At 45.1% G+C, this 60,948-nt stretch overlaps 5 protein-coding genes and 1 pseudogene across 8 annotated transcripts; 2 read left to right on the top strand and 4 right to left on the bottom strand.

Annotated features, from left to right (window-relative positions):
* Positions 1-3,855: 3,855 nt before the first annotated feature.
* Positions 3,856-12,025, bottom strand: KLHL33 (kelch like family member 33). Its single transcript, XM_036272285.1, has 5 exons — positions 11,970-12,025; positions 10,878-11,639; positions 5,236-6,160; positions 4,952-5,119; positions 3,856-4,837 (listed from the first exon to the last, which is right to left on the bottom strand). Exons 2-5 carry the CDS (start codon positions 11,617-11,619, stop codon positions 4,285-4,287), a joined length of 2,388 nt encoding a protein of 795 aa, XP_036128178.1. The 5' UTR covers positions 11,620-11,639; positions 11,970-12,025; the 3' UTR covers positions 3,856-4,284.
* A 2,676-nt stretch (positions 12,026-14,701) lies between these two features.
* On the bottom strand, positions 14,702-15,080 carry LOC118623870 (annotated as a pseudogene).
* A 5,279-nt stretch (positions 15,081-20,359) lies between these two features.
* On the bottom strand, positions 20,360-28,266 carry LOC118635604 (O-sialoglycoprotein endopeptidase). Its single transcript, XM_036270249.1, has 11 exons — positions 28,021-28,266; positions 25,464-25,583; positions 25,106-25,281; positions 22,580-22,675; positions 22,395-22,444; positions 22,174-22,252; positions 21,334-21,399; positions 21,162-21,252; positions 20,864-20,939; positions 20,668-20,766; positions 20,360-20,518 (listed from the first exon to the last, which is right to left on the bottom strand). Exons 1-11 carry the CDS (start codon positions 28,133-28,135, stop codon positions 20,479-20,481), a joined length of 1,008 nt encoding a protein of 335 aa, XP_036126142.1. The 5' UTR covers positions 28,136-28,266; the 3' UTR covers positions 20,360-20,478.
* A 394-nt stretch (positions 28,267-28,660) lies between these two features.
* On the top strand, positions 28,661-31,204 carry APEX1 (apurinic/apyrimidinic endodeoxyribonuclease 1). 3 transcript variants are annotated; one of them, XM_036278969.1, is made up of 5 exons: positions 28,661-28,709; positions 29,023-29,142; positions 29,354-29,547; positions 30,185-30,377; positions 30,530-31,204. In XM_036278969.1, the coding sequence occupies exons 2-5, from the start codon at positions 29,085-29,087 to the stop codon at positions 31,045-31,047; spliced, it is 963 nt and encodes a 320-aa protein (XP_036134862.1). In that variant the 5' UTR covers positions 28,661-28,709; positions 29,023-29,084; the 3' UTR covers positions 31,048-31,204. The 3 variants fall into 3 exon arrangements, with proteins under 3 accessions (XP_036134862.1, XP_036134852.1, XP_036134872.1); XM_036278959.1 differs by having other exon boundaries at positions 28,682-28,740; XM_036278979.1 differs by lacking the exon at positions 28,661-28,709 and adding an exon at positions 28,824-28,865.
* Positions 31,205-31,222: 18 nt separating this feature from the next.
* Positions 31,223-35,409, bottom strand: PIP4P1 (phosphatidylinositol-4,5-bisphosphate 4-phosphatase 1). Of its 2 annotated transcripts, none has more exons than XM_036278999.1 (7): positions 34,939-35,409; positions 34,416-34,606; positions 33,949-34,055; positions 33,157-33,262; positions 32,907-32,959; positions 32,715-32,805; positions 31,223-32,218 (listed from the first exon to the last, which is right to left on the bottom strand). In XM_036278999.1, exons 1-7 carry the CDS (start codon positions 35,078-35,080, stop codon positions 32,075-32,077), a joined length of 834 nt encoding a protein of 277 aa, XP_036134892.1. In that variant the 5' UTR covers positions 35,081-35,409; the 3' UTR covers positions 31,223-32,074. The 2 variants fall into 2 exon arrangements, with proteins under 2 accessions (XP_036134892.1, XP_036134886.1); XM_036278993.1 differs by having other exon boundaries at positions 34,918-35,162.
* Positions 35,410-50,976: 15,567 nt separating this feature from the next.
* Positions 50,977-57,361, top strand: LOC118616319 (purine nucleoside phosphorylase). The gene is made up of 6 exons (XM_036241897.1): positions 50,977-51,086; positions 53,458-53,627; positions 55,497-55,600; positions 55,779-55,954; positions 56,067-56,257; positions 56,684-57,361. The coding sequence occupies exons 1-6, from the start codon at positions 51,076-51,078 to the stop codon at positions 56,899-56,901; spliced, it is 870 nt and encodes a 289-aa protein (XP_036097790.1). The 5' UTR covers positions 50,977-51,075; the 3' UTR covers positions 56,902-57,361.
* Positions 57,362-60,948: the final 3,587 nt, after the last annotated feature.

The following is a 60,948-nucleotide window of genomic DNA, read 5'->3' as shown; positions in this document are numbered from 1 at the left end:
CATGCCTTGGCTTCCTACACTGCATAAGAAAGGGTTTGAATTACATGATCTCCAAAATCTCTTCAATCCATGATTCTGCTCTTCTGGTAAGACATTGTTGCTTCTACAGCCCGGATTGTGTGTCTGGGTAAATAATGGTGGTTGGTTTTGCAACTAGTAGGGTTTTCATGTGACTTTTTTACCCTCCTGTTGTTGTTTTATTTTTCATTTTTAAACCTTTTCTGCTACCAGTTTTCCAGGTGTCCAGGACATAATATATATAGTGAATCTGACAGAGAACATATGGGAGAAGAGACCAGTTAGGTTTCCATTTCAGTATCTCAGATTACATGATGAGTCAAGGAAATAAAAAGGGTAAGGGGAGAACAAACTCAAAATAATTACAAAAATTCATGTCTAGGAAAAAGGGAAAATGATAGTGTCAACAAAGCATGAAAAGTGTGAAATGATGATAGTGGTACCTCCAAGTGGAGGTGAGGGCTGCTGAAAAAAATCAGACAGAGAACCCGGGTGAGTCATTAAAGTTTGAAATAGTGGAGAGGTGAGCTTTCTGAAGAGGAACATAAAGCAAGGTAAAAAAAAGATCATGGACAGCCCCACTGGTGTGGTTCAGTGGTTGAGTGTTGACCCATGCAGCAAGAGGTCACCGGTTTGATTCCCAGTCAGAGCACATGCTTAGGTTGTGGGACAAATCCCCAGTCAGGGGGCATGCTGGAGGCAGTCAATCAATGTCTCTCTCATCGACGTTTCTCTAAAAATCAATACAGAAAGGAAAAGAACATGGCCAACACAAGATTAAGTCATAGAAGTCAAGGAATCTGTATAGTCTGACACACTTATTGGTACTAAACTTTAACCTACATACCCAGTCTATCCTATTCCAGTCTATCCTATTCCTGAGTCAATCTTGGAAAGGTGGGAATAATAACAGAAAGTCTGCCATCAACCACAAAGTAAGTTGAAGGAAGTGTGTGGGGGACCCAGAAGGGGATTATCTAAAACACTTTGGCTTATTATCTGATTTACCAAAAATAAGAATCGTGGGCTTCTACACACTCACCAAACTGTAGCCTAATCCCTGGATTGCCATTATTTCCAAGTCTGTATGAATGGTTTCTGCTCCAATTCCTCATTCTCACTGTACTTCCCTTCTGGCTTCAAAATACTATCCCCAATTTTTTCCTGGCTTATATCAGACCACTCATATCAGGCCAGTGTGGGACAGTTGATTGGGCATCATCCCATGCACCGAAAGGTTGCCAGTTCAATTCCCGGTCAGGGCACATGCCCTGGTTTTGGGCTCGATTCCCAGTAGGGGGTGTGCAAGAGGCAGCTGATTAATGTTTAACTCGTACATTGATGTTTCTCTCTCTCTTCCCCTCTTCTTTCCTCTTTCTCTAAATATCAATAAAAGGGGGGGGGGCAGTGTGGACCATTGACCAGAGTCCTTTCTCAAATCAGAGACCACCTCCTCTCTTCTCACTCCACCCTCAATTTTATTTTATTTTAAACACTAGCTAGCACTTAACTCTGCATATTACCTTTTATATTTCATAAATGTGTTCATTTCTTTTTTTAAAATTGATTTTAGAGAGAGAAGAAGGGAAAGAAAGAGAGAGGCAGAAACATCGATGAGAGAACACATATTGGCCGCCTCCTACATGCCCCCCACTGGGGATCGGACTCACAACCTGGGCATGTGCCCTGACCAAGAATCGAACTGGTGACCTCTTGGTGTGATGCTCAACCACCAAGCCACACTGGCCAGGCCACCTTCAATTTTAAAATGAAATAATAAAAGCCAGAGACCTCCACAACTAACTGCTCCCATCTGTATACTTTTGGAGCCAGCTCCACCCGGGATGGAGCCTTGCCCTCTTGGACACTATGATTTGGCTTTCTGTCACTCTTTGGATTGAAGAAATAAGAGAAGGTCCAGAAGAGTGTGCTATATCTGGAGCCAGGGGAGTAAAAATTTTTAGAGTAAGAGCCAGTTTTCAAGTCAGCCAATTCCTGCATAAAGAAGGAGAATGAGAATGGCCTTAGGTTATTTGATTTGGTGAGAAGTAGGTCACAGTAACAAAGAGGAAGGATGGTTTCAGTAATGTGTTGGAGATAGAAGTCAAATTAAAGGGAATTTTATTCTATTTTATTTATTTTTTTGTATGTGCCCCTAGTGGGAACCGAACCTGGAACTCTCTGGTCCGCAGGCCGACGCTCCAACCGCTGAGCCAAATTGGCCAGGGCTTAAATACTTTTATAATAAAGAAACCCAGACAAGAATGATTCAATCATGGGGAACCTTTATTTAAGCCTGTCTTTGCATACAAATCATAAAAAAAGTGTTCACAGTTCACCCTAAAGACTCAATTCTTATAGTTTCTCAATGCTTCCTTCTTCCCTGTCTTCTTTAATCTTTCTTTCCTTTTCTCATATATATCCCACTTACCCCTCCTCATTTTCAACTATGTTCCTAAATAGAAAAATAATAATAAAAATAAAATAAAATCTAAAATAAACCCACAAACATTTCAAGTAACTCTGGGGCCAGGATGAAGAGACGTACAAGGGAGGCTCCTTCATCTCACCCTTGGGAGTGTGAGAATCTTAATGAACAATGATAATAAAAGATTGATCTATGCAAAGAACTTGCCCTTCTTTGCCCTAAGCTGCTCAGGGGTGAGAAATTGAAATATCATACAGAAAAGATTTAAAGGGATTGTGGAGGGAGGGAAAATACAACCATTAAGTGAAAGCCATAGTCTTCACAGAGGTTCCAGAGGAGAGAGTAGTAGGCTGGCCACGGCAGCAGAATTCTCTGAAGAACCACTGGAATTCTGACTTCCCCTTTGCTATGGAGACACAGGGCACAACATTCTCCACTTGCTTCCTTTCTCTGACAAGAATGCCTTCCTCCTCTGACTGGTGAATCAGGCAGCCTTCAAGATCCAGTTCAAACCACACCTGTCTGATGATGATGCCTTCCATAAGAGAAGCTTTCCCTGGGCCAAGTTCACTCCTCCATCCTCTGGGCTCTCATGCGGCTAAGTATGTACGAGAGGTAGGCCTCACACTTCTAAGTCCACTGAAAAACGTGGATTTGTTTACAAGTCTGTTAGCTGGCTGGGAGCTCTCTGACTTGGTATCCTTAGTGTCTCATATAGTGCCTGGCACATCGTAAGGAATTAATAACTGTGAGGGAGAAAAAGGGGTAGGGGGAGGAAGGAAGGAAGAGCAGGGTGGAGGAAGTGAGAAAGTATCTGACTCAGTGTTCCCTGGCCAAGCAAAAGGGAAATGGATTTAAAGAAGTCTGGAGGAACGGCACAGAAAGGAGGAAAATTCATTTTCTGGGTCTTCTCTGCCTCTCTCTCTTCTCCCTACCACTTCCTCCCGTAACCTCACACCACAGCTGTCCTCCCTTCACTCCTAATCCTTCAACTCACCCCAAAGGGAAGGAAAGAAGCCAGTTAGGCTTCCAACTTCTTCCACCCCAACCCCTCAAACCTCGCATCATCCTTTTCCACCACGATGCCTCCCCACTTTTCCTCTGCCCCCCTCACCTTCCCTACCTGCTGCCCTCCCACCCTAGTGCCCTGGCATCTCACCCTGTGCAGTGCCAGGCCCAAACGGGAACATCTGTCTCAGACTGAACACCAAGAGGCTCTTAGGGGTAGCTAGCTTGTGGTGTCTGGACTGAGGAAACTCTAAACTGGGCCTGTAAGTCACCTGAGAAACAGTATTGTCAAGAGGGTTCTGGTATCCCAGGGATTGTAGAGATGAGCAAAGCCTGGAAAAGGGAAGGATTCAACAATTACAGTCCTCCCCGCCCCACCCACCCGGACTTCTCAAACTCATTCATGGATGGCCTTTCCATGTTTTTCTCCTCGAATCCATGGGTCAGAACCATCATTTTCCACGCTGTCCTCTCATGGCCCCTACACTTTGGCTACTAGAGTCTCTTGACTGTCTTCCCAGCTAGATGTACTTTTCCCATGAAGAATCATAACAGGGTCCTCAAATCTTGTAGAATTGCTTCTGGGTCTCTTCTCCTTACCTAGGCATTTGGCTGCTCTCCTTCCTCAATGACCTTTCCCTAGGAATTCTGGAGCCACCTTTTCTTCCATGACGATCATATATTCAAAAGCAGTTTACAAATTGTAAAGCACTGTACTAGAATAAAACACTACCACGAATAAAGAATGCTCTTCCACTCCCATCATCTCTGTCCTTCTCTTATGATGTGTCTTATCCCTTCCTCCCCCATCCACTGCTGCTGCTCCACCCTCACCCAGCGGGTTTGGTTTGGTGCCTTGTGGGACCTAAAGCTATATGCTGCAGAGTGGGCAGACTCAGGATGCAGGCAGGCATCTCAGCCCGAGGCCTCGGCAGGGTTCCCAGGCAGAGCCATCGGCCCAGGCCAGGACAGTAAGCATGGATAAGGTGGGAGAGGGCATAAGTAAGGTGGCTGTAACCCCCCAGCACCAGGAACTCCCCCTGCAGCACAGCACTTGCAGCTCCCACATGGGGGGAGGGGAGGGGTGCCAGGTGAGTCCAGCTATCAGTCCTTGGTTCATAGGCCTCAAAGCTCAGCAGATCCCCAGTCTCACCTAACCCACCTGCTACATACAGCCGCCCACCCAGAGCAGCCATGACGTGGCCAGCTCGAGGCACCCTCATAGGGCTCAGAGGTGTTCCTGGCTTCTCAAGTTTGGGGTCATAGTGCAGCAATGAGGTCAGGAATTGGCTACTCCCGTTGCATCCACCAGTCATGTACAGCCGGCCCTCCAAAACAGCTGCTGCGTGGGCAAAGCGTGGTGCTGGAAGTGCAGGCGCTGGCCTAAGGGAGAACAGAGCACATGATCAGGCACCAATCAGCCTCAGTCCTCCTTCTCCTCCAAGTCTCCTAGTCTCTCCCTGATGCCTAGCACCTCCCCACCCTTCCCCTACTCACCTCCATTCATTGAGCTCGGGGTTATAGGCCTCCACAGACTTTAGGGCAACACCATTGGCTCGTCCACCCAGGGCATAAAGTAATCCATCCAGTGCCACCAGAGGGAAAAAACTCCGAGCCTGGCACAAAGGTGTCATTTCCTCCCAGTCCTCTTGACTGGGGTCCCACCTGGACACAGTGTGACAAAAGATGGGAAGAGTGACTCTGGAAGTCTGTGGTTGGCTGGGCCAGCAATTTCCCTCAGTTGCCCACCTTGGGGTCTGCCACTCTTGGCGGGGGCATACCTGAGAGTAGAGGCCAAAGTGTTGGAGTGGCTGTAGTAATCCTGTCCCCCACACACGTAGAGTTCATTTCCTGCTAGGCTCGCAGCCCCGTGCCGGAAGCGTCCTGGGGCAGGCAGGGCAGGCAGCCGGCCCCACTCTATGGTTCGCACCAGTCCAATGCCGCAGCGGAAGGCCCGGGCCCACCACACTCCTCGGGATGGCTCTTTTATGGCCATGTCTGAACTGAGCTTGTCCCCACCAATCACTACCAAAGCCTGGTCAGGCTCCCTCCGCCTCTCTCGACCTGGAATCTCAGACTCCACTAACAATTGACGCAGCAAGTCTTGGGACAGAGGTGGAGGCAGCCCCAATGCCCGTACTCTCCGAAGCTCCCTGGTGGACATACGTCCAAAGCGGACACATTGAAGCAGGGCCTTGGCCTCTGACTCCTGGGTCTCAGGGTTGGCAGCTAGCCAAGACCGTGCAGCCACAAAGGCCTCAAGTTCCTCCTGCAAGTGTAGCTCATCACAGTCCAAGAGTTCAGCTAGGCAGGCAACCGGTAAAGAAGGGAAATTGGGGCACAAAGCCACCATGGGCAGGTGGGTGAGGAGGTAATGACGGGCTTTGCTCCAGAGCCTCTCCAACCCAGGGGCTTCAGCCATGGGGAAGAGGGCCAGGCAACGTGCAGGGCTGAGACCCCGTGCCAAGGCTGTCTGGCACAGAGCCAGGCAGGAAGAGCTCTGGTATTGAAGAGCAGCCTGGGCAGCTCTCAGCAGTCCTGGCCATCTAGCCCGCACAACACCAGAGTAGGCAAAAGAGACGAGGAGTCGCAGGTCCTGGGCAGACATGGTGTTCAGAGATACCTCTGTGCCCTGGGATTCCCTCATCCCACTCAGGAGCATGGCCCCAAAGAACTCGCTGCCACAGGCCAGGGCTGTTCGGTGCACTGCAAGAGGAAGAAGAAGCAGAGGGGGATCCAGAGTTTTGCAAACTGCTAGGCACTATGCCAACTTCACAGCCCCAACTTTGGACCAACCAACCAAGGCCACAGGCCAAACTGTGGTGTGCATCAGAACACCATGGGATGCTTGTTAAAATGCAGGTTTCAGGAACCCAATCCTGGAGATGCTGATTCAGTAGGTCTCAGTGGCATTCCTAAGATTTTGTATTTTAACATTTTCAAGCACCCTGCATGACTCTCATGTTAGTGGCCTAAAGATACTTTGATAGCCCTGGCTGGTTTGGCTCAGCGGTTAGAGCGTCGGCCTGCGGTCTCAAAAGACCCGGGTTCGGTTCCTGCTAAGGGCATGTACCTTGGTTGCAGTTTGTCCCTGGCCCTGGTTGGGTTGTGCGGGTGGCAGCCACTCGATGTATCCCTTTCACATCGATGTTTCTCTCTCTCCCTTACTCTCTCTCCCTCCCACTCTATCTGAACAACAACCAAAAAAAAAAAGGAAAATAACCTAGGGTGAGGATTTTTTTTAAAAAAGATACTTTGATAAACACTGCTTTAGTCTTTTTGATCCAGATGAATTAGAAAAACAGTCATGATGGATCAAGTTGAGAAGATGCTGTAGACAGCATTTGCTAACAGGGGGCACAAAATAAACTGCAAAGACCAATGTGCAACTTATATGGGTATCTCCATATTGTATACAGAATAAAATTCTTTCCTTTACAATCGCAAGAGCCACTGACATCAGCCATTCTGTTAGTCGGATTTTACTCAGAACGTGGTATGACAGTCAGGAATGGCTATGAGCCAAGCTACTCAGACTGCTGTCTCCTCTTGCCCAAGATTTAGTGCTCAAGATTTTCCATGTGTTCTAGCTTTCCTCTGCACACCCCCACTCCGCATCTCAGCATAGTGTATGGAACCATAGGATTTTAAACTGGAAACCTTCAAAATCATCTAGTTCAATTGCTCCCTTGAAGATAAGAAAACTGAGTCCTAGGTGGGGAAAATGGTGTATTTTCTATTGCCATACAGTGGCTCTCTGGGCAGATCTTCACCATCCACCGTCACTGGTGTCAGGCTGCTATGAGCACTTGAGTATTGATACCCTGCTTAATTGCATGGCCCTCATGACACAGAAACTGTCCTATTAACAAATGCTGTTTTACAACTAGATCCCATATGCTTACTAATATAACTCAACTTGAGGTGCTTGGCATCTCCTATGGAGAATTCTGATTGAACTGTTTAACCTAAATCTAATCAAGACTTTAACTCTAAATTCAAATTTATAGGAAATTGAGAGGCTAAAAGAACAAATTGAACAAAACCATGAAGGCCCTGGCCGGTGTGGCTCAGTTGGTTGAGCATTGCCCTATGCACTGAAAGGTTACAGGTTCGATTCCTGGTCAGAGCACATGCCTAGGTTGTGGGTTCCATCCCTGATCTCTGGTGGGGTACATGCAGGAAGGAGCTGATTGATGTTTCTCTCTCACATTCATGTTCCTCTCTCTTTCTCTCTCTCTCTCTTCCTCTCTCTCTAAAATCAATAAAAACATATTTTAAAAAAAATTTTAAAACATGAGGAAAAATGCATACAAACCTAGAAAATGGTGCATTCTATAGGGTAACTAATCTTGTTTCCTCAATAAGTCAAGTCATAAAAAAGGAAAGGGGACTGTACAAGAGTAAAGGAGCCTTAAGAGACATGCATCCGAGTTCAGCACAGTGCTTAATTGGCTTCTGGGCTGAGCAAACCAGTTCTAAAGGACATTTTATAGACAAGTGGAAATATTTCAACGTGGACTAGGTGATACTAAGAAATTATAGTTAATTTTGTTTTATTTGATAAAGGTATTATAATTATATGAGAAAATGTCCTCCCTTAAAGAGAAACATACCCAAGTATTTATGAATGAAATGTCACAGATTTACAAATAAATTAAAATGTTAATTGTTAAGTGTGGGCGATGGGTGTTTGAGTCTTCGTCTTAATATTCTCTTTACTTTGCTATGTGTTTGAAATGCTTCATAATAAAGAAGTGAGGGAAATGCTGCTAGAAGTCTTCTATGGCAGGTGACACAGGGCCAAGCTCCCAGTGAGGTTGATGAACCTTGGGCTGCTTTGACCAACTGTGATGTGGCACATTCACCTCTCTCTAAAACCATGTTGCTATGGTTTTCCATTGCCTTTTTGAACAGCAGGTATTGACTTGGTGCTTCCTAAGTGGTAAACATCAGTGATAGCTTTCAAATATAGCATTGCCTGAGAAAATAAGGCTTTCTCAAAGCAGGGAAACCATCTCATCTTCTATATCATCAATCAACTTATTGCTCAGAGCCAACTGTGAAGGAGCTGACAACCATTTGTATTCCTCCTCTTACTCATCATTAGTCTCTAGAATTGTGAGAGGTTCCCACCATTAAGTTGGAATGTCTCTCCCTCAGAAGAGGGGATGGGGTGGTGGGGTGGTGGGAAGAGATAAACCACAGAACTTATATGCATGTATGCATGACCAATGGACATGGACAACTAAGCCGGGGACAGGGCGGAGGTGGGGTGGGATGGGGGGTGCCAATGGGGTAAAAAGGTAAAATATCTGTAACGAAAATCCAGTTGTTAATAATACAAATAAATAAAAAAATTTTAAAAAGCTGGAAAAAAAAAAAGTTGGAATGTCTCTTAGGGAAATGAAAACAGTGTTTAAATTCCAAACCCTAATGGGAATTTTATAACTATGAAATTTTAAAGTTCCCCTCCATGTACTTCATCTAGTGTTATCAGAAATGATAACAAACACATTAGAGATTGCTATGGATGGAATTTTTGTGTCCCCCCCAAAAAATTCATATGTTGAGTGCCTAACACCCACTGTGATGATATTTGTAGGTAGAGCATTGGGGAGGTAATTTGGGAGAGAGAGTACAACCCATATCTCTTTCTCTCTTTCTTTCTCTCTTTCTTTTTCTCTCTCTATCGCTCTCCCCCATGTGAATATACAGTGAGAAGATGGCTTTCTGCAAAGCAGAAAAAGGACCCTAACCAGAGCCTGACCGTGCTAGAACCCTGATCTTGGACTTCCAGGCTCCAGAACTGTGAGAAATAAATTTATGTTGTTAAACCACCCAGTCTCTGGTATTTTGTTGTTCTTGTTGTTAGTTTTGTTATAGCAGCCCAAATTGACAAAGACAGTATGCTTTTCCTTATGGGAGTCCCAGAAGCACTTTGGGTCCCAGTCATTCCTCTAATGAGCAGTAGCTATATGACTTTGGACATGTCTTGAAGTCTGATGTCTTTATCAATAAAGTATAAGAGCCAAATTAGATCATCTCTAAACTAATCACTTTTAATTTTAAATATATATATATATATTTTATCCTCACCCGAGGACATTTTTCCATTTTTTGTACAGACAGAGTGGGAGGGAGAGAGAGGAAGAGAGAGAGTGAGAAACATCGATGTGAAAGGGACACATCAAGTGGCTGCCACCCGCACGACCAACCAGGGCCGGGGACAAACTGCAACCAAGGTACATGCCCTTAGCGGGAACCAAACCCGGGTCTCTCCGGACCGCAGGTGGGTGCTCTAACCGCTGAGCCAAACCGGCCAGGGCTAATTTTAAATATTTATGTGTCTGCATTTCAACTCCATTTGCCAGTTCCTATGTGTCTTTGGTTTGGCTGCATAGGAGGCAATGCATGGCTTAATGAGAGTCAAGAGGGCTAGTAAATGAATGTAGGCTTGTATCCTGGTTCTGAATAGTTAACATCTTAGTTTAATGTTCTTTATCTGTACCTAGGAATTATGGTACTTACCTCACTAGTGTTTAATGAAAATTAAAAGAGATGGCAAATGTAACAATTCATGGTACCCAGTACCTCACTAAATGTTAGTAGAATCTGAACTCAATTTATTCAACCCTTCGTAGCTTTCCTGGTGATGAGCAGAGTTAACTTCAAAGTGTCATGGTCTGCCTGGCTGGTGTGGCTCAGCGGTTGAGCATCAACCCAAACCAAAAAGGTTGCCAGTTCAATTCCTGGTCAGGGCACATGCCAATCCCCAGTGGAGGGCATGAAGGAGGTGGCCAATTGATGTTATCTCTCATCAATGTTGCTGTCTCTCCCTCCCTCTCCCTTCCTCTCTCTCTCTCTAAAATCAATAAAGAAAAAAAAATGTGTTTTTTTTTTTAAGAAACTAAGTGTCATGGTCTGGTAGCCTTAAGATTCTGGCAAAACAGTACCAGACCTTGCTCATTAGCTGTAGAACCACGTCAGCCATCGGGTCAAGCACCCTTAGGTGAAAGGATGCCCTGAGTTTTCCCACCATGTTCCTCTGGCTTTTCCTGTGTCCTAAATAGAAGATGCCAAGAACCTTTGGTTAATCCCTATTTGAATCAATCACTTTCTGCTTGTTCTGCTGGCATGGGCTGCACCTTAACTCCAGCCAGCTGGCTGTTAATTCCTTGTTACTGGGCCCAGGAAAAGGCACAGGGGGGAGAGTCAGCTTACATTTGTCTCCTAGGAAAACAACTCAAGTGCGCATGCCCCACTCTCGGGGGCTCAGGAGAGGCACAAAAGGTCCCCTAGGGAAATTCTGATGGCAGCAGGGATCAAAACCACTAAAGGAGAGATCAAACTACCTGCTGCTTGCACACACCATTCCAGTGGCATTTGCACCTGCAGTAAAGAATGCCCCAGAGGCCCTCACCCCTCAGCGGGCAGCCGCCTGCCTCCAGCTCCAGGTCACACCCGATGCCCTCTTGGTATAAGAGCTCAATGCTGCGCAGGTTCTCCCTCAGCTCCTCTGCTTGGCTGGGCTGCTTTTCATCGTCCTGGGTGCTCCCAGTCCTCTCCAGTTTCCGCTGGGCCGCGGCCTTCACACGGGGCGCTCCCAGGACCTCTGCGGCGGCCAGCACATCCTCCAGGGGGACTGGACCCAGCACCCCCTCATAGGCAAAGGTCAGCACGGCTTCCCAGGCCCTGGGGGCCACGTTGAGGCTGAAGGAAGGTCGCGGACCAATGCCGCCCAGCAGCCTGCCTCGAAAAAGGCTGCTAACTGCGGCCAAGATGACCCGATGCACTCCGTATACTCGCCCCCTGACTGACACCTCTTCATCCAGCAACAGCTTCTGCTCCCGCAGCCGCTGTGCCTCCGCGAAAAACTGGCTCAGATGCTCCTCGCTGCGCAGAGCCTCCGGCTCGGCCGCGTCTTCATCATCATCTTCCTCCTCCTCTAGGGACAAGGCTGGAGAGGGAAGGTTCCCTGAGGCGATGGACCTGGGGCCAGGCTCTTCCAGGGGGAAGGGGGGCAAACTGGGATCCTCGTCCGGCGTCCGGGGCCAGGACGGGTTTCTCAGGCCGGGCGAAGGGGAGTCAAGGCGGTCCTTCTGGATGGGAAAGGAGACGCGCCCCAGGTCCGAGGGACGATGTCTGGAGTCCGAGATGCTCATGGCCTAAACTGGCTGGATTGCTGCAGATGAGCAGAAGAAGGAGAGGAGGGGGTCAGAGCTGCTGAACCCAGAGAGGTCAGAGGATACCCTGCCTCCAGCCTGGCGACGTGTCTGCCTCTCTCCCTACTTCAAACCATTCAAACCGCCACCCACCCACCGGCCCCGCACCTCCGCTCCCCGCACCTCCGCTCCCCGCACCTCCCTCCGCACTCCGTTCCAGGGCTCAGGCAGCCTGGCTACACCGTGCAAGTGTGGAGTTCACGAGGTGCAGGGAGGCGAGCAAGAAGCGGGTGTAAAGTTCCAGTACCCGGGGCTGTGCCCGCCGGCCTTGCCCCCGTCCCAGTAATCACCTTCCCGAGACATCAGCGTTCCACTTGCCCTCTCACTTGAGCTTGCTCTGCTTCGGGCCTCGTGGCAGGAGGAACTCGCCCCGCACCCGCGTGAGCAGCAGCCCCCGCTAATTATAGCCGGCGCTGGCAGGCTTGAGCCTGGGCTCCCGGTGCCCGAACTCCGACACCCAATCCTCCTGGGCCCCGTCCCGAGATGACCTCCTACCCCCTTCCATCTGCAGGTCATGTCCTGCTGCTGAGCGAGGCAAATTCGGATGCCAAAGAGGATGCGGGGATTGGATGGAGTAGCCAGGACAGAAAGGCTGCGTTCATCCCACCTGGCGGGAGGGGGTGGGCGTCCGCACTGCGGAGACCCACCGAAACGTGGGGCGAGAGAAGTGAAGCATGTGTTGGGTCATTCCCGGGCTTTGACTGTTGATGTTTTCTTGCACGATGAAATTTGGACCCTGGAGCGATCAGCACTGACGTGAAAGAAACGTAACCCGGCTGGTCCATCGTGGGTGGAGTGGGTAGGGAAGGAGAAGGGGCATGGGTTAGGGCTACCATCCTAGGTGACCCACCCCCAGCTGGGGGTTTCCTCCGTGACCGAGGTAGGGAACGTGGTGAGAGTGAAACCCAACCCTGTGTCTTCCTAAGTAGCTGGGACCATGACCAGACAGTGGGGAACGTGGGGTTGATTTCTGCTGCTGCGGGGAAAGAGTCCTGGACTGGATGGGCTAGGGGCGCTCTAGAATTCTGTTTGAGGCAGGACACCAACTGCCACTCCCTCCGCCCCAGACAATACCCCTTTCTCATCCTGAGACCTCTCAATCCATGCAGTTGCAGATATCTTTATGGAGAAGGAATTTAGAGAAGGGGACAGCAATCCCCTTCCCCCTCCTCTCTACCAGGGAGGTAGTACAGGCCAAGAGCTGCCGGGCTGGCTGCTTTGGCCAATATAAAGGCTCGTTCAGGCTGAGTAGATTCACCAGAGAATCTGACTTAAGCAGGGAGCGAAGCCAGATTGTTCCTTAAGGCTCAGGTGAGAGGTGTGGTGTTCGCGTGGAGGAGGGGCAGGAAGGTGAGTTGCTAGGACACAGCGTGCTCTGTGCTTTCAGAACTGTCCCTGCTCTCTATTTGAGTTTGGGTACCCCCACAGACTAGGGGCTGCACTCACCAAAATGGTTCGACAGAGAAGCAGAAAGCCAGTGGTTGTTCCGGCAGGAGAAAGTGTCAATAGTGGCCAGCCTCTCTCCCCTCTCCCCCGAAACAGACATTTTATGGCCTCCTCCCAGAGAGAGGGGGCCAGCACCATGAGCCCCCACCAGGAAGAAAGGGAACCAGCCAGTGGAAACATACCTGAGGTTTGTCTCTGCTCCGCTCCACCTCCCCAAGAATAAGGACACTAGACCCCACTCCGAGTTCTATGCCAACTCCCTGGTGCTGGGACTAAGGATGCTGCTTGTCTCTGGGGACTGTGTGGCTCTGCCACAGTGAGACACACGTCCCACAGCAAACACCGGAAGACTTAATAAAACCTCTGTTCTTTGCCATCATCCCTCACCCCCACAGCACCTCCAGGTCTGCTAGCCTTCCTCCAGCTTGCTCACATGCAGGCCCAGAAGTGGTCTTGGCATCTCAGTCAGGGGCTACCATGGCGTCCATCTCTGCAGAGCCCCACACCAAGCCACACTCCCAAGATGATGGAAGAATTAGGGGCTGGGCTTGGCAAGGCCCTAGTGCACTTCCACTGGGTCATGGAAGTCATGGTAGCGCAGGGTTCCCAAAGCTTGAGGATCTAGGCAGGGGAGAGAGAACTTTACCGGAGAGTTCTCAGAGGGTACTTCTGTGGGAGGGAGGAGGGGGCTGAGGAAACCTCAGTTCCTCCCTCACCACCCTGCTCCACTAGATCTGCTGCATGCTCAACATCTGGGGCATCATCCTCTACCTGCAGCTGTCTCGGATCACTGCTCAGGTGGACATAGGTGTGAGCACAGGGCTCTGCTGGGCAGTAGGAAGGGATTCCAGGACTCAGTCTGAGTGAATTAAAGGAGCCCCATTCCTATCCCCACCCTAGGGCTCACATGGCTCATTATCCTGTTCTCAGCTACAGTCACTACTATTACCAGCCTGCCTATCTCAGCCATCTCCAGTATGGCAAAGTCAAAGTCAAGGCTGATGAGTGTTACCACTCAGTTACCTCGGGGCCCCTAGTCCTGTAAGGAATTGCTGAGACCAGATTGGCTCCTGATCAAGTGGCATGTATAGCTTGGGTTCTGGACTTGACGGTTCGATCAGGAACATTTTCAGTTTTATCAAGGAAGTAGCTGTGGCTTTGCACACGGCAGCCTTCGTGGACACCCTTCTGGACCTGCTCTGGGTACTGCCCATCTCCTCCCTTGTTGTGTCCTTTTTTCAAGCCAGCTGACCATCCAGCCTGAATTTTTTGTGACTCTGGCCTGGGAGAGACATTTTAAGAATCACATGGAGCCTGGCCAGTGTGGCTCAGTGGATTGAGAGTCGTCCCATGGACTGAGAGGTCCTAGTTCGATTCCTGATCAGGGCACATGCCCAGATTGTGGGCTCAATCCCCAGGGGGTGTGCAGGAGGCAGCCAATCGATGTATCTCTCTCATATCGATGTTTATCTCTCTCTCTCCCTTCCTCTCTCGCTAAAAAAAAAAAATAAAAACGTATTTTTAATCGATTTAATAAAGTTTTATTTTTAAAAATGTACACCTGGTGACCTGTTTGTTGTTCACGCATCTTCTCCAGCAGCTGGGGCGTCCCCACCTTTTGTGTTCCTGGTGTAAATTACTCGAGCTCTGTGCTTTGAGACTAGTTTAACAAGCCCTTTGCTGAGGAGCTCCTAAAGGGCGGCCCTGGCGAAGGAGCTGCGGACCTTCAGTCTCTCAGAGACAACAGCCAGGGTTATGAGCTTATAGTTGGGAACTTCCTTACAGAGCTTGTCATATGTCGCTTTGTCAAACAAGACTAGGTTGTTGCGCTTGTCCTGGACTTTGCTTTTGGACCACTTCTTCTTTTTTGGCTTTGCCCCCAGATTTGCTCACTGGGTCCTTGCCTTTCTTGACCGAATTCCCAGCATCTTTCTTCTGTCATCCTTGGGCGGCATAGCAAAACCCCGGGAGCAGCGGCGACCACCGCGGCCTCCACAAGATGTCGGACAAAAAGGGAAAACATATTTTTTTAAAAAAAGAATCACATGGAGCCCTGGCCGGTGTGGCTCAGTAGGTTGAGTATAGTCCCATGCACCAAGAGATTGCCGGTTTGATTCCCAGTCAAGGGCACATGCCTTGATTAGAAGCCCTATCCCAAGCAGGGGGCATGCAGGAGGCAGCCGATCAATGTTTCTCTCTCTCCTTCTCTCTCTAAAATCAATAAAAACATACTGTTTTAAAAAAGAATCAGATGGAGGCATCAAATCAGTCGGTTAAGTCTCCATAAGCCACTACCTCTGTGTTCTGCCCTTCTAGAAGCATGGGATGCAGCTGCAGAACAGGAATCCTGAAAATGAGTTGTGGGTGATGAGCATGCAACTATGACTGTCTTTCTGGGCATGGGAGTCTAAGGCGGGAGCTGGAAGTTGAGGTGAGGTGAGAAGGCTGAAGGGATGGCTGTGAGAGCTGAACAGACCTGGGAGGGGCCAAATGTAGAAAGATGTGTGTTTGTGCAGCTGGCACAGCAGATATCTGGGAACCCAGACCTGAAACTAGATAGTTTTGCTGGGAGAAACTCCACATGTCAGTTTGTCAAGTAAGGAGGACTCATTCTAAGAATCTGTTGGGATGAGCACCAGACAAGACTACTAGATGAGAAATTCTGTTTCTTTTTTGTTATTAATCCTCACCTGAGGATATTGTTTTCCATTAAATTTTTTTAGAGAGAGAGTGGAAAGGAGGGAGGGAGGAATGAGAACTGCATTAAAGGGAATAAATGCCTCAAAATGTCACTTCTCCTTGGAGCAGGGGACCTCATTAGCCCAAACCTCCTCAGAAAAGACTCCTTGATTTCTGATTCTGTATGTCATGTACAAATTGACCATCAGACCACTCGGAGTCCTGTATATCCCTAGGCTGGCTAGTGTGCAAAATTCCCTTCTTGTTCCCAGAGTTACCTAAGTAACTGACACTAAACTGGGTAGAGGGGTAATAATCTTGGCTGAATGAAGGGAAGCCAGGAAACACTCTTCAAAACCCCATCTTTTCTCTCTGTACTTTTATGTTGGAAGCATTTTCTTAGAAAATAGTGGTATGGTCCAAAAGGCAGATTCTTTGGCATGCTTCCCATCTTCTCTTCAGCCATTGGGTATTCACCAGGACAGTATCTCTGGCGCCCTCAAGGTGAGAAGGATTTTCAGGCACGGAGCACACTCTTTATCTCTGCTAATGGTTCAACTTTTGTTCCCAGGACCCTAAGGCAGCTATCCCCAAAGGAACCTGCCTTGTCATCATGTGGACCACACTTTCCTACCCGGGCATCTCTGCCACCATTGGTTAAGGCCCTCCACTCCTGACTTTTATGCAGAATAACCCAGCACCCTGGCTTCTGCCTCTCTGAGGTGCTAAGGTATAAGTGATGAAAAGAGGAAGAACATTCATCAAACATATTCAAAGTAGTTTACACAGAAGTAGCCACCCACCTTCTTCACCATTTCTACCCATCACTCATTTCATTAAGAATTGTATGGTGTTCTTTGATTACCAGATGAGGTCCCTCTCCCTGCCCCCATGCATACACACTTCCATTTACCCCTTTGGCAGTGATGGTACCTAGACCAGTGCCAAAGAGCACTGGTACGTAATCCCAAGCTATGGAATAGGATTCCTTCCCCATGAAGGAGTGTGTGTCCTCAATCTCATTTTCAGGCTCCTGAATGATTCGAGATGGGCTTGGCATGTATGTACAGAATGGGAGCTGCCAGGGGCCAGAGTGCCAATATGGCTGCAACTCCAGCAATCATCAAGGGCAAGGATCCTGTCTCTAGGGGCTCTTAAATCACCACCAGGTGAGTGAACCAGAGAGGAAGACTCAGGTCATTACTGGTTTTTCAGCATCTACACTATGTCTGGCAATGGGCTAGGTAAAATTTATCACTGAAAAAGCTCAGTGAAAATAAGAGTGAAATGTGTTGCTTCCAGATGCATTGAATCTACCTCTGCCTGCCCTTCTCAGGCCGTGATTATGGTGTGTGCCACCAGTCCCCATTCATCATTGCAGGAATCTTCAGTGCCACCCTGTCCTCTGCCCTTTCCTGCTTTGTTTCAGCCCTTCCAAGTTAGTTGGTATCTTAGCAAGAGGCCTGTACCCACTCATTGCTTTTTAGGGAAAGGCCATGGAAAGACACTGAATCTCCGAAAGGCCATCTGTTCACCTTCCTCATTGCTGTCGGTTTCATCCTTATCGGTGAGTACTCCACCTCCACCTCCCACAGCGGCCTTCATTCATCTCTGTCCCCTTGTGCCCCACAATGCCCTACCTCTGAACTTTAGGGCCTGATCCTAAAGCCTCTTTTCTATCTCTCTAGTATTGAAAGTGGATAAAAATATCTGCTTATTTGGTGGTGGGGGTGGGGTGTGTGTGGAAGGCGGAGTGGGAAGTAAGGGGAAAGGGAAGCCAGAAGATGATGCCCTTGACTCTCCAGACATGGATCCTCCAACTCGAGTTTGGAAAATGACCCCCTGAACTTTCACCTCTCCCAAAGCTGGTCTGAACACCACTGCTCCCATCATCTTCAACTTTTTCCTCTGCTTCTATGCCCTTGTCAACTTGGGCTGTTTCCACACCTCCCTTAGCCAGTCGCCTGGCTGGTGTGGGCAGGTGTTGGGGTTAGGCCCAGGGCTGGGAAGACCTGGGAAAGTTGGAGGAGCATCTTGAGGTATGAGGGTGGGTGGTATGAGGCTTTGACAAGGGATGAGCTGCATTCACTCTCCCCTGCAGGCTGGCACCCTTTGTTCCCCTGGTAGAGTCCCTGGCTCTCCTGTCTGGGCTGTCTGCTCTGCCTGCTCGTCATGTTCATCCTCACTTGGTGGGCAGTGCTCATTGCTCTGTTCTTGTCCTGCTGCTGCTGCTCTATCCATTCTACAAGAAACCTGGTGAGTGAGCGGGCAGGTGGGGAAAGGAGTGAGATACAGCAAGAGGCTGACCCCATAAGAAGCCCAGAACTACCAACAGTAAAACTTCATTTCCTCTCCTACGAGACCAGTGAGGCCCCACCTCTGATCACTCTGTACCACCTCTTCCTCTGCACACATGTGAACTGAGCTCGTTGGTCTATTTAGGCACTGACCACAAGGCTCCATCCTACTCAGTGAGCCTGACCAACACGCAGGACTGTGTCAAGAACTTCTGATGAGGGAATCTCTAGACCAAAGGTTGAAAATAGGTAACCTTTGAATTGGATCTTGCCTGCAAATGAGTTTTGTTCAGACTGCAATTTTTAAAAATCTCCAACATTTAATATGCATCTGGTAGCCTTGGGCCTCCGTCCCACAGAACATATTTAGCTGAAGCCAAGGTGCTGCTGTCCCATGGGACAGGGCAGGTGTTCTCCACATGTATTTCCCACCTGGTCCACTTTATTCTTTGATATTACAAGACTGGTTTTTGCAGGCTTGAGTTTTTCAGTCCCTGCTCTAGAAATAAAAGGAAACCAGGTTCCTGAAATCTGGGAGGGACAATGGAGGAAAAGGAACAGAATTCTAGTGGGGTAGGAGAGCAGGGTTCTCTGAGGAGAGTGTGCTCCCTGGCAGGGGAAGAGATGACTTAGAAAACCACGAGACAAGGGAGCTGCGGTGTTTGCAAAGAAATGCTCATAATTAAAATTTAGATGGAGGAGGGAAATGAAGACATGGAGGGGATGAGGTCAGTGGGAAGGACAATCAATGGATTACAGGTCCTGGTGAAGTGATGAACTATTGGATTCAGTGCACTAAAGGGAGTGAACTGAAAAGACAGGAAATAATTGGTGGAAGAGTGGGATGTTTGAGAATGGGAGATGAAGGGATTATAGATCTAGAATATGACTAAAGGAACCAGTGGCAGAAGTGGGGGTGGAGGACAAGATCACTGAAGGAGCAAAGAACTTAGAGACCGGAGTATTAGAATGTTAATCCACATGGACACTAAAATCGTCAAGATTCATGATAGGAGTGATAGTGCATGGTATAGTCTAACGACATGTGTTTCAAAGCTGAAGTGTGTCAGGGATAAGAAAGAATTGTCTAAAAATGGTGTAAGGAAAAGAGGAAACCTGCACCACCTCTAGGCCCAGTGGTACAATGGATGTGAGAGAAAACACCACTACCAGAGGTGGGAGAAGCAGAGGCCTCGGGAGAAACAAGCTCAGAGCAGGAATGAAAAGGGAACATTCAGAGAAGAGGTTGAGGATGTAGGAAATTTTACTACTAACTAGTCATTAGTTCAGATGAGCACAAAAGGATTCCTTCCAGGAGCTGAAAGAGGAAGGGAGATGGGAACAAAAAGGGGGGTGAAGAGAAATGGTTACTGGAGTCTAAAAGATGAGATGAGTTGGTAGCTTAGGACTTCTTATGGTGATTGACATAAACAATATAAAGGGCATGTTGACATTAATTCTCATAGGGAGGAATGTGTATCTGGGGTCCCCCTTCAAGCCAGCCAATGTAAGTGCATGCAGGAGTGACAATTTTATTTTTATTTTTTTAATCCTCACCTGAGAATATGTTTTCATTTACTTTTTTAATGTTTTTTAGAGAGAGGAAGGGAAAGGGAGAGAAACATCCATGAAAGAGGAACATGGATCGGCTGCCCCCTGCTCACCCCCTACTGGGGATGGAGCCTGCAACCCAGGCATGTGCCCTGACCAGGTAGCCAGCTGGCACCTCTCGGTGCATGGATCAACACTCAACCACTGAGCCACAACGGCTGGGCTGTTTTCATTTATTTTTAGAGAAAAAAGAAGGGAGAAAGAGAGAGAAACGTCAACTGGTTGGCTCCAGTTACACACTGACTGGGGATCGAACTCACAACCCAGGTATATGCCCTGACTGGGAATTGAACCCAAAATTTTTTGGTGTACAGGACAATGCTCTAACCGACTGAGCCACCTGGATAGGGCAAGGCAGTCTTACTTTTGAGTTATAAATTAGTATGCCATTAGACCTGGCTTCCCACTATACTGAGGGGAGTTCTGAGCACCTACTTCAAAGAATTTAAATGAGGTGATGAATGTAAAGCAGCACAAGGCCCAATACTAAAATATTAGTTATGATACCATTGTTAAGGGGATGTTCAGAAGAGGGCTTAAGATAGCCATTCACCCCACCAACAACGTATTCAGTGCCATCTCTATACCGTTTCTGAAAAACACAAGCTAATTACCAACATACAAAAACAAAAATATTTTATTGCCGAGTCATCTTATGGTTCAAATGATGGGAGGGGGAATCTATAGCCTAGCCAGGACTCCCATGTCAGGACAGAGATAATGGGTTCCACTTGGGACACTATCAACTCTGATCCTGTTAACCTTGTCAGTCCCTCCAGGTCACTTCTACTTCATCTGTCCGATACCTGTGGAAAAAATTGGAAAAACTTGGTGGATGGCTATCCCTTAGCATCTTCCATTCTTCTCTGCCCTCATGATTCTGGACCCTCTCCTCTGCTGATTTTTGCCTACCTCCCATATAATCCTATCTACATTCCATAAGGGGGTACCCCACCTCTGTGTGACCCCAGAATCACTGAGGGGAGTCCTGTGTCCTGCCCGAAACATCTCCCAACCAGCCTGGGCTATCATGGCTCCATTGTCAATGCAGAATCTGGGAAGGAAAAGAGATATGAAATTTGGGATCTAAAGCTAGAAAACCATAGTAACTGGAGAGAAAAAAAAAATCAAGAAAGGACAAGGGCCTTTACCTTTCATCAGTGGCAAAAAGCCGGGCTCCACGTTCCTGGCACATCGTCTCCAGCATTTCCTGTAGCCTCAAATTACCTATGACAAGGTGGAGGGTAGATTAACTTAGTTTAGCCATTTCTCCAGCTGTACACTGCGTGTGCATTTACTTAGGAAAATGAAGTAGGGGTCCTGCAGGACAAAGATCATAGGATAAGAAATAAAACTAGTAATTTCCCCAAACCCTTAGATTTAAACTGTCAGGAGAAAGATACACATGCTTAAGAATGGGAAAGAGAGGTACAGTCCAGTGATACATACACCCGACACCTCCCACAACAAGGGCCTCCTGGGAGCCACAGTGTGCCATGGCCCGCTCTGTGATCTCTACCAGCATCGCAAACACAGTTTCCTGTGGGGAACAGACAAGGTGAAAACATGAGAGGGAATCACAGCTTCGCCTCCTTTCTGTCCCAGCTTTTTACTCCATTACCTGCAGGGAGAAACACAGATCCTCAGGAGTACACTCGCCGGTGGCCAGCATCCGATGGGCTACATCCTGTAATTAAAGGCGGAAAAACAAACAGATAAAACAATGAACAGTGGAGGGGGGTGGGGATGGGGCCAAGAAGAAATTAACCAAAGAACTTTTATGCATATATGCACTGCCCATGGACACAGACAATAGGGTGGTGAAGGCCTGGGGTGGGGCAGGAATGGGGGGTGGGGGACACATCTGTAATACTATCAACAATAAAGATAAAAAATAAATTAAAATTAAAAAACAAAACAAAACAAAACAATGAACAGTGGTTTGGGAGATGTCACGAGTGTAAAAATTGATGCACTTGGAGAATCACCATGTTTCATCTCAATTCAATTGACCAGCACATCCCATACCACGCTTTGCCCTTCACTGGCACCAAACTGCAGAATGGGTTGCATTCATTCAAGATTCAGTAATTATGAATACCTGCCCTGACACCATCCCCACCCCTCCTTTACCCTGAATTTTCTCCATCACATTTACTACTATCTAACCCTTTATATTTTATTATTTTCCCCTCTTCCTTTTTTTTGGTTTATCTGTCTCCCCATTAGAATGCAAGCTCCAAGTAGGCAAGGATTTCTGTTTTGCTCCATGTTATATTGCTATTGCTTAGGGCAGTGCCTGGCACACAAATGACATTCAATAAATATTTGCTAAATGAATTTATTCAGCTTCGAACATGGGCCAGTACTGTGCTATGCAGGAAATACAATGGTGAGCAAAACAAATATGCTTCATTAAAAAACATGTAAGTGCCGTTCTCCTCACGTCTTTCACACTCACCTCAATGAAAGACAGGATCCCTGAGAATGAGACGTCCATTCCTTTTACAGTGTATGGCAGCTCAACTAGCTTCTTGCCTCTATGTGGGAGTATATGAGGCACTGAGCCTGCAGTCAGCTGGCTGCTCACCCGCCAAAGTCCCTCCCAAGTCTCATTAACATATATACAGGAAAGTCCTGAAGCCCCACCAGTCACCCTGCTTCCACCTTATGGCCCCTTACCGCTTTGCCATCTGTTCAATGTTGTAGCCTGGACTCGGGTCATTGGAAATCTAGCAGATAGAAAAAGAGAATGAAGTCAGATATCCAGGAAACATAAGAAGCTAATTTACTACTTTCTTCCTCCATTTCCATGATTCTCCAGAAATCCATCCACATCTTATGTTCTCTGCAGTCCAATGGCTTACCTCCAGCACTCGAGCAAAACGATCCAGACAATTACCCACAGCGATATCGATGGTTTCCCCAAAGATGCGGTATCGATGTTCTGAATATGCAATCACCTAAGGGCGATGAGGATGTCCATGAAACCTCACGTCTGCAAAGAGGAGTATTTGGCTTTGGGGAAGAATATGGCAGAGGATCAACATGGCCACTAGAGTGTCCAACAAGAAATGGAAAGAAAAGATTTTGCCAAACCCTCAGTGGGTATTTTTTGTAGCTCTTCTGTGAGAACCTCACATATACCTCGAGTATTCCCCGAGCAGGCTCCTAATCTACAGAAGATAGTGTAGGTCAGGGGAGAAGCAAACTATCATTTCAAATACATTTTCTTAGCTTGGAGGTTCCTGACATATCCCTTAAAAACAGTCTTGACAGAGTAGACTAGGGAACAGGTTTTCCTGCTTAGGGGCAGGGAACTAGAGTTTTTTTTGAGTATCCTATCAGAGCAGTACTATTTGTAAACATGAGAAGAGAGAGAGGTAAAAAACTCAAAAATCCCATATTGGGTCAGACTAATGGCCGATCCAACTCAAGCCTGGCAATCAACTCATGTCCATTTTTCATATGTGACCAACTTCTAGCACAGAATATATATATCACCCACTGGCACACGTGCTCCATATCTGGCAGTGTTCCCCCCTTTTCCCGGTGCTGTGCAGGATTTCCTTCAGTTCTGATATAGATTTTACTCTACTATCAAAAGGCTGGTGACAGCCCTGGCTGGGTGGCTCAGTTGGTTGGAGTGTCATCCTGTACACCAAAAGGTTGTGGGTTTGATCCCCGGTTGAGGCAACCTATCAATGTCCCTGTTTCTCTCTCTCTCTTTCTCCCTTCAAATCAATAAAAACATCCTCGGGTGAAGATAATATATATATATATTTTTTTATCCTCACCCGAGGATATTTTTCCACTTTTTGTACAGATAGAATGGGAGGGAGAGAGAGTGAGAAACATCGACATGAAGGGACACATCGAGTGGCTGCCACCCGCACGACCAACCAGGGCCGGGGACAAACTGCAACCGAAGTACGTGCCCTTAGCGGGAACCGAACCCGGGTCTCTCCGGACCGCAGGCCGACGCTCTAACCGCTGAGCCAAACTGGCCAGGGCGAAGATAATATTTTTAAAAAAGGGAGTGAGGAAGGAAAAATTCCTGTCTTTGTCCTTCTATCATCTACTCGTTTCTACGCAATCATCTTCCATTTTTTACACCAAAGCAGAAAAGAGGAAAAGAGAAGATGCTATCATTGCCCTCTTAACTCTTGCGAGCCTCCACTGCTATTTTGCACACCCCAAGTCCCTAATTTTTTATCCTCACCTGAGGATATTTTCCTATTTATCTCCAGATAGAGTGGCAGGGAGAGAAAGGGAGGGAGAGAAAAACATCAACGTGAGAGGGACACTTTGACTGGTTGCCTCCCACACGACCCTGACCAGGGCCGGAAACAAACCACAACTGAGGTATGTGCCCTTGACCAGAATCAAACCCACGACTCTTTGGGCTACTACCCATGAGCCAAACTGGCCAGGACACTACTTTTTTTTTCAAATATGTTTTTATTGATTTTGAGAGAGAGAGGAAGAGATAGAAACATCAATGTGAGAGAGACATATCGGCTGCCTCCTGCACGCTCCCTGATGGGGATCGAACCCGCAACCCGGGTATGTGCCCTGACCAGGAATTGAACCAGGACCTCTGTCCATGGGACAATGCTCAATCCACTGAGCCATACCTGCAGGGCCCCAGTCCCTAATTGTGCATGTTATCCTTCAGGCCTCAACCATCTATGTGCCCTCTGCCTGTTCAAGTCTCCACATCATTTTCATGGGAATGTGTGCTTCACCTTTAATAACTATTTCACCAATGAAGTTTTAGAACATAACCTTTCCATAGGCTGGGGACAATGACTATTTCTGACAATAATCCCATCAGGTAGTCTTTGGGAAAAAAGGCTGGAGTTCTCCAATCCCAACCTAAAAAGGTATTATAAGGTATCCAAAACAATTCTGGCTTCCCCTATAAACTTAAAACACTTTCAACCATTTATAAAATTAGTTATATTTTCACATCCTCAGAATAACAATTTCTCTATATATACTACCAGTAACGCAAAACAAAACGTCACTGTCATAAAGAAAGAAACTGAGTAGTGCCTCTTAGTTTTAATTGCTAAGATCTGTATTAAAAATAAGCTTCAAAATAATGCCAGTGAAAATCCCTCAGTTATTTTGGGGGCTTCAATCCTTACCATTCTTTCCTTTTCTACAGAAATTCCTAAGATCTTTATAACTGTATATAGTCACTTTATGTTCTGATTATCCTGCCCAAATCTGCAATATTACAAACTTTGTTATGTATTTTCTAGTGTCACATTTTAGGTTCAAATGAGCCCAGATTTACTCTTGGCAGTTCTTGTCACTCAGGTAGAGCATGAAAGGTGCTGGTACAGTGCCTTAGAAATTAAGAAATGGTGCAGCATTCTAAATACCTGTGTATTTCCTCCACTGACATACAGCACAGTTGGGCTGATGGCTCCAGTGATGAGGCGGCCCATCTCAATGTGGCCTATACAGTGGTTCACACCTAGCAATGGCTTATTCCATAGCTGGGCCACAGTACGGGCTACAACAGCCACAGAAACCAGTGGGGCACCCATGCCAGGGCCTAGGGAAATAGAAATGGGAGTTAGAATACTTTAGAGATTGGGAAAAACAGAGCTGGAGGAAGCAGGAAATGTGAGAGGTGGGATCGAGGTAGTAATGATAGCAGAGACAAGCTGCAGGCTATTTTGACATAGCCAAGCTCTGCGTACATTCTTCCACTGCCCACCACTTACCCAGTCATACCTTTGGTGTAGGCAATGCAGTCAATATCCTGGGAAGTTAATCCAGCCTCTGTTAGTGCCTCCTGCAGCAGGTCCAGGATAACAGCTCGGTGATGCCTGGCAGTATCACCTGGAAGAAATCCTAGAAGACGAACATAAGTCAGAGATCACAGGGGATTTTTTTTTGTAACAAAGATAGGCAGAAATCCAAGACAGGCATTTTAGTAGTAAAAAGAGTCCCTTGCACTCTCCTCAAGCATCCTGTCTTCCAGGTATTCAGCTATATTATTTCCAGCCTGTTCAACTAGGCTGAACAGCCCTTCCAAAATGCCCTTCTTCATACCCAACTTCTACTCAGCCTTCAGGACTCAATCCAAGTGATACCTAAGTCATACCCTTTGGTGATCTCTGTGGCTCTACAAACCCTGTGCCTGATCACATTGCTGTATTTAACCATGTTCAGTATTTTGATCAAGAGCCCGTTTGCTGTAACATCTTTGCCACAAGCATTCCCTCGCATTTTTGCTGCATAACTAATTGGCCTTAAAGCAATTTCACAGTAAAAAATAGAAAATACAAGAGGAACTTTGAGCCCTAGCCAATTTGGCTCAGAAATTAGAGTGTTGGCCCACAGACCAAAGGGTTGCAGGTTCAATTCCGGTCAAGGGCATGCACCTCGATTTCGGTTCAGTCCCCAGCCCTGGTGGGGGTCGTGTGGGAGGCAGCCAGTCAATGTATCTCTCTGGCATCGATGTTTCTCTCTCTGGCATCGATGTTTCTCTCTCCCACTCTCCCTCCCATTCTGTTTGAAAATAAATGGAAAAATATCCTCAGGTGAGGATTAAAAAAAAAGAGGGACATTGAAACATGAAAAAATTTGTAAAAAGTTATTGCGAAAAATGAAAATACATTATTGTCTTCAAAGTCTTTTGTTCATAGTACAGTTCTTTTTTTTTTTGCTTGTTGATTTCATCTCCTTGTTTGGCATCATGTTTTTTCTTTTTTGTTATAATTCTTCCTTCATTAGAAGACTGTTGTGAATTAGTAGCTGCCTCTTATATATTCACTATTGCTTGGTAAACATTTGGTTTCAACGGGTGGGAGAAAGACTGCTCATAAGGATTTGCAAAATGGCAAGTTATCATTTTCTAGCACAGTATGCAATCTGGCTTTCACATAGCTGTGCAATCTGGGTTACACATAACTGTTATCATCCACTATTTTAAGACTACCATATCTACTCATCACTGCAGGGACCATTATGAGGGCTATGATTTATTTAATATAAAAATGGCTATAATTTATTTAATATAAAAATGGGAGTAACTGTGACAATTTCTTCAATGGAGAAATGAAACCAAACTGTCAACTAGCTGAAATACGTTATCTCTGCCAAACTGTCAACCAGTTATTTTATCTTATACAGTGAAACTGCCTTATGGTCAATTAGTTGTGCAGTGAAAATGTTTGTGGCAAAAATACCTAGAACCATATTTAAGATGTAACAATTACAGCATTGTAATTACCTATAGTTTCCCCAGTTTAACTGTGAGCATCTCAAAACACTGGCTATTTTATTCATCTTTGTATTCCTGGTGCCAAAATGCCTAGAAGAGGTGTGCTAAACATACATATATTTATAATGAGTAACCTGTCACAACATCACCTGTTCAGGGAGGCTTTTCAGGTATATGCAAGTCGGTTGCCTATACACACACACACACTTATATACACAGGTGTTTTGGGGGAGGGCAGGCATGATATAACATCATAACTTACAAATAGCATTTACTTATTTATTTGTTAATCCTCACCCAAGGATATTTTTCCATTGATTTTCAGACAGGGTGGGAGGGAGGGAGACATCGATGTGAGACAGACACATTGACTGGTTGCCTCGCACACAATGGAACAGGCAGTATGGAATCTGAAACCCAGGTACATGTCCTTGACCAGGAATCGAACCCGAGACCTTTCAGTCAGAGGGCTGACGCTCTAACCGCTGAGCCAAACCGTGCAGGGCACAAATTGCATTTATTAAAAGTTGTAATGTGACTGGTACTTTAACTCTCAAGACCCAATGATGCCGGTATTATTCCCATTTTAAGAGTAAAGAAATCCAAAAACATATACTGAACATGAATACTGCAAAACCAGCCAGTTCTGACACCTAAACTGGGAGTCTTTACACTCATTTTAGAATATTGTGATTGCATCTATATATTACACTATTTAACATCCTGTAAAGTCCTGTTTACAAGTCCAACTCTACAGCAGGTTCATCACATCTACCTTTGCATGCAACTATTTTTGTGTCCAACAGCCAAGCTGACTAACGATTAGCATAAGGCAGGCGCTCAATAAAAGGTGAACGAACCCTGAAGATCCAGCAATAAGTGCCTGTGACTCTTCTATCCATCCGCTTTGTGACGTTAATAAACGTCACATAAGCTCATAGACTCGAATCAAAAACTCTATGAGGGAGCAACGCGCTCCACCCCTACTTCACTAGCGTTTAGGAAGCTGGAAGCTGGTGCTGGGCGGAGAAGCGCGCTGCAAGCCCGAAGCTCCCTGCTCACCTGTGCCCGGGGGCGTGACGTAAGTCCGCCGCGGGTTTGCCAGCACCGCGCCGTCCCGCACCACTCCCACGCCAATCTTGTTGGCGCTGCCTTCAAAACCCAGTACCGTGGGCATGGCGGAGGCTGGGAGAGAACGCCCGCAGGGCTCCAGCCCCCACTGCAGCCGAGGTATCCTCCCCGGGCAGTGCTGAGCGCACACTGCCGAGCGCAGAGGAAGGAGACAGCCGGCAACCGTCAGGCGGCCGAACGCGGTCGGACAGGAACCGAATAACTCCGGCGCCTCGCGCCGGCCCGCCCCCGTCGTCACGGCGACCCGTCAAGGCCCCTTCAAGGACCTGTCCTCCTCACTGCCAGGGACGCTGAGCCGGCCTCTGCCCCGTACATTCCTATGCGTTCCTTTGCCTCTCTCCGGTGGTCCGGCCCAGCCTTCTCCACTGATTTTTTTTCTCATCTGCACAGCGCTGGGACCTTTGGTCAGGGTGGCAGAAGGACTCGTGCAGCGGGCACACCAATAAACAGCCGGATTCGGAGGGCTGGGGCCCTGAACCCCCTGGATACCTCGGAGGAGGGAGGGAAGGCCAGGTTCTCCGTCACGTGGTGCCAGACGGACTAATCCGCCGCTGCCTCAGCTCACGTGACCACACCAGTTACCCACGTGGGAGCACAGCGTGCTTCATTCTTTGTGCTCGGTAAGAAGGATCCCGGCTGCAACTCCAGCAGGTCAGATACCGGGTTGCCGTTCTTTTGACCATAAGAGGGGCTTCTTTGGACTTCTGATCGGCTAGCGTGAGCCTTGATCTTAATTAAGGTCTTCGATTGGCTTGAGGGAAGATCTCGCGAGGAGGGTACATAGATCACTGTGAAATGATCTAGTGTTGTGGGTGAGGGGTAATGGGCCTATGGCGCATGGAGGCGGGGATGGGATTCAGAGATAACGCGCCGCGCACTGGAGGGGACTTTCCCCCAGCTTTAGCCGGTTTCACCCCTTATTTGTGTCTGTAGGCAAGGCGGTAAAAATACTGCTTCGCTGGGCAACGTGGTGCAGGAAGGCGTTCGTTACAGTGATGCCGAAGCGTGGGAAAAAGGGAGTGGTGGCAGAAGACGGGGAAGAGCCCAAGACGGGTAAGAGTGAAATGAACGTCCCCCTCCCTAGAGGCTGTGATGGTGGTGCTTCCAATTTCTTGGGTAAATGGGAAGTACGGACCAACGCACCACATTTTTGCAGTTTATGAAGAAGTTGCGGCAATCACAGGCTCTCAGTGGGCCTATAGTTAACTCAGGATGAAAGTTGGGTACCGCCAACTTTTATCACTATGTATTACTTATTTTATAGAGCCAGAGGCCAAGAAGAGTAAAGCGGGAGCAGGAGCAAAGAAAAACGAAAAAGAGGCAGCAGCAGAGGGGTCAGCCCTGTATGAGGACCCCCCAGATCAGAAAACCTCACCCAGTGGCAAATCAGCCACCCTCAAGATTTGCTCCTGGAATGTGGATGGGCTTCGAGCCTGGATTAAGAAGAAAGGTTTGGATGTGAGTGGGAATCAAGGAAGGGAAAGAGACAGTCTTTGGTATTGAATGATCTTGGGGTTTAATCATCTCTTCCCATTTTAGTCCCCACCTCCTAGGTTTTATTTTTTATAGTTTTCTTGTGGGAGAGGTACAGGAGGGGCTTCACCAAGTGTTCCTTGTATATCCTTTCCTTCCATTCCAAAGTCTTAAACATTTAATGTCTTCACCTCTTACCCAGCATGTTAAAATAGTCAGACTGGACTTGCTCCATTTTTATCTCTAGCATATTCTGTTTTTAAATAGGTAGTGCTTACACAATGCAATGTATTATAGAATTGTACACTTGAAACTTATGTAATCTTATTGACCAGTATCATCCCAATAAAATTAGCAATATTTCAAAAAAGAAATAAATAACTAGTGCTTGAAAATCTTAGCTGTCCATTGCCAAAAGAAAAAACTACACTCTCCTCAGGGTTGCATGTAAGTCCTATCTCCTTCGATTAGTTACCAGTTATCTGATAAAGTACTGTGCTACTAGACTGTTAAACTCCTTATGCACAGGGACTCTGTCTTCTGTGTTATCTCTAGTGCTTAGCACAGATTCTTAAATATCTGCTGAATTGATACTATCTTTTATCCCTTTTATTCTGCTCAGTGGGTAAAGGAAGAAGCCCCAGATATCCTGTGCTTGCAAGAGACCAAATGTTCAGAGAAGAAACTACCAGCTGAACTTCAAGACCTGCCTGGATTATCCCATCAGTACTGGTCCGCTCCTTCAGACAAGGAAGGGTACAGTGGCGTGGGCCTACTCTCTCGCCAGTGCCCACTCAAGGTCTCCTATGGCATTGGTGAGACCCTATTGATTCCTAATGCCTGAGCTCTTCCAAACCAATTGCTAATACCCCATTCCAGCCCCAATTCTTGATTCCTTTTTCTTATACGTCTTTTACTTATTTTTCTTATACTTCTTTATACTGATACTGTTTCATCATTTCTGCAGGCGAGGAGGAGCATGATCAGGAAGGCCGAGTGATTGTGGCTGAATTTGATGCATTTGTGCTGGTAACAGCCTATGTACCTAATGCAGGTCGAGGTCTGGTGCGCCTGGAGTACCGACAGCGCTGGGATGAAGCCTTTCGCAAGTTCCTGAAGGGCTTGGCTTCCCGAAAACCCCTTGTGCTATGTGGGGACCTCAATGTGGCTCATGAAGAAATTGACCTTCGCAACCCCAAGGGAAACAAAAAGAATGCTGGTTTCACTCCACAAGAGCGGCAAGGCTTCGGGGAATTGCTGCAGGCTGTACCATTGGCTGACAGTTTCCGGCACCTCTACCCCAACACGGCCTATGCCTACACCTTTTGGACCTACATGATGAATGCTCGATCCAAAAACGTTGGTTGGCGCCTTGATTACTTTTTGGTGTCTCATTCTCTGTTACCTGCATTGTGTGACAGCAAGATCCGTTCTAAGGCCCTGGGCAGTGACCACTGTCCCATAACCCTATACCTAGCACTGTGATGCCTCCCCCAAGCAAGTCCCCTAAACTAGCTTTGAAACTTCTTTGCTTTCTAGAGAATTCTGCACTGTATTGCCCTTCTAAAAATATGACTCCTTCATCCAGGCTCCTCGTGACAGATGGGTTTCCTTTAAGCACAAGGTTTTGTTTTTTTGTGTGTGGAGGGTTTTTTCTTCCTTTTTTTTTTTTTTACATTTAACAAAAGCTACTGATGACTTGCTTTGAACTGTCCATATGAAAATAAAGAGCCATAGTTTCAGCCTTGCTGTCTTTGTATTCTACCCTTCTATGGGACTACAAATTCCCCTCATTTTTTCTTACATGCAGATTAACAACTAGAAAAGGGCAGAGTCATGACCTTATTTATTTACAAGCACAAGTCCCTAACCTCCCCCAACACAGCAATCCTACCTAGCCCAGTGAAATTCTACAACTGGGGGGTAAGGTTGGAAGGAGGAATTAAGGAAAACACAGGACTAGGGGGACACGCCCCATATTAAATAGTTATATACACATCAGTTCCTGTGGTTCTGTACAGAGCAGCAGCTGACCCCACCCCCACAGGACACGGAATGGGGGGAGAGACAGGGTACTGAGGCCGAGCCAGTCCCTGGTGAAGTGCAATAGCAGCAGCAAGGTCCTAATGGTGCACAAGAGGGAGGAAAACCCCCAGGGCTACCCACCCTAACCCTGCCCTGGAATGTATAAGGGACAGGAATGGCTCCAGGGAGCATATAGGAAGGACAAGGCTAAAACCGTCTTAAGACCCAGGTTTAGGGGCAACATTTCGCCTACTTCACCCTAAACACAGCAACCCTTGGAGGAAAGCAGATGGCCAGCAGTGGTCTTACCTACCCCTCCAAACTTAGGTGAGGGCCCGATTCCCTCCCACCTCTCCCCAGGGAAAAGGAAGGCAGCTGCTTGGCTCCTCTTAGAGAAGCCCAGGGAACCTTTTGTCATGGCTCCCTTTGTAGTGTCACTGTCCCCACCAGGGAGGGGCCAGGCACAGTCTGTGGGTCATCGCTGGGCTCAGGAGAAGTTCTGGACAGGGTGGCTGACCTTCATACAGGCCCAATAGAGGGCCCGCCCCAAACACAGCACAGCCAACAGGATGACAAATGCCCAGGCTGCATAGATGCCTCCATATCGTCGGGCATACTTCCATGTACCAAACTGACAAAAAAAGAAAAAAAAGATGGGGTTAATGTGATCTATCACCACCTTCTAGGAGCCCTAGTAACAGTAACACAACTCAAGCTTCAGTCTCTGTTCCCTATCCACATGCAGCCACCTTCAGGGATCTGCTTAAAGGTCCAGGCATTCAGTTTCCTTCCCTTAGGCAGGAATATATACTCATACAATCCTGAACATCTGTCAATTCTTCTTAATGTCTTAAAATTGTGCTAGGTTTCCTAAATAGCAACTCCTAATTTAAACTACTTCTCTATCATCCTATTCTCTGCATAAAGAAGATGGCTGTTCTTTACTCATAGTAACAATGAAGACTATCAGTTACCTTCAACTTCAGCTCATCTATACATTAAAACACAAAATAAGCAAAACACCCTTGGTTTCTTTCCCTTTTTCTTTAGGTTAGCCATTCTCAAATCTTAGCCTACCTACAGAGATCAGGCTGGAGAATGAAAGGGGCTGGATCACAGTTACTCACGGCAAGGCCAGTGGCAGTGACTGCCAAGAGGAAGCCGAGCAAGAAGCAGCAGATACATCTCTTTCGTGGATATCTACGTCCAATAGATGACCTGTGGAGAGGCAAACAGAAATGGATGCTTGAAACGGTCCTGTTAGTTTTACTCTACGCTACCCGATCACCAGCTCAATGATGCCATTCATAATTACTTACACTTTCCTGCAGTGAGGGCAACGGGCCAAGGTTCGGTCTGTGAACTCTGTCCACTATGGAGAAAGAAAAAGGGAAAAATCAATTAATAGTAGAAGTAGGGTCATCTATTTTGAGAGTCCTAGGGCAGAGGAGTATGGGAAATGGGTTGTCATAGAACAGGGCTGTTCAGGATTCATTATCATAAATCAGAAATACATTCATGATTCCTCCTGGGTTTTTTTCCCCAGAACTTCCCAGTACCCCTCCTCACCAGAAAAGTATTCTTGCAATGTCCACAGATGACCCTGACACCCATGGGTTGTGGTTCTGGACTTAGAGGTCCTGGGTGCACAGGCCCCAGATTAATGATTCTTTTGCTGTACAAGGAAAAGATTATGTTTAAAAAGTTTTTAATCCTAAGGACCCCCTACACTATCCATCCTTCATACCCCCCACTGCCTGCCTCACTATGTTCCTCTACTTCTTTGTACATTTAAAATACTCTGTTCCCCAATGCTACCCCAGAGAATCCTTGAAGAGCACTGCTTTATCCTCACCTGAGAATATTTTTCCATTTTTTGTACAGATAGAGTGGGAGGGAGAGGAAGGGAGAGAGAGAGAGAAACATCGACGTGAAGGGACACATCGAGTGGCTGCCACCCGCACGACCAACCAGGGCCGGGGACAAACTGCAACCGAAGTACGTGCCCTTAGCGGGAACCGAACCCGGGTCTCTCCAGACCGCAGGCCGACGCTCTAACCGCTGAGCCAAACCGGCCAGGGCGAAGAGCACTGCTTTAACTATAGGTCTCTAATTTCCCTTTTATCGCAGGATAACTGACCCAGTCCCCAAAACTCTCCATCTTCCTACAGTACACCATTTCATCCCAAGCTTTTTATTGAGAGATGAGAAAGATGGCTGTAACATTCTAGATGCAAAATAGTCCTTAGCCTTTTCTCCATCTAAACACGAGGCTCTCTCACCTTGACATTCTCTACATTCATCCTTTTTGGGCTTTCCAATCTTCCCTACTGATGCCCTTCCCCACTTGATGCCTCTTACCAGTAGGGTCGAGGACAGGCAATCCGCTGGGAAGTCACTTTGCAGATAAGGAGACAGTTACAGGGGCATCGGACATATTTTTTCCCTGGGGGTGCATTCTTGATTGGCTAGAGAATAATGGGGAGATCGGTAAGCAAACCTCTAATCTCAGTCCTTTTCATTTCCTCTAAAAATACCTTCTGAGGAGAGATCAGATAGATAAGGTCTTAGCCAGGACAGAGAAATGAAAGAAAGGCATACAAAATGAGATTGGCAAATGAAAACTAGGCTTAAGTATCCGGGACAGGTATGAAGATGAGGGACAGTAAACATTAGTTTTGGTGAGTGGCTTCTGGGGAAAGGGCTGTATTAGACTCCTGGAACTGAAACCTGGGTTTTATGAGCACTGGCTGAAGGTCAGAGTCTAGAATCAAGGAACGAGAAAGAGGATACAGGAAACAGGGCCCATATATATATGTATAACTTACGGTGGCTTCATTGCAGACGCCACATTTGACTACATGCTGATGCATCTTGCCTTCCACGTTGATGGGAGACTGGCAGACCCGGCAGGTGATCCTGGGGGCATTCCCACTGTCTGGGCTGGTCAGGGGTGAGTAGGGGGGTGGGTCATCCCCAGGCAACACGGCTGGGTGTCCTTCGGGGAACGAGGGAAATGCTGTGGAGGAAGGTAAAAAGAAGGGCTAGCATCACTTGCAGACACCCCCACTGATGCTCCACGGGATCAGGGATCTCTTTCTGGTCCCCTATCTTTCTGACCAAACTCGGCAGGCTTCTTACAGTCCGTACTTCAATCACATTCAATCAGATTCCAAGCTCCGGTGGCAATTGAGGAAGAAGAAAGCCTCACCCTGTCACAAGTGCAACAGCTCCGCACCTGGCGTGTGGGCCCCGCCCTCCGCCCGCGGCCCCGCCCCCTCCCACCTCTCTGAGTACCCCCGGGAACACCTCGGCCCCGCCCCGGCTTACCCTGGGGAGGGACATGTTTACCGGCTCCGTACGGTGGTGCTGAGGGGGTCAGGCCTCCCCCGGGCCCAGCCCCACTCCCGCCTGGCCCCGCTAATCCGTTGCCGCCGGCGCCGCCATCGATGGGCTCGGAGAGCAGCGGGGATCGCTCTCCATCAGCCGCCATGGCCGCCAAAGCCGCCTTCAGCTTCCGCCACAGATCCGACTCCGGTCGCCGCAGCCACAGCCACCACCGCTACCGGGTCCCCAGGGCGCCTGCGCGGCGCGCGCCCTGCTCGCCCCGCAACCAGTGGCCTGCCCCGCCCTGGTCCGTCCCGCAGCACGTGATAGGCTATCCCCGCCCCCGCCGGGATATCATTCGTGGAGAGAAGCCAATTCCTGGCCCTGTGAAGGCAGCTCTTCTTTGCCATTGAGGAGCGTCGCAAAAACGTCAACTGTCACATGACCTTGCGAAAGGCCTCCGAGCTTGCAAAAGTTGCACGTGATGAGAGTGTCAGCGAGCCATTGGAAGCGTGGCCCATCGCGCTACCTCCAGACCAGGAGGTGCGGCGGGGCTGCGGCGACTCCCCGGTCACGTGTCAGGAAGCCGCGAGTCCTCTGTTACGCGCGCAGAGCGGGCGTATAATCATTGTTCCTCATTGGCCCAAAGACACTATTAAAAAGTTTTCTTCTTCTCTGTGGTTATAATTGGCATCCAATTGGCTAGAGGCTTCCATTCGCTCGTCCTGTGATCCTTGGGGCGATACTTTATTGGCCCGAATTTAGCGCCAGAACCCGGAGGCGTGGCTCGAGGAACTGGCGGTGGAAGACGGCGGGAGTGTGCGATGTCTGAGCAGCTAGAGGAGGATTGGTAGACAACGCTTAGACATTCTGCTCAAAGAAATACCGGTAAAAAGTCAGAGAACGCTGTACCAAGAGGGAACGGATTCAAACATTAAGATTATTACCCCAGCCTTTCTTGGAGTCACTTCTGGAACAGGACCCAAGACTGGCTTCTCCTGGAAGCTGCTCTGCAGATTTCACCCCTAACCCTCATTAAATTGTGAGATTATCTTTTTATGAGTCTGTATTTACCACTTAAAGGAAGTCTCCACGTTTTATTGCATTTTATCTCCCTCCCTCCGCCCCCAAAGCCTAAATAGCACAAGTGGTTTTTGACTGAGTTAACCAATCTAGCTCAAATATATTTTCGTCACCTTGTTCGGCATATGAGACAATCTTGAAACTTTATCTAAAGAGTCAATTTGCCCCCAGCCACAAGACTGCAATGGAGGTTGCTCTGACACATCTTGGAAAAGATCTTAAGCAGCTCAGGCATTTAAACATACCACCAGTCCACCTACCCACTTTCCTGTTCATCAGTGTTCGTCCATACTCAACTTGCGCAGCAGCCAAGACTACTTTTCAAATCTTGATAGATGCTCTACTAAACAGGTACCCAGGCAGAGTTGAAATGTGTAGGTCCCGCCCCCCTCTCCCTATTCCCTCCGCTAGCGGAAGGGAAATTGTTTTCTTTGTTTCAACTGTATTGGGTGTTTCAGGGTGAAGCAGGGGCAGTCAGTCAAGGTGAACAGCTATGAAAATAATTTTTTAGGAGGATTTCCTTGATTATGTAAGGATAGGGTGAGTAGGCTGTTATTCTGGAAGTCAAAAGTGAGTCACGTTGGAAAGTCTTTGTTTTAGTGTTAGGTAATTTCCGTCAGCTAAGCCAGTACTGGATAGGAAGGGCCCCATTGTCATAGGAGAAGGTAGTACCAGGAGGTCAAAGGGAGATGGTCCCAGATCCTGCTTTTGGGAACCATCTGATTGTTATAGATGGGAGTACTTTAGCTCAGGTCTATTAAATGTAGGGGTTCCTTGACTGAGAATAATGCTGGAATGGCTCTGAAGAGCTCCTCAGATAAGGGTTCTATCTTATCCCTTCCCAGAAACCAAAGCAGAACCCTAAGAGTCTATCAGTAACCTCTGAACCCAACCTTTGACAATAGTACCCCACCAGCCCCCTTCCCTAACCTCATGTGGCCTTCATGGAAGCTTGAACCACACCTTGGTTTCACCCCTATTTCATAGCCCAAATTGTGACTGCCTTACACCTGAGAGGCAGCAAGGAATTGAAAAAACAACTTTGAAAACTATGACCAGTTTAGGTAGAAGCTGCTCCACTGAGGCTAATATTGAGGAAAGTGTAGCCCCCCCCCCCCCCCCCGATATTTAATTATAAAGGTACTGTTGCTGTCCCAGCCGTTATGGCTGCTATAGGGGTTGGAGACTTCACCTGGGTTCTGATTTTTAGACACAACTTTTTCAGGTCAGCTTCTATTTGGAAGTAAATATCCATCCAGCAGTTAGGTCCCACTGACACTAAAGAACTGGATACAAAATGGGGAAGGGGTTGTAACTATACAGGGGGACAGGCCAGTCTGCTGCTCTTTCTGCTGTTTGTGGCACACAGATGCTCAAGTGTTCACTCTGAGGTGGAGTAGGTTCACTATTTTCACCTTGGTTACACATATTCCAAAACCTATTCTTTTGTGACTTTCCCCCTCATGAAAGCTGTATTTGAAGTTCACTTAAATCTAATATTATCTGTATCAAAATGTGGGAGAGATGGAGGATTGGCTACAGTACCAAGGATCCTCTAGGGGTGGGTAAGTAGAACAGTTTATTTTATTATTTTATTTTCTTTTCTTTTCTTCTTCTTCTTCTTCTTCTTCTTCTTCTTCTTCTTCTTCTTCTTGTAGTTTGGGCTCTTACAGGTGAAATATAGGGATGTAGCTAGAGAAAAAAATGAAGTAAATGTTAACGAATAGGAAGAATGGTCTCTCTGACAGGTATGTGAAGCACTGAAGGAAAAGTGTGATGGAATAGTTACTGAATATATTCTGTTATAAATCTCTTTTAAAAATTATTTTTATTGAATTTTTAGAGAGAGAGGAAGGGAGAAAGAAATAGAAACATCGATTGGCTGCCTCCTGCATGCTCCCTACCGGGGATGGAGCCTGTAACTCCAGCATGTGCCCTGCCTGGGAATGGAACTGGGATCTCTCAGTCCATGGGACGATGCTCAATCCGTGGGATGATGCTTAATCCACTCAGCTATACCGTCCAGGTTATAGATTCTTTTAATGTCAGACTAACTTCCACCCATATAGGTTTAGGACAGAGTTAAGGGAAGGAAAATGGCTCTCTAAGCGCTCTCATGATGAAACTGCCTTATAATAAAGAATATATTTATTTATATAATGTAATAAATTCCTTTGAGATGTGAGTTCAAGGCTCCCTTGGAAAGAGTCATTATTTATTCTGTGAAAGTACTATCACGTACTACCTACAGTTCTGAGCACAGTACTTTAGGAGGGATCTAAGATCAATAAATTCTGTCTCCCCAACAATGAGATAACAATCTGTGAGTGGTCAGAAGATACATGCCCAGAAAGCAAGGTAATTTGTGAAAAAGGCCATAAAAGATGTAGAAAACAAAAACAAAAACAACTCTTATCAGCATGGAGGAGACAAATGCCTCTTCTGGTTTTCAGTTATCTATTTCTGCATAATGGACAACACCCAAACAAAGTGTTGTGTGTTTTCCTCATGTTTCTGTGAAATTTGCTGGATAGTTATTTTTCTGGTCTCCCCTGGGCTCATTTATGATCATGCAGTCAGAGGTAACTGCAAAAAACTGAATGGCCTAAGATGGCCTCACTCACATGTCTGATAGTTGGATGTGCTGGCTTGGCTGGTCTTCTTTATGACATGGTGATACTTAGAGCCATGGCCCAAGAGGGTGAAAGGAGAAGATGAAAGGCATTTTTAGTTCTTCATTCCTACCACATTCTAGTGGTCATATTAAATAACAAGGCCTGCACAGATTCAAGGCATGGGGAAATGAACTTCAAATTGTGGTGGGAGGAGTCACAAAATATTGTGGTCATGTTTTTCAATCTACTATAAATGGTAGAATTTCAGCAATCAATATATCTACAAAATATTTGTTAAATATCTACCCTTTGTGAGAGGTACTCCTTAAGAAAGTTACACTCTGCCTTTTGGTAAAGATGGCTGTATAGATAAAAACGATACTCATTTCTTCCCACAACCACATTAAAATTACAACTAAATACACAACAAACATCCTTCATACTGCCTGAAATCCAGCTGAATGGAAAGTCCTACAACTATGAAATTAAAGAAGACATATTGAGGCTGGTAGGAGGGCCAGAGGCATCAACAAGCTGGTCCCACACACACATGTGATGGATAAAAATCAGGAGGGATACCTCGGCTATGAAGTTCCCCTCTGAAAAGTGACGAGTTCTGGTCCCACATGAGGCTCCCAGCTTAGGGTTCCAATGCCAGGAAGAGAAGTTCCCATCACTTCTGGCTGTAAAAATCAGCAGGAACATCTGAGGGAGGCTGAGGCTGCTGGAGTCCTGGACATTTCCTCTTAAAGGGCCCGCACATGGACTTACTCAGACTCATTCCCTCTGGGCTCCAGTGTGGGGAGGGCAGCTTGAAAGTCACCAGAGACATATGGGGAAGAATTGAGTTGTTTGGCATTGGGGCAAGTGCTGAAGAGGCAGTTTTTTCCTGGACAGACATGCTGGCAGAGGCCATTATTCCTTTGGTGAGTCCTTTCCCCACTGGGCTGGCAGATGGGTGCCATATGTGGGACTCCAGCATCTTGGCTCACACTGTTTTCCCCGCCCTGGTAATTACTTGAGGCCCTGCCCCACCCAACTTTTGGGCCCACCCAAGCTGTTTACAGTGGCTTTACCATAGGATTGACCTGTTTTGGCTCCTGTTTCAAATTTTCAAAAATTCTCTCAAACAAGCAGAATCTGGCCACAGCGAGCCCCATACCTCTCGCTAACTGGCCCCAAACTTGGCACTAGAAGCAGCAGCCCTGTTTCACAGCTTGGCTTTGCCTGGACACCTCCAGGCCCAGCACAAGAAGCAGCCATCGGCAGATTGCTTTGTAGCTTATGCCTGGTGGCTCTAGGTAGAACACAGGCAGTGGCTGACCCTGAACCAGAGCCAGCACACCCAGTGGACAGCTTCAGACCACACTGGAGCACCACTACCCAACCACCTCCACAAGTGACACCTCAAGGAATGGACTAGGTGGGTACCAGAGCCCTGCTGAAGTAAGTGTTGCCCCTGCACAGCTGATCATCCTACAGCTGATCAACCTGAGTAAATCCCTCCCATTGATGTACTAACAGCTATCAAGACTCAATTACAACAAAAGGATGTGCAGTCCACATGAGGGGTGTACCTAGAGAGCCTAGCTTGGTGACTGGAAGGCTGTGCCACTGGGCCCTACAGGACATCTGCAATAGGCCACCCTAGGAAGCCTAGGAAACATAGCAACTCTACCTAATACATAGAAACAAACACAGGGAGGCAGCCAAAACAAGGACAAAGAGACATGTCCCAAATGAAAGAAAAGAACAAAACTCCAGAAAAAGAACCTAAATGAAATGGAGATAAACAATCTAACCAATGCAGAGTTCATAATACAGGTTATAATGAACTTAGTGAGAATTTCAAGGAACTTCATGAGAACATCAAGGAACTTAGTGAGGACCTTAAGAGCATAATAAGGAACCAGTTAGAAATGAAGGATGCACAAACTAAAATAAAAAATAATTTAGAGGGAATCAATAGTAAAGTAGGTGAAGCCAAGAGGCAAACATCAATTTGGAATATAAGGAAGCAAAAACACCTAATTAGAACAGCAAAACGAAAAAGAATCCATAAAAATGAAGATAGTATAAGGAGCCTCTGGGACAACTTCAGGTGTACCAACATTTACATCATGGGAGTGCCAGAAGGAGAAGAGCACGAGCAAGAAATTGAAAACCTATTTGAAAAAATGACAGAAAACTTTCCTAACTTGGTGAAGGAAACAGACATACAAGTTCAGGAAGCACAGAAAGCCCCAAACAAGATGAATCCAAAGAGGTCCACACCAAGACACGTCATCATGAAAATGCCAAAGGTTAAAGACAAAGAGAGAATCTTAAAAGCAGTAAGAGAAAAGCAGTTAGTTACCTACAACGGAGCTCCCATAAGACTGTTAGCTGATTTCTCAAAAGAAATTTTGAAAGCCAGAAGTGAGTGGCAACAAATACTCCAAGTGATGAAAAGCAAGGACGTACAACCAAGATTACTTTATCCTGCAAAGCTATCACTTAGAATCAATGGCCAAATGAAGAGTTTCCCGACAAGAAAAAGCTAAAGGAGTTTGTCACCACCAAACCAGTATTATATAAAATGTTGATGGGTCTTCTTGAAGAAGAAGAAGAAGAAGAAGATAAAAAAAAATATGAACAATAAAATGGCAATAAATACGTTTCTATCAACAATTGAATCTACAAACAAAATGAGCAAGCAGAACAGAAACAGACTCATAAATACAAAGAAATTTTTGTTGGTGCTAGATGGGAGGGGGCTGGGGGCATGGGTGAAGAAGATGAAAGAATTAAGAAGTACAAATTGGTTGTAGACTGAAGAACCTCAAAGGGAAGGGGGGAGGTGGGGCAGGAAGAGAGAAACCAAAGAACTTATATGCATATATGCATAACCAATAGGCATAGACAGTAGTGTGGGGAAGGCAGGAGTGGGGTGGGAGTGGAGAGGAGGGGGTCAAGGAGGGGAAAAGGTGGGACATCTGTAATGCATTCAACAATAAAGATAAGTTTAAAAAGGAAAAAAAAAGAAACTTACACTCTGGTATGGCAACATAATAATGTAAACATTCACAGTATAAAATATAAGCACTAGTAATCTTTTATTACATGGAAAAAATCAATACTAGAAATTATGATGCACACATGCTTCATAACAAAGAATTAAACAGTATAATACAAGTTCAGGGAAAGAAGAAATCACTTCTAGTCAGAGCAGCCAGAGAAAATTTTAGAAATATAATGAGGGATTATTCTATTGTTGTTCATGGATAATTTGGATTTGAGCTGTCTTGAGTAGGTCAATTGGCAGATAAATGCAAAAAATAATTATAATATCTGAATTTGATCATAGTTAATAAAATGCTTTTATATCTATATTTATTTGTTTCAAATCCCCTTCTGATACTGCCATTCGCAAATACTGCCATTTGCAATATGGATGGACCTTGAGACTATTATGCTAAGCAAAACAAGTCAGTCAGAGAAAGCCAAGAACCATATGATTTTACTTATATGTGGGATATAAAAGTGAAACTCATAGACAGACAAATAGTATGGTGGTTACCAGAGGGAAGGAGGTGGGCCAAATATATGGTAATGGGAGATGATTTGACTTTGGATGGTGAGAGTATGGTGCAATATATATCATGTATCATAGATGAAAGGTCTGAGCCGGCAGGAGATCACATCCATACCACAAGGTCAATGTAGAGCAAAATGGCTTTATTGTATGTGCCTGTGTGCAGGCGAACTGAGCGAAAAGGGTTCAGCCTCAAATAATTGTTGGGGTGTAGGTTATATAACCTGCTTTTAGCTTCCAGCAGTTCCTGCTGACCGACTCTGCCTGGCCTATTGTCCACTTTGTGGTTGGACTGGTCTGGTAGCTGGTCTTGTATCTGCTGTGTGATTCATTGTCTTGTGGATAATCCAGATAATCCTTATTCATACTCAACAGAAGGCTCAGCAAAGGTCATGCAAGCAACACATTTTTCAGTTTCTGCAAGCTTTTGCAAGCTTTTACCTTTACCCTTTAAAACATTATTAACCCTTTCAATAGAAATGTACCCTTGAAACCTATATGATCTTATTAACCAATGTCACTCCAATAAATTTAATTAAAAAAAATAAGGTAGGTTCAAATCCCTCTATGAGATGGATAAGAAAGGCAAAACTATTTTTATTTTACAAATATGGAAACTGAGGCTTTGTGAGCTAGAGTCATTTAAGCTGAGAGAGTTTGAAATAGGACTAAAAGCCTAGGTCTTCTGACTATTGTTTAATACTTTTACATTCACATCATCTGCTAGGCAGGTTGAAAAGGGCAGAAGCACAGAGCTGTTAGAATACATGGAATTCAGACTAGAGCCCTTTTTATGCTCAATGCCCAGCACAAAGAAGTTGCTTGATAAATGGTTATCAATCAATTAGTTAACTTAAGCCCCATCTTGAAGTCAGTTTATGTATTAAGCAATATTGTCAGATGTAGTACCAAGCAGGTGAATATTCAGCTTGGGACTCTAGCACAGCTGACATCAATTGTTTATGGCTGGCATTAGTTTTGGTTGGTTGGTACCTGTATTATATAGATAACTCATTTCAATATTATCCCTGGTACTAGGTATCTTATTTATGGGAGTCTTCTCACTTAGATTGAGAAAAATCACACTATTAGTTTGCTAGAGCTGACATAATAAAATACCAAAAACCAGAAAGGTATTTTCTCACAGTTCTGGAGGCTTGAAGTCAAAGATCAAGGTGTCAGCAGGCCTCTTTCCTTGGCATGAAGATAACCACTTTCTCCTCTGTGGCTTCACAGAACCTCTTCTATGCACATACATCTCTGGTGTCTCTTCAACTTCTTATAAGGATGCCAGTCATATTAGATTAGGGCTCCTTATGACCTCATTTAACTTCAATTGCTTTTCTAAAAAATAGGTTTTTATTGATTATTTTTTTTGAGAGAGGAAGGGAGATAGAAATGTCAATGTGAAAGAGGAACATGGATCTGCTGCCTCCTGCCACGCCCCTACTGGGGATGGAGCCTGCAACATGGGCATGTGCCCTGACTGGGAATCGAACTGGTGACCTCTTGGTGCATGGGTGGATGCTCAATCACTGAGCCACACCAGCCAGGGCTTTAGTTGCTTTTTAAAAGGTCCTGTCTCCAAGTACAGTCATGCTTGGCTTTAGAGGGTTAGGCCTTCATCATATGAATTTTGAGGGGACAGTTCATAACAGTCCATAACAGGAGGATATAAAGAAAGAAACTGTAGGGTTTGGGAAGCATTTTTTCTTTAAGCTTCCAACCAAATGGTAATTACCACCCTGCGTGGATGGGCAGAGAATGGTGTAGGAAACTTCTTTCTGGCTTATTTGACCCACAGTGTCCCAATTTGATTTCTCTTTTCCATATACCCTAGTCTTTCTTTCCCTTTTCCTGAAGTGGTAGTTTACCACCTATGTGAAAACAACACAGTCCCTTACTCTCTATCCAGGGCAAAGAATGTTTTTGGTAATATGCACAATGAGTTAGCCAAGCTGAGGGGTAGTATGAAAGGGTTGAATGAGGTGGGGTAGGGTGTGGTCTAGGTTTAAGGGGTTAATTTCTGTTTATTTTATTGAGCCTTTGTGCTCTTGTGTTCCAGGTTCTTCCTGTGCCCAGTTCTTTGACCTTTCCTTTGGGGTATAATCTACTTCCTTATCTGGGAGTTAAGGTCTTTGGAATTGAGGGTTGGTTTTTAGTTTTTTAATCCTCACTTGAGCATATATTTTTATTGAGTTTTAGAGAGAGAGGGAGGGAGGGAGAAAGAGAAACATCAATGTGAGAGAGAAACATCAATTGGTTGCCTCCCATAGTTGCCCCGACCAGGGATGGAACCCGAAACCTATTGCCTTGACCAGGAATTGAACCTCAATTTTCTGGTATATGGGACGATGGTTACAACCAACTTAACCACCATCCAGGGCTTTGAAAAAACAAATAAAAAAAAAAAATCTTCATTCTGTTTCTGTCACTGAGTGAGGCAAGATAGGAATCTCACTCTTAGGGAAGAAAAATAAAAGTGATCTTTTAACGGAAGGAAAAAAAATATATATTTTAATTTTAGTAATTGAATAAAATAGAGGGTCAAGGATTGGTAGTGGTGGTGGGGTAGGTATTTAAAGGAGAGAGCATTTACTTGTGGTCTAGAGGGAATGAGAAATTTCAGTGGCAAGAGCAGGAATAAAATAAATTTTTGGCCTAAAGAATCCTGAGCGGCTGAGTCTCCTTCTATAAATGTTGATGTTGGGAGTCACTATCTGGAAATATCTTCTCATTCCATAAGGCAATGCTGAGTGTCTTAGAACCTGTCGCTTCTGTTCTTCAGTTTCCTTGATCTTGAGTGTGGGGGATGGGTGTGTTAATGAGTATATGCTTGGATATGGGAGTCCCTCAGAAGTTAGAAGGAGTGATAAGATAGAAGAAAGGGTAATAAGGCAGTAATAGGCTATAATCACCTCTTGATGATGGTTTGATTCCCGACTACAGGAATCCTAAAAGTATAGAATAAAACATAGTTCCAGCTTCTTTTATGTGGCCACAGGGTAATGTGACTAGAAAAGATAAGATTAGTGTTGGGCAGTAGACCTTTCTGTGATGATTGAGTATTTCTATGCTATGCAGTATGGTAGCCACCAGCAGTTTAAATGTAGTTAGTATAACTTAGCAACTGAATTTTTAATTTTATGTCATATTTATTTTATTAAGTTTCAATTGTTACATATGGCTAGTGGCTACTGTTTTTAATAGTGCAGAATTAGAATTACTGTTGATAGGCTGGGTGTACCTCTAGTTTTTCTTCTGATTCAATTCACCATTAGATAGGTCTAGAGAAATAAAAAAGAAAAAGAGACAATGGGGAATAACAATAATAGATAACATTTACTGTGTGCTTACTACAATTCCAGGCATTATCTAAACACATAAGCATTTTATATAATCTTTACAACAGTAAGTACTATTATTATCCTATTTTACATATGAGAAAACTGAGGCATAGTGAAATTTTTACTTGCCTTGGATCACACAACTGGTAAGCAAGGGGTGGAGATGAAATTCATACACAAGTAGTTTGATTACAGGGTTTACTCATTTACACCACACACATTCAAGATAACAAGGTGGCATGGAGTGACTAAGGCCATATTTCCCAAACTCTGTGCCAAGGTGCAAATTCACAGAGGCACCACAGGATATTAAAATTTTTAAAGGAAATACAGCAATAGTCAACATTTCTTGTATACCATACAGATTACCAGCTTGAGGTAATTCACACTTTGACCATTAGTTTGTGCTACATTCCTTTTGATTTCAAACTATCCTTATAAAACCGGATTTTAGGAGATCCCTCTGATAAAAAAGCAAGTACTATGTGAAAATCAGCACAGAACAGAAAATGGGGGTAGAAGTGTTGGATATCAAGGTCTGAGAAGTTGAGCAGTGTTCAACAGGCACATAAATTCCTTTAGTAACTATCTGTGACTATTTTTTTAAAAATACTAATTTTTTTTCTTCCAATTTGTGTGTATTGTTTTAAAGAATGGTTACTAGCCCTGGCCAGTGTGCCTCAGTGGTTAGAGCATCAGCCAGAGCACCAAAGGATCTTGGGTTCTATTCTGGTCAGGGGTACATACCTGGGTTGCAGTTTGATCCCTGCCCAGTGTGTGGGGGGAGGCAACCAATTGGTGTGTTTCTCTCATATAGATCTTTCTCTCTTCTCTCTTTCTCTTTTCCTCCCCACCTTCCACTCTATCTAAAAATCAATGGAAAAATATCCTTGGGTGAAGATGAACAATAAATAAGTAAGTAAGTAAATAAATAAACAAACAAATAAATAAATATTACTAAAGTATTATGAACCAACTACTTAAAAAGCAAAACTGTTGCCTAGCTGGTGTAACTCAGTGGATTGAGTGGCCTCCTATGGACTGAGAGGTCCTGGTTCCATTCTCAGTCAGGGCACATGTCTGGGTTCCAGGCTCCATCCCCAGAAGGGCGCGTGCAGGAGGCAGCCATCTCTCTCACATAGATGTTTCTGTCTCTCCCCTCCTCTCTCTCTACAGAAAATCAATACATATTAAATAAATTTTTAAAAAAGCAAAACTGTTAGGTATTTCTTTTGACCTAGGGTTGCTGTAAAAGAAAATTGCTGAGATACTAACCTCTAATAAACTGAGAAATTGGGAACCTCTGGCCAGGGTGCTGAAAAGAGATCAAAATGATCATAAGGGAATAGAGCAGCAATTTTTTTAAACATATTTTTTTATTAAAAGTTTTTTTCTTTATTGATTTTAGACAGAGAGAGGAAGGGAGAGGGAGAGAGAGATAGAAACATCAATGAAAGAGAACATCGATTGGCCGTCTCCTACATCCCCCCACTGGGGATTTGGCCCACAACATTGTTATGTGCCCTGACAAGGAATTGAACCAGTGACCTCTTGGTGCATAGGTCGATGCTCAACCACTGAACCACACCGGCCAGGCTAGAACAGCAATTTTCAACCAGAATGCCATGGCAGGCACACTGGTGTGCCACAAGAATTTTTAAAACATGCAGTACCTGACTATTTAGTTACAGGCACTGATCTCTTTTCTCTTATACTGTCAAATAAAAAATAACAACAGCCAACACAACAATAGCTGTCCTGTGTAAATAAATCAAAACTATATCCTTTTCTTTGTCAGACTGGAAAAAAAATAGTTTTGGTAAGCCACAGAATTTTAGAGATTAGTGTATGTGTGCCATGAGATGAATAAGGTTGAACATTGCTGGAATAGAGTATGGAACCTTCACCTGAGATGACTGTAAAAAGTAATATAAACAGAGTCAGTTTTACATATGAGTCAGAGCTGCTAGCACAGAGGAACTGCCTTGTTTGTCTTACTCCTCAAACCCTTGAAATGTTAAAATGGACAAAATAATCTTTGGACTGGGCCTAAAGAAGCATTGTATCCCACACAACTGTTTCCATAGATAAGAAGAAAGCAAATATTATGACTACAGGACTAAAAAACAATCCTTAGAATTATTATCACTGTATTAGCTTATCTGTACCTAAAGAAATTTCTTCTCTTTAAGTATTTGTTACTGTTTTTCTTTCTCACAAATACCCCTTCCTTTCAGCTCCTATTTGGGTTTCTGCCTGAATCAGTGATTCCTGAATAGCTATCCTTTTGGATCTCAAATGCTTGTTTGCCTCTCACTTTGGCCTATTATAATTGTTGTTGTTAATATTTTCAAATTGTAAGAGGAAGTTTATTTAGAAAGTTACAGAAATAGTAGAAGTGAATCCACTGGGTTGCATGGACTGAAGAACTAAGTTACAGAGGCAAAAGAAGGGCTCCTTGGAGCTTAGGAGAGAGGCAAAGGTCACTTGACTGGGAGGAAGTGGAGGGGGAAGGGAAAGACACAGCACACTCCTGAGAAGGAGAGATGCTGGCCTATTATTTTATTTTATATTTTTAACCTTTTCGTGTTTGTTTCTTTTTTTTTTTTCTTTTTCTTTTTTTTGTTAATCCTCACCCAATGGTATTTTTCCATTGATTTTTAGGTAGAGTGGAAGTGAGGGAGGGAGGGGGGGAGAGAGAGAGAGAGAGAGAGAGAGAGAGAGAGAGAGAGAGAGAGACATGCAAGAGACACATCTATTGGTTGCCTTCCGAAGGACCCTGGCCAGGGCCGGGGATCAAACCTGCAACCCAGGTATGTGTTCTTGACCAGGAATCAAACCCGAGACCTTTCAGTCCGCAGGCTGACACTAACCACCGAGCCAAACCAGCCAGGTCTCACCTATTATTTTTAAGTTAACATGGTCTAAAGAAATATAATAAGCATTTAATAGATGCTTAATATTTTTGACCATTAAGTATGTGCTATATACCAGTGTTCATAGTGCAGATGCACACAAACACAGAACACCTGAATCTGTACCCTTTAAAGGTTAAAACTTGTGAGGAGAGCAGTAAGAGATGTAAATAACTAAGGTTAGGGGTAGGACAGGATCCAAGGTAAGGTTTGATGCAACCTAGAGCCTGTGCACTCTTGTTGAATAGATCAAGATAAAGACATGGTTTAAGGAGGTTACTGGGCCTGGTAGGGTAGACTCCTCTCTCGGCCATCAGTGAATCTGAGATTAAAGAGAATGGGGCTTCAATTGATTATGCAGAATGCTAGTTGCTGAACTTGAATTCAGAATAAAGTACGTTGTATAGTTCTGAAGGTTATGTCACCTGGCCAAGGTGGGGTCTGGTAAACTGTCCTTGCCTGTCACATCACAGTACATTTCTTGGGTGACTGGAATGTTTAAATATACTGCAGACTCTTCCCCATATGATGCTGTAGAAACACTACAGTAGATTGAGACTTGTCCATGAATTTTCTTTTTCTAGATATATTGCAGATCATCTACTTTTGGTTTACATATACTAATTTTAGAAAGTCCATTAAAACGAATTGACTAAGTTTGTACTTTCTTAGATATAATCATCTAAGAATGTTGTAATCTTGTCTTCTGTGTAAACTGGATTGGATTTGGAATGTTAATAAAAAACTTTTCAGCAATCAAATTGGATAGATATTTCCTTGGGCTGATTTTTACCTATGACTGATCTTATCCATCATTTAGTAGCATGCTTTTGATGTTTCAGTTGTTCATGGTCTTATTAATAAAGTCACTAAGATTTATTTTATTTTTAAAAATTTTATTTATTGATTTTAGATAAAGAGAGGAAGGGAGAGAGAGAGAGAGAAAGAGAAAGAGAGAGAGAGAGAGAGAGAGAGAGAGAGAGAGAGAGAAACGTTAATTTGTTGTTCCACTTATTTATGCATTCATTGGTTGATTCTTATATGTGCCCTGATTGGGAACTGAACCCACAACCCTGGTGTATCAGGGCAATGCTCTAATTGAGCTATCCAGTCAGGGCCACCAAGATTTACTTTAAATTAGCCTGTTATCTTTGCTAAAATTACTGGATGAATAAGGATAGTAATAATAATAATAATAATAAACCAATAACAACAATGATAGAATAAAGCATTCACTTGGCACTGGGCTCTGTTCTTTATATTATATATACATTACATATGTATGTATGTATGTATGTATGTATGTATATATGTATACACACACATATATAGTCTTTACTCTTATAACCTTAACACTAGAACACTCTGGCACATAGTTGTTGCTCAATAATATATATATTTATTATAAAACATATATTTATATATATGTTTTAATTTCCTCACCCAAGGTCATTTTTTTGTATTTATCTTGAGATAGAGCAAGAGGGAAAGAGGGAGGAAAAGAGCGCGAGCGAAACATTGATGTGAGAGAGACACATCAAGTGGTTGCCACCACACACGACCCCAACCGGAGCCGAGGGCAAACTGCAACTGAGGTACGCGCCCCTAGCAGGAACCGAACCCAGACCTCTCTGGTCCGCGGGCGACACTAACTGCTGAGCCAAATCGGCCAGGGCTTCAGTAATATTTCATACATGAGTGAGAGAGAAACAGGGTTGGGAAACAGTGGCTTGGGCCATGGTGATGGGTCAAATGGCAAGCAGGAACAATTAGACTTTAGGTGACTAGAAACAGGTGGAAGATTCCAATAGCTAAGTAAGGGCCATTAATTTGCTATTTTACGCGAAGTGAAACTGGTTAAAACTGTAGAAGTGGGGAGAGGAAATAGTTGAATTGTGTAGTTTTGCATCCAGTATTGTGTAAATCAAGGGACTGTCTGTTTTCCCATCTCATCCCATCCTTTGTCTGGGTCGAGGACCCAGGAATTCTTTGTCCTAAAACTTTTATCTTCTTCCCATCTGGGCCTAGATTTAGACCTCTAATATGTTTTTTCAAATCCTGTAACCTCTGGGTCAGCAATGTTGCCAGGGTCGACCCAGTTTCCTTTGTCCAGGAAGCAACTCAGACACAGGCTCACTTAATTTTCCTCTGGGGTTGCACGCTATTAGGTTTAAAATGTTCCGTTTTTAATCCCTCACGGTGTGCTGCAGACACAACCCGGAATGGGGTTGCAGATACACGAACGAGGGGTGGGGGTGTTAGCGGGGCGGGGTAGGGAGCTCTCCCTCCTGAATTCTAGCCTTCTTCCTGCAAACCCGGCTCTGCGGACCGGAACAGGTGCAGGGATGAAATGCTGGAGGTGGTGGGGGAGGCGCGAGATAGGGTTCAGCACTAGGAAGAACTCAGGCTTACAACCCAGCCTCCAGCGATTGAATCAGGGTGTGTCACCATGGAGATGGGGCCGGCCCTCCTGCTAGGCTGCCATTGGCTGGGTACGCCTGGGCTGGGGATATAAGCCCGCGCGGGTTCACACTAACTGTGCGGGCGGGACGGCTGCGGCAACCCAGCTCAGCGGAGCAGAACCCTGCGGAGAAGGGCAGGCTCACCGAGAGAGGGTCGGCGCGACCATGGAGAAGCGGTGAGGCGGACACCAGGCCGGAGGAACCCCAAAGGCCTCTGGGGAGTGGAAATGGCTGTCGCTGAGACCTGGAAACTTGGCACTCCGGCCCCAAGGTGGCCAGGAGAGGGAGCGAGTGCCCTGGAGATGCAGAGGCCTGGCACGGAGCCGGGTGCCAGGAACTAATCGGCAGAGCAGTGGGGAGGCTTGCGCCGGCAGGGGCGCACGTGGGAATCGAGCTGGGGTGGTGGCACCAGAGCTGGAAGGGGACCGGGTAGTAGTGTAGTCCATTCGGAAAGGGAGCCGGTTTGTGGTTGTGTGGGGGTATAAGTGTAGAGGGAGGCATGCACCATTCCCCCTCCCCCCCCACACCCACACCCACACCCCATGTGCTCTTCATAGATTCCCATTCTAGAGTCTAGGTAGTGTAAGAACGAGACGGAAGGAGGCGGTGCAGGGTCTCCAGAAGTGCAGGTTTATTGGGAATTAGCCTGCTGGACTACCTCTGAGGAGAGAGTAGCAACCAGCTTGTACAGACTAAGGATTTTTAAACTCAGGGCTGGTCGATGAGCCGAGATGTGGTGGTCTTTGGTCGGGCCTGGGGTCTCCCGAGTTCTTGATTGGTGGGAGGCTGGGGTCTCCTGAAACTTGTTTTTCTTCTCTGTGTGACCCTTTGCAGTTTTGGGTGGGTTAGGGTAGTTCCGTCATCACCTTTCGCCTGACTGGTGTGATGGGTTTTGGTTTTCTGGAATGAGAGGCTTAGGGAAAGGTTAAAATAAGAGTGATGGGTTTTGGTTTCTTGGAATGAGAGGCGTAGGGCAGTAATGTGGAAGGTAAGAGCTAACAGGTAAAGTGGTAAAGTACCTTTTGGCTCATATCCTTCAGAGGAGATACCATTCACATCCTCTCCAACATATCCGTTCCCTCCAAATTGGAGATTCAATTAAATTGGGAATGGAGTCTCCAAGGAGAAAAGGAAATCCTTATTTAGTGAACCGAGCAATAGACCCTACCCACTGCCTCACCTCACACCTTTGAAAACCCTTCTCTCTACTTTGGCCCTGGAAGTCTCCGTCCAGCTCTCCAGCACTAGGGATTGCTGGCTTTTGGATGTCCAGGGATCTAGCGTGTTCTTGGGGGACTGATGGCCAATGAGGAAGTCCTATAAGCTGTGGCTAGATATGCTAGGTGTCCAGGGCTTCACACTTCTTTCATTTCCCTTGCACATCTTGGGGATGCTATTTGATGAACTTTTTGCCATTTTATTGCTTCTCTTCTCCAATATCCTGTATCCTCCATCTCTATTGCCCTCACCCCTGTCCCTTACCCGGCTACTTTCCCAAGGGTATCCCAGTGTATTGTAGAGCCATCTTGGTTTCAAAGGCTCTGCTTCTGAACGATAGGATTTCCTCTAGCTCCATTAGTTGTGTTTAGCTGTTGCACCTCAGTTTGACCTTTTTTTCCCTTCAATGTTTCATCTTTCTAGATGAGTGTGAGAATTGGACTGAACTTGTGAGAAAAATTCCAGGTCGATTTTTTTTTTTTTTTTGTGGGGTGGTGGTGAATGTATGAGTTCTGAGTAAGTGTGTGTCTAGGTTTTTGAAGGGCAAAGAATCTTGGTGAAGAGAAGGGAAAATGGGAGAAAGATTCAAGAGCTGTGGAGCCAAACCATGATTTATAGCTTATTAGCAACAAGGCTTTAATTAATTTTCAAACTGAGCCTATAAGATAGGTGGGGCCCTTTACCCTTCTTGATTTGATTATTTCAACTGTACTTTTGTAGACTCTGTGGTCCCTTCCTCTCTAAATCTTTGTCATAAAGAGAGGTGTTTTTTGTTTTTTTTTAATTTGTTAGAAAATGCTCTTTTTTTTTTTTCCTTTATTGATTTTTAGAGAGACATAAAGGGAGAGAGGGAGAGACAGATAGAAACATCAATGAGAGAGAACATCAATTGGCCACCTCCTGCATGCTCCCACTGGGGATTGGGCCCACAACCTGGGCATGTGCTGTGACCAGGAATCAAACTGGTGACCTCTTGGTGCACGGGTCAATGCTCAACCACTGAGCCACTCCAGCTGGGTGTAAGGAGAGGTATTAAACCTGACAGTGGTAACAAAACTTAACTTGGGGCTGGTGGTGGAAACATTAACTTTGTTAGGCTTTGGAATGAATTTCATTTCAGACTTTCAGTGGGTCTGATTCAGAAAGGGGAGTGGGCAGGTGGGTGAGTTTAGTGTGGCATTGCCTAAGAGAGAGGAGCCTCCACTTTGGCTAGCTTCTCTGTCCTTTGCCACCTCAGTATCTCTGCCAGCCTTTCTGCAGTAAAGATCATTAGTCTATGATACCCTTGGTATGAGAGCAGAACTCACTTTGATTTTTCTTTTTTTCTAGATTCACATATGAAGATTATCAACACACTGCAGAATGGCTTCTGTCCCACACCAAGCACCGACCTCAAGTGGCAGTGATCTGTGGTTCTGGCTTAGGAGGCCTGACTGATAAATTGACTCAGACCCAGGTCTTTGACTACAGTGAGATACCAAACTTTCCCCAAAGCACAGGTACTGGCAAGGAGGAGAGAGAGATGGGACTGAGGGATACGGATGGAATTCTGATGGGAGGGGAATGCTTCTATGCCCAGACCTGATTATACTCTATCGTATCAGACTAAAGACAACTGTTGTAAGAGTGAAAAATTAATCATCATGAAACAGAAGGACTTTAGAATGAAATTCCCCTAGAAAGAGTTTCATAATAGTCGGGCCATATATGTGTCAGTGGTATTGTATGATGACATATTTCCTATGCTTTAATGACTCAGAGTTCCTGAAAGCTTTACAAAACCTCCCCATACACATACTCACACGCCTATCTCATATCTGTCACTCTGCAGCTTAAATGGAAAAAGCCTTGCCTGTCACTTCCCATGACAAAGTAGGTCCTCCCCTGTCCTCCTGACATTTCTAATCTCCCTAGCTCTAGCTTCAGTCCTAGGATAAGGCACAGTCTAGTGCACAACAAATGAACACACAGACTACCATGTTATTGCAAACAAATATACAAGTAATCCATGAATACACAGAACCTAACACACTGACCCTTTTGAGGAGGAAAAGGGCAGATGTCCCCTATACACTGTGGAGGTCTGAGGGACCTGAGGATAACACACTCAGCAACCGAATAGCACCTGGAAAGCTCTACAGCTAAGGCTTAGAAAGGGGCCAGGTGAAATACGGGCAAGTTTCAAGTAAAGTACAAGGGTAGCTTATTTGGTTTACTTATTAATTTCTCAGGTAATTAACTTCCCTTGGTTAATTTAATAGTTCTTCCTTCCTCTTGTCCCTAGAGAGTTATGACTTTAAACATATTTTTCAAATCCTTTGGAGCAAGACTGGGAGACCAGAGCAGGAAGGTGGGAAAGGGGGTTGGAGAAGGAAATACTAAAAAGAAAGATGGAGAGCAAAATTCTGTAAGGGCTACAGTAGTAATGGACATTGGCTCCACCTGCCACTCCTACGCTCAGTGAGAAGGGCACTGTACTAAGTGATAAGGGGATTCATTCTGTAAAACTTTATCAAGTTATTATTTATACTCCACTTATTTTCCTAACTCTCACCTCTATTCTATTATTGGTATATATATATTTTTTTAAATTTTAAAACAAACTTCTCTATTTCTGAATATCTCTCAACTTTTCCTCTTGGTTTTGGCTCTTCTCCCAGACCATCCATTCCTTAAAGGATAAGTTGGCCATGTCCATTAGAGGAGAAATGCCAGATAAGGAAAATGGTAATAATGGTTATTACATCTGTGTGAGATTTACTTTTGTACTCCCATGCCCCTGTGTGCCCCATCATGGGCATGTGTTCCCACAGAACAGTTTGGGGGTCCTAAAGGAGAAGACTTGTATGGGTCCAAACTCAGCCCCTTGCCCTTGTTCAGTATACTCTGTAGGAAGCAGAATATACCATGAACCCCTTTCAGGACTGACAATGCATGTAGTTTGTTTTGGGTAATAAATAGGAATACATTTTGAGAATTTTAGAAAAGTGGTCTATAAATATTACATTCATTATTATCCACTTATTCTATTCTTTTGCTCATTTTTATTCTCTTACTGCATGGCTTTCTCATTCTTTTGAAATTTCTTTAAAAAAACATTTTCCCCTTCCTTTGATATATGTTCGCATTGAACATCCTTATCCCCATAGTTCTAATCTTAGGATGTACTTATGTATTTATTTGTAAGTTTATAATTTCTATCTCCACCAAACCTAAAATTTCTGAAACTGAAGATAATAATGTCTTCTTTTGCTTAATTATATCCTCACATGTTGAGCACAGTGAGTTGGCTTATAGCAGGTGCTTACTGGATATATATTGTTTGAAAACATCACCCCATTAATTTCTCTTTCTTCCTTTGTATTCAGTGCCAGGTCATGCTGGTCGACTGGTGTTTGGGTTCCTGAGTGGCAGAGCCTGTGTGATGATGCGGGGCAGGTTCCATTTGTATGAAGGCTACCCACTCTGGAAGGTAAATTGGGGGCATAAGTCTGGTTGGATCTGGAAGAGAGGGGAGGGAGATTGCCTAACTACCTGGGCTAGGTAAATTTTTGGTTTTCTCCCTTCATGATGTATAGCATGCATATCTGAATAGTGGATTGGTGAAATTTTAAAAAACATTTTCTGATCTTTTATCTTTTGATTCTAAGGTGACATTCCCAGTGAGAGTTTTCCACCTTCTGGGTGTGGACACCCTACTGGTCACCAATGCAGCTGGAGGGCTCAACCCCAAGTTTGAAGTTGGAGACATCATGCTGATCCGTGATCACATCAACCTACCTGGTCTCTGCGGTGAGAACCCTCTCATGGGACCCAATGATGAAAGGTACTTATTTTGCTCCTTTGTTTATAGATGGGAGGGTTTAAGGACTTGTCTGGAAGTGAGGAGAGAGCTCATTGTAGTCCATTAATCCGAGATAATCCAACCTGTGCCCTAGGTTTGGAGTTCGTTTTCCTGCCATGTCTGATGCCTATGACCAGGAGATGAGGCAGAAGGCTCACAGTACCTGGAAACAAATGGGGGAGCAGAGAGAGCTACAGGAAGGCACCTACGTTATGGTGTCAGGCCCCAGCTTTGAGACTGTGGCAGAGTCTCGTATGCTGCAGAAGCTTGGTGCTGATGCTGTTGGTAAGTGGTACTTGGCCGGAGGCTTGAAGAGGGAGGGGTCTTGTAAAATAGAGATGGGAAAGAGTAAAAGACTGTAGACCTAATAGTGGATTGAGAGAAGATCTGACTTAAGGAAGATTGACTTGCTAGAAAGCAATTTCTAGAAAGATATTAAGGTGGTGAAGTTTAGTGTGTTGTAGCATCAAATCTCCCCACTCAGCATCAAGGTCTTTAACAGCTGTAATGCTAATGACCTATCCTTGATTTGATAACTGTTCCCAAGAATTATTCTAACAAATGTCGAGGCCACCTTCTGCACCTCTGGCTGGAAGATGGAGCTGCATCATTAGAAGTGACTTCAAAATGACCACAGACAGTACAGAGTGGGTTAAACAGTGAGGAAGAGTCATTTGAGGATCCTGACACTTGGCTTCCCTTTCTTTCCAGGTATGAGCACAGTACCTGAAGTTATAGTTGCAAGGCACTGTGGACTTCGAGTCTTTGGCTTCTCTCTCATCACTAACAAGGTCATCATGGATTATGAAAACCTGGAGAAAGCCAACCACGAGGAAGTACTAAATACTGGGAAACAAGCTGAACAGAAATTGGAACAGTTTGTCTCCATTCTCGTGGCTAGCATTCCACAGCCTGACCGTGCCAGTTAACCAGCTCTGGAGTGGTCTGGCCTCTCCGTTATGTACCCAAGTAGTTACTACATACTTTCGACCCTTGCTGGGGTGATATGCCTCTGGCCTTAGATAGTAGCAGAAAGAAGAGAAAGATCCCTACCCTTCACTTCCCCACTTCTCTTACCAGACCCTTCTGGTGCCTAGTGCTCTTTTACTCAACTGTCTTCTCAAAAACAGTTTCTACCCCCATTATTTCCCAAGAGCTGGAGCCCAAGCCAAGCCCTACTACACATCCGTAAATGTTCCCAGGATTTGACTTGGGCTACTGAATTTGACACAGTGGTAGTTGCTGCTAGCTTTCTGAGATGAAGCTTTCACATTCCTGGGGACTCAGTTCTACCTCCCACAAAGTACTGGAGACCACACAGAGATTAGCTCAGTGCCTCTTGGACTTTAATATTATCATATTTTGACAATAAAGAGAAAGGTGAAATAATTTCTTCATTTTTGTGCATTTTGGCATAAGGCTGGGGCACAGACCAAGATGACATGAAAGACTGGGAGACTACATGTCTTGGGTGACTATCTGCTTTTCAGACAAATAGCAAAGAACTGCGATGATGTGGTATGTGGAAAGGATGAAGAAGAGGCAAGATGATGAAAATAGAGAAAGACATTAGAAAATGACAAGGAAGGGCTAACTTATGGCATAAAATGGCCACTTCCCTCAAGCCAGTCTTGCCTCTGCCCTTTGCCTTCTGATTGTTTTCCTGTCTACATTCATGAATATCTTAATTAGTTTACTAATTTCCACTTCTGTTCCATTTTTTTCTAGTTCTTTGTGAAGCCCTACTTATATTTCCTCTTGCTTTCCCTCTCTCCACGACTCTAACTTCCATAATTAATAGCAACTCTGCTCTTCTTCACTCCATTCTGACAATGCAGTGACAAGTACTCCTTTATCAGCTGCCAGCCACTTCACTGCTGATTAGGGTTTTGTCAACCCCAGGCAACTTGTAAAGTTGGCTCATATTCAACTTCTCTTTGAGTACTTTCCCTCACCCTACTGCTAACACTGGCTCTAGTGTTTCTCTTCATTTTAGCTTGGTCAAAACCTCCCTGTGACGCAGCAACCAGGCCCTTTTTGGCTCATGGCACTGTTAGTGTTTATCAGCTTGCATTCAGCTGGCTGGCATGTTTGAAAAGCACACTACACTCCCGGCCTGTATGCCATTTGAGAAAGGATAGTGCTGGATGAACCTCTAATGGTGACATTCCAATTATTAGTAGTATAATAAAGAAGAAGCATCTTGGATGGAAAGCTTTTGAGAACTCTCAAATAATTCTTTGTTTGGATCATTTGACCTACTTAGATGAGACCAGCATGAAGGAAAAGCTTCCTGGAATGGTCCTGTTACCTCTCTCCCTTTCCTCAGTTCTTGTTCTTCCACCTAGCTCGAAAATCCTACCTGAAACTTTAGGCACCTGCCATTTTCTCTGAGAGAACTGAAGTTGAAGGAAGAAGCACTATGAGGCCTTAGGTATATACACAGCCATAACTTGTTCATCTAATGAGATGCTTTATAGACATCTTTTTAATCAAGTTATTGAGTATCACCATATAACATTCAACTAATATAATATTAAATTAAGAATATAAAATGAGCCCTGGCCGGTTTTCTCAGTGGTTAGAACGTCAGCCTGTGGTCCGGAGAGACCGGGTTAGGTTCCCGCTACGGGCATGTACCTCGGTTGCAGTTTGTCCCTGGCTGTGGTTCGGTCCTGCGGGTGGCAACCATTCTGTGTCCCTTTCACATCAATGTTTCTCTCTCTCTCCCTCCCATTCTATCTGAACAAAAAATGAAAAAATGTCCTTGGGGGAGAATAAAAAAAAAAGAATATAAAATGATCTTTCCTCAAGTGCCTAACAACTTTTTAAAATGTATTCTTCAATTACAGTCAACATCCAACACTATTTTATATTAGTTTCAGGTGTACAGCACAGTGGCCAGACAATCATAGAATTTATAAAGTAGTCCCCCTGATAATACAAGTCCCCCCCTGGCAACATACATAGTTATTCCATATTATTGACTGTATTCCCTATGCTCTACTTTATATACTTATGACTATTTTGTAACTACCAGTTTGTACTTCTTAATCCCGTCACCTTTTTCACCCAGTTCCCCAACCTTCCTGCCCTCTGGCAACCATCGGTTTGTTCTCTGTATCTATGAGTCTGTTTCTGTTTTGTTTGTTCATTTATTTTGTTCTTTAGATTTCACATATAAGTGAAATCATGGTATTTGTCTTTCTCTGACTTAGTTCATTTAGCCTAATACCCTCTAGGTCCATCCATGTCACAAATGACAAGATTTCATTCTTTTATATAAGTGCCCTACAATCTTAAGAGAGATACATTTGTAAAACCATTAACTTAATATAAGGCAGTATAAAACAGGTACAAGTCACATGTGATGGGAGCCCAAAGGATGAACAGATTGTATATATTGGACCATGAGGATTGGTTGTTTAGGGAGAGTTTTTTTTTTTTTTTATCCTCACCCGAGGACATTTTTTCATTTTTTGTTCAGATAGAGTAGAAGGGAGAGAGAGAGAGAGAGAGAAACATCCATGTGAAAGGGACGCATCGAGTGGTTGCCACCCACATGACCCAACCAGGGCCGGGGACAAACTGCAACCAAGGTATGTGCCCTTAGCGGGAACTGAACCTGGGCCTCTCCAGACCACAGGCCAACGCTCTAACCGTTGAGCCAAACCGGCCAGGGCTGTTTAGGGAAAGTTTTATAGGAAACTTTGAGTTTACTCTTCAAGGGTGGAAGGAAGAAAGGATTTCACACCAGAATGAGAATAGCACAGAGCTATGAAAAGTACTAGGCATGTTTGTGGGTCATTGTCACAATAGATGTTACTGGAACAGAGGACATGAAGGGCTCTAGTGAGATGTGGGCAGACAGTATTTGGAGGTCAGAGGAGGGCTGCTTTTGGTGCATGTGTATACATAGTTTTTTGAAGGATATGTTTATTTTAGAGAGAGGAAGGGAGAAAGAGAGAGAACATTGATATGAGAGAAACATCAACTGGTTGCCTCTGAGTATGCTCCACGACTTGGGAATTGAGCCCACAACCTAGGTATGTGCACTGACCAGGAATGGAACTTGCAACCTTTTTGGTGTACGGGATGACACTCTAACCAACTGAACCACCCGGCTAGGGCTGATGCTTGGTTTTCTTACCCCTGATCTGCCTCTTGGTGAGATGATCAGGAACCAGAATGGTCCCACCTGAAAAATCTGAAAGAGAAGAGTAGAATATTTATGGGCATTTTTAGCATTTTAGATTTAGTAGAGGATGTGTTTCATGACAGAATACTAGATTCAAGGAGAAAATTATGCATTTGATGTTCTAATTCAAAAGTCTAATTTCTTAGTTCTAACTTACCGTACAAATAGTAGCATTCATCTGCTTTGTGTATATACATACACCAAGTGTATATATCACTATATTCATGTTAGAGTATTAAATATACCCCCCAAAGTGACAAAACAAAATTTTGATTTATTTTATAAACAAACTAAGAAGTATGGCAAGGAAAGTAGCTACAGGCAAGTGATAATCAATTATAGGTAAGAAGTATTAATTCAAAGTTAATTCATTTGAGGGGCTATGTGTTGGGGAGAGAGAACATGAGCACAAAGAGTCTTCAATTTCTATTTTAAAATAGCTTTACTGAGATATGATTCATATATAACGAAGTTTACCCTTTCAAAGTACGTAGATCAGTGTTTTTTAGTATATTCAGAGATAAATGCTATCACCGTCACAGTCAATAGAACATTTTCATCACCTCAAAAGGAAATCTTGTAGCTTTTAGCTGTCATTCTGCACACACCCCCACCTCCCCAGCCCAAGGGACCACTAATCTACGTTCTGTCTTTATAGATTGAACTATTTTGGACTTTCGTGTGAATAGAATGATATATGGATTCTTACGGACTTTTGTGACTGGCTTCTTTCACTGAGCATAATGTTTTCAAAGTTCATCCAAGTTGTAGCATGCAT

This window comes from Molossus molossus, unplaced genomic scaffold (assembly GCF_014108415.1).
Source record: "Molossus molossus isolate mMolMol1 unplaced genomic scaffold, mMolMol1.p scaffold_m16_p_1, whole genome shotgun sequence".
Taxonomy (NCBI): Eukaryota; Metazoa; Chordata; class Mammalia; order Chiroptera; family Molossidae; genus Molossus; species Molossus molossus.
The sequence above is the reverse complement of the archived record's forward strand: the minus strand, read 5'-3'. Positions and strand labels throughout refer to the sequence as shown.

Excerpts from the sequence above, each read along its gene's own strand:
- LOC118635604 (XM_036270249.1), bottom strand. The coding sequence starts at position 28,135 with ATGCCCACGGTACTGGGTTTTGAAGGCAGCGCCAACAAGATTGGCGTG. Across the intron at positions 20,940-21,161 it reads TGTTGTGGGAGGTGTCGGGT|GTAATTTGAGGCTACAGGAA; the intron begins GTATGTATCACT and ends ACCTTGTCATAG. Across the intron at positions 20,519-20,667 it reads GATTCTGGGGTCACACAGAG|GTATCGGACAGATGAAGTAG; the intron begins GTGGGGTACCCC and ends TTTTTTCCACAG.
- KLHL33 (XM_036272285.1), bottom strand. The coding sequence starts at position 11,619 with ATGAGCATCTCGGACTCCAGACATCGTCCCTCGGACCTGGGGCGCGTC. Across the intron at positions 5,120-5,235 it reads ACTTTGGCCTCTACTCTCAG|GTGGGACCCCAGTCAAGAGG; the intron begins GTATGCCCCCGC and ends CACTGTGTCCAG. Across the intron at positions 4,838-4,951 it reads CCCGAGCTCAATGAATGGAG|GCCAGCGCCTGCACTTCCAG; the intron begins GTGAGTAGGGGA and ends GTTCTCCCTTAG.
- APEX1 (XM_036278969.1), top strand. The coding sequence starts at position 29,085 with ATGCCGAAGCGTGGGAAAAAGGGAGTGGTGGCAGAAGACGGGGAAGAG. Across the intron at positions 29,548-30,184 it reads TTAAGAAGAAAGGTTTGGAT|TGGGTAAAGGAAGAAGCCCC; the intron begins GTGAGTGGGAAT and ends TATTCTGCTCAG. Across the intron at positions 30,378-30,529 it reads CAAGGTCTCCTATGGCATTG|GCGAGGAGGAGCATGATCAG; the intron begins GTGAGACCCTAT and ends TCATTTCTGCAG.
- LOC118616319 (XM_036241897.1), top strand. Across the intron at positions 55,601-55,778 it reads AAGGCTACCCACTCTGGAAG|GTGACATTCCCAGTGAGAGT; the intron begins GTAAATTGGGGG and ends TTTGATTCTAAG. Across the intron at positions 55,955-56,066 it reads ATGGGACCCAATGATGAAAG|GTTTGGAGTTCGTTTTCCTG; the intron begins GTACTTATTTTG and ends CCTGTGCCCTAG.
- PIP4P1 (XM_036278993.1), bottom strand. The coding sequence starts at position 35,080 with ATGGCGGCTGATGGAGAGCGATCCCCGCTGCTCTCCGAGCCCATCGAT. Across the intron at positions 34,607-34,917 it reads TAAACATGTCCCTCCCCAGG|CATTTCCCTCGTTCCCCGAA; the intron begins GTAAGCCGGGGC and ends CTTCCTCCACAG. Across the intron at positions 32,960-33,156 it reads ATTGCAAGAATACTTTTCTG|TGGACAGAGTTCACAGACCG; the intron begins GTGAGGAGGGGT and ends CTTTCTCCATAG.